General features: G+C 41.5%; 1 protein-coding gene across 1 annotated transcript; it reads right to left on the reverse strand.

The window, feature by feature from the left end:
• Positions 1 to 6001: 6001 nt before the first annotated feature.
• LONRF1 (LON peptidase N-terminal domain and ring finger 1) lies at positions 6002 to 44085 on the reverse strand. The gene is made up of 12 exons (XM_049866109.1): positions 43366 to 44085; positions 29261 to 29379; positions 27541 to 27663; positions 25248 to 25397; positions 23914 to 24154; positions 23719 to 23815; positions 21704 to 21818; positions 17721 to 17842; positions 15594 to 15752; positions 15316 to 15478; positions 10514 to 10666; positions 6002 to 7267 (listed from the first exon to the last, which is right to left on the reverse strand). The coding sequence occupies exons 1-12, from the start codon at positions 44009 to 44011 to the stop codon at positions 7109 to 7111; spliced, it is 2247 nt and encodes a 748-aa protein (XP_049722066.1). The 5' UTR covers positions 44012 to 44085; the 3' UTR covers positions 6002 to 7108.
• Positions 44086 to 72089: the final 28004 nt, after the last annotated feature.

Raw genomic sequence — 72089 nt, forward strand, 5'->3', positions numbered from 1 at the left:
AAAGCTTGTACAATCCAAATATCCTTCAACTTGTGACGGCCTTCAACTTTCTTTTTCACTTTTTTTTTTTCTTTTTTAATGAGATATAATTCCCTTATCACAACATTCACTCTTTGTAGTACAGGCAGTCTCCAGGTTACAAATGTTGAATTTACGGACAACCTGTGCTTGCCCTTTAATGTCACGTAAATTTGCCCTCACTTTGAAACGACTGAATCGACCCCTATTAGAAACAACTTCTGTGTCACAATCACTTTATCTTGCTGCACATGCAGCTTTTAAATTATTGAGAAGGCTTCAAGCCTCTTCTTGCACTGAAGTAAGGCTAAATAAGAACCATAGGCACCTGTTGCCTCTTAACTATGAAGTTGACTTAAAAGACACAGCTCGGAACCGATCTTGTTCATCACCTGGGGACTACCTGTATACAAGTCAGTGGTTTTTAGTATATTCACAAAATTGTGCAACTATCGTCACTATCTTGTTCCAGAATATTTGATCACCCCCCAAAAGAAACACAGTAACCTTTACCGATCACCCGCCTTCCTCTCCCCGATCCCTGGCAACCACTAATCCGCTTGCTGCCTCTATTCTGGACATTTCCCACCTGTAGAGACTATAGTGAGTAATGACTGTTGAATCAGTCCCAGATTTCTTGCTTTCTGTTCTCCCTTGAAGGTAGTTCAAAGTTTATCCAGCGAATGCCAAACTGAATGGCCAAATATGTATATACGTATACAAATTTTCTTAAATCCCAGGTTGATAGCATAGAGCTTTCTCCTATTAAAAAAAAATAGGCACTTCTATATTCCTACCCTTTCTGTGTTCACTTATATAAATGATTCAGTAGAAATCCATCTTAAGAGTTTCGTTGTTACAGATTTACAGCAATAATGGCTCTCATTTGAGTATCTACTATTCTGTGGCACATTTTATATACGTCGTCTCTAATCCCCATTTTGAAGAAGAGGAAATTGAAGCTTATATTAAAGAAAAGATGTGAATTCGTGAAGGAACCAGAATTTAAACTAAGTTCTTTCGACTAGTCCCATAGTCACTGACAGTGATATTCTCTGTAATATAGCTGCTGGGAATAAAAAAAAAAAAAAGAACATACGATATTTAATATAAGGAGCCCTGGTGGCACAAACAATTACGCACTCTGCTGCTAACCAAAGGTTGGTGGTTTGAACCCATCCAGCCGCTCCGTGAGAGAAAGACCTGATTCCAGCCCCGCCCCCCCCCCCCCCCCAAAAAAACCTATCGGGCAATTCTGCTTTGTCTTACGGAGTTGCTATGAGTCCAAATCGATTCAACGGCACCTAACAACAAGAACAAACTTAATATATGAAGCTGTTGGTTTTTTCGTTTCTAAAAATGTCACCCTTATAAAGTCAGTAATTTATTTCTACTCATTAAGATGTTTCTTGTAATCTTTCTAAAGTGACATTCAGGTTCCTACGGTTTAACTTTCTTATGACTATAACAGGTTTTCAAACCGGCTTCTCTTTATATTTCTGAATGTTGAATAGTGAAAGGATAATATCATCAGGATATTTTAAAGGTGTATGCCTACTCATAATTCTTTACCATCTTGCTTTTTTTCAGCCCAGGCCTTCAAGTTTTCCAGTTTTTATGTATGTCAGACATAACAAAGTTTATCAGTATATAACCATGATGTCCCCATTGGCTTAGTGTATGGTGACTATCTCAGATGCCCAAACTCCTGAGTAATACGGTTTTTGATTAATCAGATCAGCTCTAGGTGGGAAAGCTGTGCAGGGATTCTAAAGAAAAACATGTCTCATGAGTCTCTTTAGTTATTTTTGATGGCTGCACCATACTCACTTGAGTTTTCTCTAGTTGTCACCTATAGCAGGTACTGTTTATTTTTAAGTTTTTGCTGTTCTAGGAAACATGGAAAAAAATATCTTCATGCATGAGGATTTTGGTCTTTGAATTATTTTCTTAAGGTAATTCCTCCAATACGAGATTGGGTCAAAGAGAATGAAGATTTTGATGATTTTTGTACCAATACTGTGATATTGGAGCCCTGGTGGCACAGTGGCTAAGCATTCAGCTGCTAACCAAAGGTCAGCAGTTCAAATCCACCAGGTGCTCCTTGGAAACCCTATGGAGCAGTTCTACTCTGTCCTATAGGGTCACTATGAGTTGGAATTGACTTGATGGCAATGGGTTTAGTTTTTGTTTTTCTTATACTGCGATACTACTTTTGAAAAGATTTTTATCAATTTATACTGCTCACAAAAACATAGGGTTGAGCCCGATTGAACTATCCCACAAATCTCAGCAAGATACTTAAAAACATGTTCTAATCCTGTAGCTGTAAAATGTACCCATCATAGGTAAAGCCTGCAGTACCAGGGTATCAAATCAATCATTTTCAAACTCTTCACTCATCTGACCTGCTCGGATGTTTTATAACTGGATGGAGCAGTAAGTTGGAGCCACATTGCCTACGTTCAAAGTCAGCACCAGCACATTTTAGCTATGTGAGCCTTTGACAAATTAACTACTTAGATGTTCTGGTTTCCTCATCTCTACAAGGACAATGCCTCCTTCACACGGTTCTTCTGAGGATTAAAGGTGTTGCCTACCAAATGTTAAAATTAAGTGTATATTCTTTTGAAATGAAGCCTATGTTTGTTTCAATATCCGAAATTATGACAACACAATTCTTAAGGATAGATTTAATTTTGGCGAAAAGTCCAAAGTTATGTAGAGGCAGGTCTGTAAAAACAGTTTATCATTAAGTTCAGTCCCAAACGTCTTACTCTGTACAAGCGTGGTGGTTAAGATTGTGTCTACTTGGCTGGGCCATGATTCTCAGTAGTTTGGCAGTCGTACGATGTTGTGATCACTTCCATGTTAAGATTTGATATAATGTGATCACCCCCATGACGGAATCCTCTGTGAGTAGCCAATCAGTGGAAAGGGAATTTCCTTGGGTGTGTGGCCTGCATCAAATATAAGTGGACATTCTGGTAAGGCTCACAGGCTTTTGTTCTCTCTGGATCCTGCAGCTGGTTCCTGTTTATCTGACCTCCAGTTCTTAGGACTTGAGCTAGCAGCTTACCTGTGGTCTTGGGATTCATCAATCTTCGAAGCATGTGAGCAACAGCCCTGCTTTCTGGCCTGCTGATCTTGGGTTTGCCAGCCCCGGCAACTACGTGAATCAGGAGAAGCTTCCAGCCGGACCCACGCACTTGGTAAGTTCCCAATCTCCAGCCTCTACAACTACATGAGCCATTTCCTTGATATACATCTCTCTCTATATGTATTTATATGCTTTACTGATTTTGCTTCTCTGGAGAACCCAGCCTAAGACAAAATATTTAACAATTTTGTAATTGGACATTGGCATTTAAAAATTGGCTTCTGAAAAAAATTCAGTCATCTGATTGCTGATCAATGTCAGACAACCAAATAATTGGTGTGGTTGTCCTTCAGTTCACCTGTATAAATTTGCTTGTATTAATTTTTTCCCTTTGAATGGATGGATTTGGTCCCTAGGAAAGTAGAATATTTTTATTGGTGTTGAGCTACGGGAAAATTATTGTATTTATTTCTCCTCTGCTGCTCTCCTTCAGGAACTTCTACTGGATGGTTGTTAAACTTTTGAATGTATTCTCCAAATCTCAGTTTTTCCCTCATGCCTTTATTTTCTTGATATTCCTACACCGTATTGCAGAAAGTGCCCCTGATGTAATCCTCCACCTCATTAATTCATTCTTTATCTGCAGTCATTCTTCAATTCAGCTCATCTACTGAGTTTGTTCCCATGATTCATTCATTGATTCAATCAACTTTTATTGAATGCCTTTATGGTGCCAGGGACTGTCTGAGAAATATTTTATAGATTCCCAGATCTTTTTTGGAACCCAACATTTTCAAGTCTGAGTCTGCCAATTCTTTCATACTGTGTATTTTCCTCCTGTTTCTGGGAGAAGTTGTTTGGGATCCCTCTTCATCCATTTGTGGCTGCTGGTTCCATCAAAGGTAGCCTGCCTGTGTTGATGTAGGGGAATGATGGACGTACTGCTATGTGGGGTAGGTCACTAGCTTGCTGTCTGTCCATGTGGGCTCCCCATCCTATTGGGGATCTGTAGGTTTTGGGGATCTTCTCTGGCCCAATGCCCCCATCCAGTGCTTAGGCCTGAACACAATTGCTGTTGTTGCCTACCACCTAGCCCATTAGGAAGAGAGTTGAATGACACACCCGTTTCAAGTGCTGCCCCCACCCAAGCAATCTCCCCAAATTTCCCCGGACCCTCCGAGCTTGGAACTTTCCTGAAACCACTCCCATTTGGCTTCCTGTCCTCCATTTCTGAACAGCTGCACTTTCTCCTAACTTTATATATTTAATCCTGTTTATGTATATCAGAAACTCCTCAAAAGTACTGTCAATTGATGGACCATTAGGTTTCATTTCCTTTTTTTTTTTTTTTTTTTAAGAAGCAAGGAGAAGTCAAAAGTATTGGTTAAGAACTTGGCTGCTAACCAAAATGTCGGCAGTTCGAATCCAACCAACCAACCCTTGGAAACCCTATGTGGCAGTTCTATTCTGTCCTATACGGTCACTGCAAGTCGGAATTGACTCTATGGCATTGAATTTGATATTTGGGGTTGGTAACCATCTTTATCCAACCTCCCTTTTTAACTGGCATTTATTTTTCAGCTTTGCTCAGTGGTCAGTCTATGAAACTGCCAGATACTAGTCTTAATACTCAGGATAGAGTTTATGTATTTTATTCAGTTATCTCCCTTAAGCACCGTAGCAAGTATAAAGTAAGTGCTTTGGGAACTCAGAGTCCTTTCAGCTGACTTAAGACTTCTGAGTTGGACCTTGAAGAGGAAGAACTGGACATGTAGGCAGGTCCGAAGAAGAGGAAGAATTGCACATGCAGGCAGGTGTATAAGAGAATTTACAACTAGCTACTTTGGCTTGAAAAGTAGAATTCATGACAGGACTTAGATACTTACACTGTTAAAGGAAAAAACCATTTACTTTTTTTTTTTTTTTTTAATAAACTGTATGGAAGATATAGTAGGAAAAAATTTCCAGAGATTTTTTTAATCTGCAGACTGGAAACTGTCAGAGACCTATGTATTCATCTATCACAAAATTAGGGGTGAAATGATAAATAGGACCATAAATGTCCATTAGTATGTGTATATATGTAAACTATTCAATGCCCGTGTGTGTGTGTGTGTGTGTGTGTGTGTGTGTGTATCACAGATGTGGATTCAACACCAGAAAACTCCTACCACCATCCGGTGCATATTTTGAGAAATACATAGGTGAACTATTCATTTACACTATGAGTTACTGTTTAATAGGCATTTAATAGTTTTTTTCTTACAAGAAAGTTTAACACTTCAGAAACTATCAATAAGGCATTTTTGAGGGGTGGCCCATTCTCCAGGCAATGTTTTCTGTAGGACTATTCAACAGGTTCTCAGTTGGCACAACTGAGGGCGTTAGGGAGGCCCTCAAGGAGATCATTTCTGAATCTGTTTTAGAACTCAGCATTTTTATATTTGGAAAATCTTAGCTGGGAAATTTGGGGCTAAAATGGTCAGGTCTGTGTTACCAGAGAAAGTCTCCAATGGGGTAGTGTTTATGTAAGAATCCTAAAAGGACAAAGATTTGCAAAAGGTTGAAAATTAGGGCTTTAGAGGAGGTTCTAGGGCCCAAGCCTCCTTCAGACACTGCATTCTTTGATTAAAAAATGGCCAAAAACAGTACTTTGAAAATCCATAGCTTATGTCTCATGTCACAAAACAGGAAGCAAAACTCATCTGTGCTTTACTATATGCACCTTGGTTCCACCAATGATGTTTTTCTGGACACTGACCTAAAGTTAAAAAGTAAAGTTCTTATGAATTTAGCTTTTATTCAAAATTAAATAAGCAAAAGCAAAATTTGTAAGAAACTTTTACAAATGACTTTACATAAAAGAAAGTAAATAGAGACAGTCACAAGTTTGCAACAAATAGTTACAGAAGTATCTAGGCAGCATGAGTATAAACCATGCCATAGCATGGTGATCTAACTGTGATATGAATAAGGCATAACTAACATTTGCACCAAGAACAGGAAAAAAAAAAAAAAAAAAACCACTTTAAAAGCTTAGTTCTACATTGTAAGCTTCCTTTCGTCCCCTAGTTCCTCAATGAGCTTCTACTATGTCACTGTTTTAAAAACAAACACATCATGTCAAACTATAAATTACAGAGACGGGCCATTAATGTGAAAGCCCCTATAATGTACAAACTAATTGGTACTGAACTGAGTTCGCCATTTGCCTTTATGTACAATTAAATGTAAACCATATTTTCACAGTTTTAAGTGTTTTATGAATAGATGTACAGTACCATGTCAGGTTTGCAATTGTTCCTGAAAACTGGCTCTAGGTTCTACATCCGATGCCCGTAGGGCACTGTGATGTGCGTATTTACATAAATAGAAACTGTGTCATAGTCAATGGCCTAGACAGTTCAGCAAGAGCAGTCTTCCCAACAAATAGTGATACTCAAGACCACATTGTACATACTTGTGCAAATCGAAGCATTGGGACAGATAAATCGGAGGCAAATTCAATTTGCAAAGACTTGTATCGTTACTGTTGTAAACTTGGGCAACAACAGACCCCTCGGCAAGTTCTGCTCTCTATGGCTTTGTTTTTTTTTTCTTTTTAAAATTTTAAAGCCAGAGAAAATGCGCACGTACAACCCATGCACACACACAAACACACGCACACACGCACACACACACAGCCCACACCCGCACAGAGTTTTCATTTCAGTTTAGGATATGGTACATAGTGCAACTTCATCACGACGTAGAGGTTGAACACACATTCAGTGCGTGTTTTTCTGTGCAAGTTCTTAGTGGTCTAGGTCCTAGTCGAAGGTGTTCATTTGCAGAACCACATGATTCAGGAGGTTGAAGAACACAAAAACGCAAACTACGGTCTTCCTTACATTTCTCAAACCAGCACTGGATGTGCCAAGGCAGTGAACAACCTGGCCGTCCACACAGCCAGGTTAGGGTAACTGTTTAAAGGGAGCTCCAAGCAGCTGGTTACTTAGATTGGTCTCTAGAAAAATAGGTCAGTATATGCTGAATCTTTGTCAACCGTTCTTTCAAAGACTTCATTGACAAAACGGACAGCTGATATCGGGGGTCTACGGGAAGAACTGCAAGAAGCCACCAACACCATGCGGGTCCATTAGGGGTTGCCTAAAAATAATCAACATTTTAGAGTATTAATAAAACAAACACTTATGTAACAACAGTAACACACCTCCTAAAAACTACTATTTCTTGATTGCACTACTGTGTGTCGATTTCTTTCTCAATTTTCTTAACCATCATGTAAAGTAGGCTATTATTATGCCCACCTAAGAGGAAGGGGGAGGAGCACTGGTGGCACAGTAGTAAAGCATCCAGCTGCTAACCAAAAGATCAGCAGTTCGAATCTACCAGCTGCTCCTTGGAAACCCTGTGTGGCCCTATAGGGTTGCTATGAGTCAGAAAGGACTCAATGGCAATGGGTTTGGTGTTTTTTCTTTTTTTTAAGAGTGGGAAATGAAATTCAAAATGTAATATAAGTTATAAATTAAGATTTCTCAACTCGTATGTGAGAGAGCCATGATTCAAGTCCGGGGCCAATGTTCTTTCCTCTGCACCACACTGCCTTAAAACAGTGTTTCTCAACATCAGGGCTATTGACATTTTGAGCTGGATAATTCTTTGTTGCAAGTGGTTGTCCCTCGCATTGTAAGAGCACTATCCCGGGCATCTACCCACTAGACGTTGGTAGCAGTACCCCCCAGTTGTGACAGCCAAAAATGTCTCCAGGTTACACTGCCAAATGTCTCATGGGGGCAAAATTGCCCCTTGTTGAGAATCACTGTCTTAAAATGTAGACTGAAGCATTAGGAAAAGTTAATATTAAAATGTCTTCAAAGAGTTATGGAAACCCTAGGAAAGAGATCAGAAAATGGTCTCAGCTTCTATTTTTGGTTGAAAAATAAGCCTATCTCCAGCAAAAAGTCCCTCTGATGCTGCAAGGGCTGACTCCTGGCTGTTGAACGAACTAGGAATTCAAATAAAATAATCTGTAAGTAAACTTGACTGTACATTCAATTGCTTTTTTATTGGATCTAGAACACGAAGTTTCAGAATGACAAATGGAGCTAGGACATCAGTATTGATCTCAGTCAGTGCCTTCTAGAGTCAAACTAGGTTTCTATATTTGTGTGTTGCCTCTTCCCATCTTGGCATCAGTACCAGCCTCTCCTGCACAATGGAGAAGTCAGAAGCTACATTTCTAGAATCTTCTTCCCCATATACAGTCCCAGGTTTTTCCAGTTGCCACTGAGTTCTCATGGCAACCTCATGGCACAGTGGTTAAGAGATCAGCTGCTAACCGAAAGGTCAGCAGTTAGAATCCACCAGCCGCTCCGTGGAAACCCTACGGGGGCAGGTCTATTCTGTCCCGTAGGGTCGCTATGAGATGGAATCAACTCGAGAGCAGCGAGTATGGTTTGGTTTGGATTGAGTGGTTTACCCTGTCCTGTAGGGTCGCTATGAGATGGAATCAACTTGAGAGCAGCGAGTATGGTTTGGTTTGGATTGAGTGGTTTACCCTGTCCTGTAGGGTCGCTATGAGATGGAATCAACTTGAGAGCAACTAGTATGGTTTGGTTTGGATTGAGTTGATCCCAACTCATGGCAACCCCATGTGTTACAGGGTGGAACTGCACTACAGAAGGTTTTCAAGGCTGTGGGCTTTTGAAAGCAGATCACCAGGCCTTTCTTCCAAAGCACCCCGGGTGGATTTGAACCACCAATCTTTCAGTTATTAGTTCAGCGCTTGACTGTCTGCACTACCCAGAGACTCTAGTTCCAGGTTAGACATTGGCAATTAAGAGGCGCTCCTAGGAGATTTGGAAGTTTGAAGAGAAGAACCCATTATTATCTGGAGACTGCTGTGGACAGAAGGGTGAGCTGATGTGAGGTTCACAGAAGTTTTCCAGAGAGGTCTTTCCACTGCTGCAGACTGGGATGCTGGTGGAGACGTCCCTGTGATTCCTGATCCTGACAGCTGCTTCCCTGCAGGCTCTTGAGGACCTGTCTGATTTGCTGTTCCCAGCTGAGGTTGGTGGCAGCAGCCTCCCTGCTCTTTGCTGGTAATGTTCTGGACCTTCGCAACTCTAGTTCTTCCAGTGGTTGTACAAAACCCTAAATCCTACCTGAAACCCTTCATTCCTGGAATATACCGAGTGGCTGCTTGTGCTTGCTTGAGAAAATCCTGACTTACAGAATGTTACTAATAGAAAGCAGTGATAGAAAACTGATTAACTAAAAAAAAAAAAAAAAATACATGGGTGGTAAAGCAGATGGGAAAATGTTGTTAAAGTTTTCTATAAACTGGTTCATTAACATTCATAATTTATTTATATAAGTTCGTGCTCATCAAAGGCTATTTCTGTCAGGTTCAATCAGATTCAGGTAGCTGGGATAAAACAAACATGTGGCGACTGATAATATGCTAAACACAGAATAAGTGCTCAAATTGGAGAAGCTACTGTTGAAATTTCAAGTCCAGGTGAAGGATTCGGTTGTGATTCCGACTGGGGCCAACCTCTGGGAACTGGAAGGCAGGGCAGTATGCATCACAGTGGGATTTATTATGTCCCTGTTCCCATCTGCCCGTTTACCTGTTTACAGCAGTCCTTTATGAAATCTGTCACCTTCTGATCACAAACATTGTATTCAACTGAAAATGCTTATGGCCTAAAAGTTAGTGCTGTGCTGAGTCTCTAATCAGATTTTCCAGAGCACAGTCTCTTCTTTTTTGCCTCCTGCAGTGCCTACTCACAGATCTGCTTCCATAGAGCGCACCTGATACACACTTACTGAATTAAGCCTAAGTATAAAACCTATGAACCTGCGCAAGGCCGTAAGAGTAACGGTCTCATTAGAAGTGAAGTACTAAATACAAAGGGACAAAAATGATTGAAAGTGGCTGGGTAAAAAGCTGGAGATAAGGAGAAAGAGTTTTTTTTTTTAAGTACAGAAAATGCCATATACGTCTCTCAATGACTACCAAAAAATAACACAACAGCTGGCTGGCTCAAAGGTACAGCTGTCTCACAGTCACGATTTACTAGATGGTCCCATGTCCCATTTTAAATTCCTCATCCCTCCTTCCATAAAATTCTTAGTTAGGGCCTTCTCCTTCTCTGGGATTCATGCCTATAGGCACCCCAGCTGAGACCCGTTGCATCCTCTACCTATGTAAACTGTAGTGGACACCACTGTTCTAGGGAATACAGTCATGGTTCTAAAGGCAGGGAGCTCAAAGAAGGTGCTGTGAAAAAGGGAACATTAGAAAAAGAAAGTAAGAAAAAAATTTACTAATTTGAGTTTACAAAAAAAGTGACTGAGACTTTGGAAGCAGTATCAAAGCCATCGTACCTGAAGGTCTTCCTCCCTCTCAGGCATTGATCCAAAGTGCTGAAGAATCTGACTCCGAAATCTGTCTCTCAAGTTCTGGAACCAGCTGCAGGCTTGAGAGTACACCAAGTTGTGAAGCTCTCTGAGATTCTTTATCTCATCCTCATTCTCAACCTAGAAACACAACAGTCAGTAAGACTTCTATGTTTAATCTCACTTCCCCTATCGCCAACCCTACAGAAATGAAAAAAGGGTCAGAAAAAGAAGGGGATACCTACTTTGGTGCTGGAATGTCAGAGACGATTATCTTATGCTATATAAAAAAAAAAAATGCTATAGGAAGCATATATTTCTGTTTTACACAGTTCCAGTGGGGCCAGACCAAAGAATGACAGTGAGGCCTGACCTCCACCTTGCCTTGAGTTAGCAGTGCAATTCTGCAGAACCCTACCAACAGCCCAACTGGGAGGGGTGAGATTGAGAGTGGGTCCTGGGACAAACGTCTAAGCAAACTTGGAAATCCTTCTGCCTTTATAGACCAATGGCTTTTGACAGCAGTGACTTAGAAGAATACCGGTACAAGAACAAAAGGAAAGATAGGGGTGGGTGCAGATGACACAGCAGAAGGCAGTGAAAGGATGGAGACCAGGCATCGTTACATCTTTTACCAGGAAACAGAGTTTAAACAAACAAACAAAAATGCAACTAACCTGATATATAAACCAAAAGCTAGTGAAAAAACTATACAATGATGAGCTTCTCCTGCTTTATAGGCCCAAGGCTATGGTTCCTGCCTTAATCCCTCCATACACCCTTCAGACTACCGGGTCACCAAACTGTAGATGCAAACATAAACGCATCCACAGCCTTCCAGCCTAGGATCCCAGAGTACTCTCACAGAATGCAAGCGGGCGGGAATAAAGTCAACTGACCGACCCATCTTATATTGCTTTCTTTAGCAAACGCTTCTATCCCACATACTCCGTGCCAGGAAGTGTTCTGTTTCATAGACCATCCATTAACTCATCTGAACAAGCACCAGGCCTGACCTAGCCTTTCACATCTCAAGAATGACTAAACAGAAAAACTCTGAAAGCATTTTTAAATATGAATGGTAAGACTCTAGCACACAGGAACAAAAGAGCATACTTTTTACTTTAAAAAGGTTTGAGATAAAAAATTTAAGTTTAAAAAAGTATCAGCTTTGCACTCTCAACAAAATTCAAGGAAAAAACCATGCTCTATACAAAACAAGAAATGACAAAAATAAGAATCGGATGGTGGCGCAGTGATTAAGCACTTGGCTGCTAACCTAAAGTTCAGTGGTTTGAAGCCCCCAGCTGATTTGCGGGAAAGAGATGTGGCAGTCTGCTTCCATCAAGATTTACAGCCTTGGAAATGCTGGGGGGGTGGTTCTACGCTGTTCTATAGGTTTGCTATGAGTCAGAATCTACTCGACAGCAATGAGTTTGGGTTTTTTGTTTTAATTTGTTTTGATTTCTGAAGCAGACAGAAATTTAAAAAGCGAGATGTTAAAGTTAAGGGACCTTACTACAATAATACAACAGGACTTAAAATTTCATTATAAGTCACAGAACAGAATTCCTACAGTAAGGAAAAAAAAGGACTTTGATATAAAAAAACAACTTTGAGAAGTTTTTCCACAATGCACAAGAAAATCACTATACAGATTAGGAAACTAAGATGAGCGAAAATCACTAGATATTCCTAAGATCAAAAGGCATAGAGAACTCATCAAATTCATAATGCTTTCCAACATGCTATTTTCTATTGTCATAGGTGTTTATATTTATGCATACATATATATATAAGCATATATATATAGTCAAATAATGTGTAACCACATAATCAAGGGATTTTGTCATTAAACCTGATATATGAAGATGTGAATTACATAAAACTAAAATAGGGTTATTAATTTAACAAAGAATATTGCCTTTAGCAAACAATTCCATTAACCAAGCTTGCCTAAGACACAGGCTGTATCAATCAACTGAAAATTTCAAGTCACACAATGCTTTTGGTCAACTGCACAAAGCCAAGTACCCCCATAGTATCTTTATAGTCAGAAAGGACAGGTGATATCAGACTAATTGAGTTTATCAGCAGAGAAGCAATACGGCATAAAGATAAAGCACAGAACTTGGAGTCAGAGAGTAGGCTTTTTTTTTTTTTTTTTTATTGCACAATGTATATAGGATCTTAGGCAAATAACACCTCTGAATTTTATTTTCCTCATACTATTTCATAGAAAGCTTTACTCTCTCCATCATTAAGGTCAACTCCACTTTGAGGAGACAGCTGTTCCCTGGTCATGTTCTGAGTGCCTTCCAACCTGTGGGGAACCAGGGATGTCACTGCTGATGTCAGATGGATCCTGGCTGAAAGCAGGGAATACCAGAAAGACGTTTACCTGAGTTTTATTGAGTACACAAAGGCATTCGACTACGTGGATCATAACAAATCAAGGATAACTTTGGGAAGAATGGGAATTCCAGAACACTTAACTGTGCTCATGCAGAACCTGTACATAGACCAAGAAGCAGCCATTCAAACAGAACAAGAGGATACTCCATGGTTTAAATTTTTTTTTTTCAAAAGGTGTGCATCAGGGTTGTATCCTTTCACCATACTTATTTATTCAATCTGTATGCTGAGCAAATAATTCGAGAAGTTGGACTACATGAAGAAGAATGTGGCATCAGGACTGGAGGAAGACTCATTAACAATCTGCGTTATGCAGATGACACAACTTTGCTTGCTGAAAGTGAAGAGGACTTGAAGCACTTACTGATGAAGATCAAAGATCACAGCCTTCAGTATGGATTACACCTCAACATAAAGAAAACAAAAATCCTCACAAGTGGATCAATGAGCAACATCATGATAAATGGAGAAAAGACCGAAGTTGTCAAGGATTTCATTTTACTTGGACCCACAATCAACAGCCATGGAAGCAGCAGTCAAGAAATCAAATGACATATTGTATTGGGCAAATTTGCTGCAAAAGACCTCTTTAAAGTCTTAAAAACCAAAGATGTCACCTTGAAGACTAAGGTGCGCCTGACCCAAGCCATGATATTTTCAATCATCTTGTATGCATGTGAAAGCTGGACAATGAATAAGGAAGACCAAAGAAGAATTGATGCATTTGAATTATGGTATTGGTGAAGAATATTGAATGTGCCACGGACTGCCAAAAGAACAAACAAATATGTCTTGGAAGAACTATAGCTAGAATGCTCCTTAGAAGTGAGGACAACGAGACTTCGTCTCACATACTTTGGACACGTTATCAGCAGGGAACAGTCCCTGAAGAAAGACATCATGCTTGGTAAAGTAGAGGGTCAGCAAAAAAGAGAAAGACTCTCAACGAGATGGACTGACATAGTGGCTACAACAATGGGCTCAAACACAGCAATGATTGGGAAGATGGCACAGGACTGGGCAGTGTTTTGTTCTATTGTACATAGGAGGACACCAAACAGCAACAATGTTTCATAGAGTTGTTAAGGATTCAATGAGTTAACATTTGTGAAAATGCTTAGTACCAGGTACTCATTCAAAAAATAATGACTGAAATGAAGGGCCTAAGTTTATCAATGAAGAAGTGATAGCATAAGATCTATGTTTTTATAATACCTTTCCAAAAGTAACTGCCTTTAACATGATATTTATTGCACCACCATAAGTCATTTATCTGATAACTAAACTAACTGCGTATGGTAAATTACTGCTATAGATTTAGACTCATGGCGACCTCATGTGTGCTACAAAGTAGAACTGCACCACTGGGTTTTCTTGGCTGTAATATGCAATTGTTAAGCACTCAGCTGCTAACCAAAAGGTCTGTGGTTCGAACCAACCAGTCACTCCAAGGGAAAAAGATAGGGCAGTCTGCTTCCACAGATTGCAGCCTTAGAAACACCATGGGGCAGTTCTACTCTGTCCTGTAGGGTCGCTTTAAGTTAGGATCAACTCAACAGCAATAGGTTTGGTTTGGTTTTTGGTTAATGTTTACAAAAGCGGATCACTAGGCCATTTCTTCCATGGTGCTGTTGGGTGGGCTCGAACCACCAACCTTTTGGTTACCAACTGCGTGCAAATGGTTTACACCACCCAGGGACTTTAGATGGTAAATTAGATACTGGAAACATCAAAAGGGCCACATTAACCCTATCCAGGAAACATATCATGACAACTCTATCTAGATAAGATACCACATGTAAGTACACTGACAGGGTGCTTCATATGCGATGCCCTAGAGTCTACATATAGTATCCAGCTCTGCTTAGTTTATCTAAGACACAGGAACAATCTTTATATGTAGACAATTCCTAAGAGCATTTTTTGTTATTATCTGTATATCAAATTTCTGATTACATTAGCTTTAACTATTATTAAATTCAATAAAACAAGGTAGCGATTGGCAGCTTTTCGAAACTCAGATAAGCTATAAATTCAATGAAATTCATCTGCTACTATTAGGTGCTGCCTATACTTAGGCACACATGGACGTACACACATACACACACAAACATTGTAGGCACCGCGCTGGTTGCTGAGCCTGGAGAAATGACGAGAATCTAGATTCTGGCCACCCAAAGTCTCTGGAGATGGACAATGATTTAAAATCAAGATAAGAAAAAGTAAATTGGAGGTAATTCTTCTAAGTGGTAGTGATGAGGGTCTCTGAAAGCAAGAACTGGTTCACGTGCCTAGAAATTATTAGCCTGTATTCCTGGGACAATCCCTGGGACAAAGTCTACCAAAGCATCCAGGAGAGGAACATTTTTCAATACCTCAACATCTTCCAGATACTCAATATCTGCAGTGCAGTATCCATCCTTCATTCCTCTTTTTAGAACTCTAAACCGCTTTCCGCCAACTGTATCAACCACAGACCTTCCATCAGGTAAGAAATGCACATTTCTAATTTGTAGCATACAACCATAGTCTGCAAAACTAAATGAAAAACCTTGATTAGTATTAAACTTCAAGTACAGGTATGCAAATTTTTAATGATAGTCAAAGAAACGTTCCAATATAAATAAGATATCTAAGTACGCAAAAACCATACCTCTTTTGTGCGTCACTGACACACATCCCAAACTGTTTCGTTCCAGTCTGTATACTTCTTCGAATCATTAATCTGTATCTTGGCTCAAATACGTGAAGAGGGCAAGGCACAGTGGGATAGGCCATAGTGCAAACAAATATCGGAACATTCTTGGTCAAGCTAAGGAAGGAAAAGCTTCATCATTACACGATAAAACATATAACAAAATGAGTGAAGTTTACAAGAGTCATGAATTAATGTAAAATAAAAAAAAATTAGTTCTAAATAAGGAGATTTTTTATTTTTGGCGAGAACAAGACTCACCACTTTCTTCAAACTAATGCTAACACAATATTAACACTAAAAATCCATCTGTGATCCTCTTAATTCATGAGTGAACCTGAATTTGGACATACCAGGGTTTCACACAGAGCCTCGTATCTTTATGAGTCAAAGATCTCTTGATTATAATATTTCTATATTAAAAACCTGTTTAAAATATTTGTAGCGCACAAGGTTAAGTATCTTTTTCTATGAATCTTTTATTTACTCTTAGATTACAATAAGAAAAAAAAGTTCTCACCGTAGACAAAAAACAAATAATTAGAAATTCGCAGGCATTAAAAAGATTTTCAAATGCACTGTTGAAAAACATAATTCAAAGAGATAATGTTTTTTCAGATAACTGAAATGACATAATATTTTTCATTATCAGATTGGCAAAGGTTGCAAAGAATGATAAAGGTAACGTCCAGCTTTGGCAAAGGTGGGGGCACAGTTTGAAACAGTACAACTCTGCTATAAAAATACCTGGTTCCATGCATTAGAAACTTTAAAGAATGTATATATCTTTTGAAACAACAGATTTGTTTTTAAAAAATAATTCTACAAGTACTATAAGAATGTTCACTGTAGCACTGTGTATAGTGCCAATACTTAGAAGCAAAAAGAGAGAACTAATGAAATAAATTATGGCATATCCACAAAAAGGAGCCCTGGTGGCACAGTGGTTACAGCAATCGACTGCTAACCGAAAGGTTGGTGGTTTGAAACCACCAGCGGATCCACAGGAGAAAAGTGTGGCAGTCTGCTTCCGTAGAGATTTAGCATCCTGGAAACCCTGTGGGTTCACAACGAGTCAGAATCTACTCGAAGGCAGTGGGTTTTTTATATCCATAAAATGGAATACTTTGTTTCCATTAAAAAATGATGTTTTTCCAATATTAACTTGGAAAAAAATGTATAGTAATGAGAAAAAAGTCTACAGAATAGTACAATAATATAATCCCATCTTTGTTTACAATATAATTATATATATTAAAGGCTAGAAGTCACATATGCCAGTATCCCAAGGGGGACTCCCTTTGCGTTGTAGGATTATGGCTTTTTTTCCCCCTGTTCATCTATATTTTCTAGCTTTCCTCCAAGATGACCTTAAATTACTTACGTAAAAGTAACGTTTAATAAAAACATGTTTAAAAATACAAGTGCTAGTTTCTCTATCTTTTTAAGAGTGTACTCTACCACCTTTAAGTCTTTTTAAGAGTGTACTCTACCACCTTTAAGTCCTCTTAGCAGCAGCATGTACCATTAGACCCCGGTGTTACCTCATACTGACTCAGGTTTGCATCTTCCTAATACCAACTTCATCCTGCTACCAACATTTTCATTAACTGAAGGTTTGAAATCCCATTCTCCCCTTCCAACTTCAGCCTCAGGCTTCAAGGTCCGACGCCCCTCCACTCTCTACTTGGCTAAAGCCCCCTGCCCATCCAGGCCCTTTATCCTCACCTGTCTGCCACGTTACATGAGGGTTGCTCACATCACTATTTCCAGCTCCACCTCTCTGTTTCCAATTCTGCTGCCTGATATCACTGCAGGAAATTCCTCCCCCACGGAAATAAAATACTGCTTCAGCCCAGGGAGCTAAATCAATAATTCCCTATGGACCAGTCTGGGTGTTACTAAATGAAGGTTAAAAAACTCTGTCGGTTGACGACATGGGAAATGGACCAATCCGTCCTAAAAACGTGCCTCTGACGAGACTGAAGGGAACTAAAGATCAGGTCCAGGTTGTGAGAAGGTCTCCTCTGTTTTAAAGGGTGGTCGTTCATAATTTGATCATGTTAATTTTTAGAAGGAACTTACTGTGATAGCTCAGCAGTTTCTTCATCATATATCTTTTTTCTCTCAGACAGCTCACCAGGCAGGTACTTCACTATTAATTCTTCCAACAGCTGAGTGACACAGTACTTCCTATCTGCTAGATACTAAAAGACAATATTATTTTACAATCCAGTCATTTTTTTCCTCCTACAGTATAAAGCGACAAAACAATTGAGCTGAAATATTAAAGCCTTTACTATATATGTATACAGTCAATTCTGAATTGTTTTCGCTACTAAGGGGAAACATTACGACGGACGGCGCTCATCAGGTAAACCTCTCTGGGACTTTGCTCAAGAGCATTACAGATACAACTGGTCGCGACATGAGCCAAGCAATCCTTTATTAGCAGCAATTAGCCCTGCCCCTGCCATCTCCCACACCAAAGGCCGATTTCCATCTGATAGCACTTGGGCACCTGAAACTACCATCCTAGTTGCGAAACAAAAGTTAGATAAGAACGTAATATATTTTGCCTTATTTAAGTACAGTAAAGCTGTTCTCTTTTCTTTGTTCCCAACGTCAATGGCAAACTCTTCTGATCATTTTTCTTGCATATTTTCTTTCCGTGACCACTGTTGCTCCGCCGTCACTTAAACCCTTATGTCAAGAGTTTGCTCTGCCCACAGGATCCACTCCCCCTGCGTTAAACCAAATGGCACCTCTGCACCACTCCCTGAACGCTCTTTGTCAAGCGCTGTCCTCATGCCTTTGTGCCATTCTTTGTTCCAACTGCTAAAAGCCACCAGCCTCAGCCCTGTCTATTTGTCTGTCCTTTAAAGTCTGGCTCAAATTTCACCTTTTCCATAAAGCCTTCCTTAATTATTTTTCCAGCTCCCTAAAGGGCCACAGGGAGCCCTGGTGGCACAGTGGTTAAGAACTGGGCTGCTAACCAAAGGGTCAGCAGTTTGAATCCACCAGCTGCTCCTTGGAAAGCCTATGGGACGGTTCTACTCTGTCCTATAGAGTCACTCTGAGTCAGAATTGACTTGAAGGCAACAGGTTTTGGAGCCCTGGTGGTGCAGTGGTTAAGGGCCTGGCTGCTAACCAAAAGGTTGAAAATTCAAATCCACCAGCCACTCCTTGGAAACCCTATGGGGCAGTGCTACTCTGTCTCATAGGTTCACTGTGAGTCGGAATCAACTCGACAGCAACGGGTTTGGTAAAGTGTCAGGGTGTTTGCCGTTTGTGCCACAAAAACGGCACTCACCGTACCATGCGCTGAATTATATGGACATGGATACGTCACAGCCCTGCAACCCAACTGCAAATTGCTTAGGGCCGGGGCCAGGTCAGAGCATGTGCACAGAACTCTGGGCAAGAGAAATGCCGTAAGTATGAATAAAACTGGTGAGGAAAAGCTCTTGAGAAGCTATCACAGGACAAGATCAAGAGAAGCCATCCTTCAATCTGTAGAACGGGCAAAAGTAAGGGCTTGTCATTGTCCAGTGAAGAACAGATCAGGAACTGGGAGAGGTAGGGAATTTGTCTAAAGGAGTGTTTTTCAAACTTTAGCATGAATCAGAGTTTATTAAGATACAGACTACTGAGGTCCAACCCCTAAGTTCTGCTTTAGTGGGTCTGAAGAGGGGTCTGATAATATACATTTCCGACAAGTTCCCAGGTGACAGATACTGCTGGCCAGGGGAACGCGCTGTGAGAACCACTGGGCTATGGAGTGGAGAGGGTGCCCTTGAGCAGATAATCTGCATACAGATAACTTGAGTTTTTGGTTTTTTTTTTATAAAATTTGTCAAATTACAGACATTAAAAAAGCAGTCCACATTTTCTTTTAAAGTAATAAAGGTGTTTTAAAATTAATACCCATGTGTTAAATAGGGAGAAACAGAGCCTTTTACATGGCTGATGGGAATTAAATTTGTGCATTTGTGGGGAAGGGAGCAGGCAACTTGGCAATTGGTTTTAAGAGTCCTGTAAATACAAGGCCTTTGATCCAGGAATGCACTTCCCAGGAATTTATGCTAAGGAAATGGTCAAAGACAGATCTGTCGTTAATTTAAAATGATGTTCATTAAGGCACTGTATATTAAAAAAAGAGATCAAAGCAACTCACATACCCAAAAGGAAGGCAATGTTAAATCACTGGAATGTTATGCAGCTGTGATAATGATGTTTTTAAGATACATTTCAATGAAAAATTGAGAAAAATAAAATAAGTAGAAAATGTATAAAACTAGGTAGAGCATACCAATTTTATTTTTAAAGTTATATATATTTATATTTTTACAAATTATACTACAGTAAAACCTGGGAAACCCGGAACCTGTGTAAGGCAGAAACCTGTCAGAGAAGGAAAACTCAAATATTTTCCACGAAAATGAGCGACAGAAAAGTGGTACGGCTGCACCCCGTCAAAGGTGGAAAGCTTGCAAGATCCAGAAAAACAAGGCAGTCCCATCTAGTTCTGGCTCTCACAGGTTTCACTGTGTCTCGTGTGTTTTCAAAGTTGGGACACAGGATAAACTTATTTTTAAACAGTGTATTAGTTATATTTTCAAATAATATGCTTAATATATTTTTCTTCAAACTCCAAACATTTTTAAGGTGACATAGCTTTAAATTTAAAGCAATGGATCTGTTAATCTGGAAAAAAAAAAGCATAATAAATATATTAAAACCCATTGCTGTCGAGTCAATTCCAATTCATAGTGACCCCACAGGACAGAGTGGAACTGCCCCTGTAGAGTTTCCAAGGAGCGCCCAGTGGATTCGAACTGCTGACCTTTTGGTTAGCAGCCATAGCACTTAACCACCATGCCACCAGGGTTTGCAGTAGATATATTAGAGAACATCTAAAATGTCTGAAATACAGGAAAAATAGCATGATCAGAGTACTTCACCTAAAACACTGATCACTTTAGTCAAAAATATAAGAAAAAACCTTTCTAAGAGTAAGTTTATCTTATATTTCCTAACTTTGTAAACATTCTGTAAATGGTTTTACATTTCACAAATTATAAGACACTAAATGTAACAGTCCACACAGGCTAATATAATATCCACACGGAAGGGTTTTCTATATAGAAAAAACTTCATGCATATTCAATAATAAAATGGGTTTACTAGTTTTTTATTCATATTTGGAAGATATTTTTTCTCTTCAAACAACCCTGTCATCACTTTCCCTAGCCAAGGCTACCTCTGCAGTTTCCGCTCAGAACGGTAAGGATTTAGCTTCACTCTAGCTGATCCCAGTTGCTCAAGCATGATGGATAGGCTGCTGTCCTCCTATCAGTTACAGATCTCTATCTGTATACCCCCCTCAGATCTACACAGTTTCCTCTTATAGGTTATCAGCACCCATCATCACTATGCCTCCCTCTCTTCTGCCCAGCCTACCATGTTCTAGACTGTCCTATCCCATGTGATAGCTGCCAGCCACATATGGCTGCTTAAATTTAATTAAAAATTAAATACAACTTAAAATACAGTTCCTCAAGTCACCCTAGCCACATTCCAAGTGTTTCACAGCCACTCCTGGCTAGAGGCTACCATATTGGACAGCAGAGATACAGAACATTTCTATTAATGCAGAAAGCTCTATTGGATAGTACTGGTCTAGAAACTAAAGGGGATGAAACAGGCCTCAAATCAGGGCTCTTACTGGAGTGGGGTGCAGGTGGGCCATGGCACTTGGGTATCCCCAATACCATCATCATTAAAATTGAAGGTATTCCTGACCAGGGATCTGAGCATACCCCACCTTTTTTAAACGAAGTACAAGAGGCTTGGTCTCCAGAACTTCTCTTTTTTCCCCAACCCCTCCTCTCTCTGTTTTCTACAACCCTAGCACATGAGTAATAAAATATTATCCTTCTTTGTCACTTGGTGTATATAATGCAATTCATTTTAAACATGATAATGGCTGTTTCCATGACTGAGTAGAAATCAAACCATGCTGCCAAATTTAAGAGCAATAAGCAGATGCATACACAAATATTTACCTCTTTTAAGCTCTCCTTGCAAAGTGGGCAATACGGTGTGTGGTCTAAACAACGCTCAAGACAATTCTTACAGAATGAATGTCCACAAGGGGTTGTCACTGGCTCAAAAAACAACCTGAGATCAACCAAAATACACGTTAGTTTTTACATCAAACTACCAGTTGGAAACATGTGAACAAACTAATAATGGAACCGTAACGTTAGATCGGAACCAGCTCGACGGCACCTAACAACAAGGACAAAGAAGGAGGGCCCAGCAGACAGGATAGGATGGAATGGGCAGTGATAAATGCAGTTACACCCTCCTGAACTTCTTAAAAGTTTTCTATCAATAGAGGTGCCCTGCCAAGGGCTTAGAGCCGTGCTAACTAACATGACAGTTACTGGTTACCTGAAATGTAGCTAGTCAAACTGAGAGATGTGCACTCAGTATGTGTAAAATGCACACCAGGATTCAAAGACTTGGTACGAAATACATAACGTAAAATATATCATTACTAAGAGCCTTACTGGAAACCCTGGTGACGTAGTAGTTAAGTGCTACGGCTGCTAACCAAAGGGTTGGCAGTTCGAATCCAACAGGCGCTCCTTGGAAACTCTATGCGGCAGTCCTACTCTGGCCTATAGGGTCGCTATGAGTCAGGATCGACTCGACGGCACTTGGTTTGGTTTTGGGTTTAATAGCCTCACTATATAAAATTCACTGACAAGAATAATTTAATAAATATCATAGCGAATCCTAAATAATAATCCTTAATATTATACAGCAAAACCTGTGAAAGCCGGAACCCATGTAAGGTGGAAAACTCCAAATATTTTCCAATAAATGAAGTGACAGACAGGAGCCCTGGTGGCACAGTGGTTAAGAGCTTGGCTACTAGCCAAAAGGTCAGCTGTTCGCATCCACCAGCCACTCTTTGGAAACCCTATTCGGCAGTTCTACTCTGTCCTGTAGGGTCTCTAGGAGTCGGAACTGATGAGACAGCAACAGGTTTGGATTGACAGAAAAGCGGTCAAAGGTGGAAAAGTTGCGAGACTCATAAAAACAAAGCCGTCCTGTGGAGTTCCAGCTCTCACAGGTTTCACTGTGTATAAAATTCAAACAACGCGTAAAAATGAGTTCTTACTTACATTACAATTATTTCCTGATGCTTCTGAATCCTAGAAATACTGTTAGATGTATAATATATGTTAGGAATCGCCTGGTCTAATCGCCTCACCTCTGAAGTTCAGAGGCAAAGGACAGTCTCAGGGTCATTCCTCGTCACCGCCAGGTGAGCTTGGTAAACACAGGGTCTCCTGGCCCTTCACGCAATGTTCCTCTGACTCTACCAACCACATTTCATGTAGTGGAAAGTGATCTTGTAAAATCTGCAGTCTAAGTAGTCTGCACAATGGAAATCCCTATACAGTATTACTTAAAAATGATTTTATGGTTAAAATACATAAACAAGATGGAACCATATACATACATACATACAGTAGGTAATTTTCTTACCTACAGATCTAAGCTGAATACCTACAGCTTTTATAAACCAAAAAAAAAAAAAAGCCCAAACCTGTTGCCATCAAGTTAATTCTGACTTATAGCAACCCTATACGACAGAGTAGAACTGCCCCAGAGGGTTTCCAAGGAGCGGCTGGTGGATTTGAACTGCCGGCCTTTTGGTCAGCAGGCAAGCTCATAACCACTGTGCCACCTGGTACTATAATAGCTTTTACGGTACTTCACAATTTCCCAGATTCTTTCTATACCTGAGCCATTAGATTCTCACAACTCTGTGATATGGGCTACGCAAATGCTGACCCCATTTTCAAGATAAGGAAAACCGAGGTTCAGAGAGAATGTAATTTACCCAAGGTGTGAAAGGGCAGACCCAGGACTAAAATTCATATCTTTTTGATTTTTTAGTCCAGTATTCTATTATGTTACATTGCCTATTATTGCCTTTATCGTTGTATTTTATTGACATTAATATAAAATATGCACCTTTTATAAAATTTTATATACTTACCTCATGCAGAGAGAGCACTCAAAATCTGAGACGTCTATTAATTCTTCCGGGATGTCACCACAAACGAAGGATAACGTGCAGACTTCACCAGGCGGTTCTATTAAAACAAACAGTATTTTCTTTGTTAGTAAAAAAATGAACTGTCATTCTGAGTAAATGAATGTATTTTATACAGAAACACAGGGAAACGTTTACCTCCTTGTTTTTTAAGCTTATTTCTCCCATCTTCGTTTACGATCACATCCTGTTCTAAAAGAGACAGCTTTCTCTTCAGCAGAGCACCTTTTTCTTGAACTGAGAGTAACGGTTCTGAAGAAACTCTTTTTAGACCATCCTCTCTGACAGGCATTTCTGGTGAATTGATAGCCTGTGCTGACTGTGCACGGTTTAAGCTTCCTTTGACAGGTTCTGAAGCCACCTCGGGAGCTGGTTCACTCTACAAGGCACAATCGACAAAAGTGTGTGTCTTCGTTGTGTGCCGTGGAGTCCATTCTGACTCACGGTGACCCTACCCTTTAAATAACAGAATATTGTTCTCACCAGGAACCAAACTGAAGTCAAATTTTAATGCCTTATTGTGTTCATTTTAATAGCCCTACGCTTTAATTCTAAAACTCTGGCAAGTTAATGGTTTTGCCAGCACCTACACAGCACCAGCTATCAAGCTGACTTATAACGAGCCTTAAGCAATTATGTTAATACAGTTGTCCCTACCCTGAGAAAGCTAAAATAAACACAATGTTCTATAAATTCTAAGAGACTGAAAGTGTTCTGCCATTCAGGTGACCTAAAATTGTGACTAATGAGCAAATATTTTACACAAAAGTTTGTACTGTAAAATAAAAGGCTACCGTTGAAATTATATTAAGACAATGCTAAATAGGTTAAAGGAATCCCTGGGTGGGGCAAATGGTTAATGCACTCGGCTGCTGACCAAAAGGCTGGAAGTTCGAGTCCACTCACAGACACCTTGGAATAAAGGCCTGGCGATCTACTTCCAAAAATCGGCCACTGAAAACCCTATGGAGCACAGCTCTACCCTGACACACGTGAGGTCGCCAGGAGCCTGAACCAACTCCATGGTAACTGAATAAACAGGTTAAAAACCCAAGTTCCAGGACAGGTAGTCCCCGACTTATGACAGGGTTCCATTCCAATGACTCTGGTGTCAGTTCTGATGTAAATCAAATACCTTATTTTTTTTGTTTTTTAAGTTTTCATTATTTTACTACCTTGCATTACCAGTATCTTTACAAATCATAACACTGAACATCTGTGAGTGAACACCTGAGAATGGAAGCATCAGCAAATTACACGTTGCAACACCGTATGTAGTAAAAATTACTAACAACGAGATGCACACAAAAAAAAAGGCAAAAAACCAAAAAGACAGTCATAAGTGCTGTTCACGATAACTCAAACACGTCTTCGGTCGGGGACTACCTGTACATGAAATCAGGAAAGTGAACACCTTGATTTGTAAAGAAATAGGTATGCTACACCCATGACCATCTCTTCTCACCCCTTACCTGCTCTGGGCTAAGCTCACCAGCAGAACGCGATTCCTCCATCACTGACGGGAAACCAAAAGCTTTGTTTTTAGTAGATGGGAATGAACTCCAGGAAGACTCCTTCAGGCCTTCTTTTACATTTTCAGGGGATAGTAAGTCACACAAAATCTGTAAGAGAAATATTATAAAAATAATATATTTGGTTCAGGATAACAATCTAAATTTACCTAATATTTAAGAATTTTTAGAAAGGTTGTAGTAGACATTATTTTTCATGGACGAAGGAAGAACAGGTTAGGTAATACAATAAATAGAACTAAATGCCAGACCGAAGAAAAAAATCTTGAAAAACTAGACTCGCCATGCTGGTTGCCAGAGAAGCAAGAGAGAGAGACCACCAGGCTCCAGAAAGACAGATCACCTCAAGAAAACGACTTAAACTTTGAATGGAAGGCAAAGGAATAGCTGATTGGCAGCCTGAGAAGGTGCCCAAGATAAAGGGTGACCTTTCAATATGATGACTGTGAAAAAAAAAAAAAGCTCTTCAGAGAAGCAGACAATATTTACCTCTGTCAAATAAGTCATGGTTTACACCAACTGTATATTGGTTGTACTTAGACTTGTTTATGTGAACTAAAGAACCTGGGCCTCTAAAAATCTTTAGAATTCCCTGTATTTACACTGAATTTAGCTCTTCACTGAACAACCAGCATGATGGGGCAGTCAATCGAACCCAGTACTTGACCAGGAGGCTAAAGGGCACCTGCCTTCATAACAGCGGCTAAACATGGAGACAGCTGCAGCACGAAAATTTCTGGGTGCTTATAGCAGGAATAGGAGCCCTGGTGGTGCAGTGGTTAAGAGCTCAGCTACTAACCAAAAGGTCAGCAGTTCGAATCCACCAGCCACTCCTTGGAAACCCTATCGGGCAGTTCTACTCCGTCCTATAAGGTCACTATGAGGAGGACTTGGCTCTAAGCAACGAGTTTGGTTTGGGTTTTTTTAATCAGGAATACACCTAAAACTTTGAGAAAAAAAAAGAGAGTATATTAAGATGGGGGAGAACCTGGTTAGAAGGAAATGTGAGGACTTCTAATTTGTTTGGTTGTCCAATATGCTGTACTTATATGTACAGCAGGGCATTTTTTAAAACGTAAATTTGGAGATTTATTTTTTTCATTTGATCTATCGCTCAAATACACAAAACGTGGAATAATTCATAATTCAATGCAAGGAAATAAATTCAATGTAAGTAAAGGTGTGCATTCATTCCTATTACGTGTTCAATCAGTACCCATCAATGAACAAAGATTTAAAATCTGTATATGTTTTTACATTTTCTCTGGTTAAAAAAAAAAAAAAAAGTATTAAATACACACCTACCCTATCACCCAGCAACTCTGTCCTATAGGGTCAAAACCCAAAAACCAAACCCAGTGCCGTCGAGTCGATTCCAACTCATAGCGACCCTATAGGGTCACTCTTTGGGAAAATCTACTGTAATACAAACTGAATGCCCTAGTCACGATGTTCTTCTCTTCACCCTTGAAACATGCCACGTTATTTATCACCTTCATAGAACTGCCGTGTGGGGTTTCCAAGGAGTGGCTGGTAGATTTGAACTGCTGACCTTTTGGTTAGCAGCCGTAGCTCTTAACCACTTTGCCACCAGGGCTCCCCAAAGACACTAGTCATCCAGATATTCTATGAATAGGTCTGAGAAAAGCTGGGTGCTATTTTCAGGATGGCATATAAAAACATGGAGAAACCTATTTAACCTGGTCTAACCCAATGTTTCCTAAAGTCCTAAGACCAGAGAGCCTTCCCCTCTCCCCTTGTTTTATTAACACCTATTACCCACAACACAGAACAAACTCTGGAAAGTAATGTATGCAGTGGTGAGAAAAAATAAGGTTAAATAAGTTAACTGGGGCAATACCATTGGCCACCACGGAAAGCAAGCAAAGTTTTCACTCGAAGTAAAAGGTAAAAGGCTGGCCAATGACGATTCCTGAGCAGGAATATCATGACAGCAATGTTTCCTTAAGGACATCTAGTCTGGCTCAGACTGAAAAAACTAGTAGAGAGCTTCCAAATTTTACTAAGTAAAACTGTTGCATTTAAATATCTGTGAATGAAGTGTTTTGAGTTCAGAAGAATTCAAGACGCTAAATATATGAAACTAAACCTCACATGTCAGATTGCTACTAGGTTGGATTTATGCACTTCTCATGCTTTTCTGATTGGCATTTGTAAAAAGACCTGTGTCTCAGCCCTGCCTTGAACTGTCAAGAGTTTGTCCACAGGTTACCTTTTCTACTTCCAGCTTTGCGGCTGCAAAGTCTTCATCCAGGGCTAAGCACTGAAGGAACAGTTGTAAGGCATCCCCCAAAAAGCCAGCATCGAGGAGTACTTTCCCTTTCCTGAAGTAGACCTTTAACAAAAGCATGGAAACAAAACCTTTACCAGTAGAACTGTTTTGAAAAAATCAATATCAAGTAAAGAAAAAAGATGATCTGCTCAGAAATGCTCATTTTGAAACCTGGAATGACTCTGAGGGGCCCAAAGCTATGAAAGGTATATACTCGCACTGACCTCAAGGCCCAGGCAATGACTAAGCCAAAGTTCCACAGCAAGTCAGAGCTTGGAAAAGACCAGAAATACCACATTGCCTCATTTTTAAGATATCATTGGTTGAAAGATTATTGATTCAATAACAGCTGTTTGGGGGGAAAGGAAATATGTAAAACGTATGCTGACTTTAAGACACATCAAGATTAAAGAAACATTAAAATGTAAAAAACCATTCATCTTAGAATCAAGGCAATATGGTAAATGCCTCCCAGATTATTAGGGTACATGAGTGTTATTTTTTAAGCAAAGTACTTACAGCTAGGACAGTTTTCATCTTTAAATCTCTGTAGCCTATCTTTTATTTTTCTCCTTCCTGACATGAGTTCAGTTATAACAAAAACTGCCACCCTACTTATCATCTTTGGTAAACCTGAGGTTCCATTTGTGAGTCAGTCCACTAGCCTGAAACAAAGTATCAACTGGGAAGCCTTCCCTGGGCCTTGCTCCTGTGATTAGAATGCAATAGGTTTTATTAGTGTTAAATAGTAACAGAGGACTCTAAGAATGTTCTAGTCAAACACAATTCTTTTTTTTTTTTTAGCTACCTTACAAATGGCTGGAAAAAACCACATTCCAAATACATCACTTCGGTCCAAAGGATTCCTTCCTTTTTTCAACGTCTTCCAAGTTTTAAAGTTATCCACACAGACTATCTGCCCTCTTACTCTCAGTATATATGTGCTTGGTACTAACCAGTCATGCCATCATGGGATTGATTTTCTTTATTAATGTGTAACTTTTAGAGCACCGTTATGTTGTCCTCTAAGGCAGTTTTGAAAGGAAAAAAGAAATGTCAAAGAAAAGAGTAACTTTTCCCTCGAAGGGCACATATGGAGATGGAGAAAGGGACTACTTTCCCTTTGCAATTTGATAAAAAGAAAAATTAATAAGCTGGTTGTTAATTAAGAGGCTTAAATGTCTCAAGTCTTCTTTAAAACCATGTGAGCAAGGCAACCTCCTTTCCCCCATCTGCTGTAGCAAAGCACTGCCTTATCACCCAATTCCCATGACGAAGCCTCAATTTTCCAGCCTCAAGGGTTTCTTCTCTTTCCGCTAAAGAGCCTCCTTGATCAAAGAAATCCAATTTGGATCCAGCTTTACAATATGGCAAGTTGTTATTTGTTTGCTATCAACATAAAAATTTTGTCTAATAAGTCTCTACTTTTTTTTTCCTGTTCTTTGAATTCAGTTTGTTCTTATGAAACAAAAGACTTCTTATAATTAAAAAAAATTGTCAAGAGACATTCATCCACTCAAAACACTGAGCCTAGATTTCTAGAACTCCATATATTTACAGAGTTAACCAATCCATTTTGCTAAAACATACCCATCACAGAACGCATGTTTCCTATAGTTGAAATTTTAAGGTTTATTCAAGTTCAAAATAGTCATCTTACCTCAGGCCAGTTTGGCAGTTGAGAGAGAACTGCGTTTAAATCTTCCATTGCTGCTTTAAACTCTTGGAGACCAGCATATGATTCCGCTCTGTAAACTTTCAGAGTCAGGTCTCTGGGCTCTGAAATAGATATTTTATAATCATTTTATTATTAAAAAAAAATTACTATATCATTCACAAAATAGATCAGACTAGATTGAGAAATAACTTCATGATCCGAGTCAAAACCCACCACACTAATGGTCATAAACCAAGTACGGTGTAGGTGCGACCCATTTTACCTGTTGACTCTGTGACCCTGATACTCCCCAGCATGTTTTCTACTTTTCAAAATGGGCGATTGAAAGTTTGACATAGCTAATGCCATGATGAACCTGTAAGTTCTCCTTCCTCTGCCTCCTCCTCCTTCACATACCTTTGTTAATGACTTTGTTTCGATCTAATGTTAATGATTTTGTTCTTTGTTTTGATCTGATGCAAATAACGTTGTTTTGTTCTGTCCAACCACCTGTGACTTACACTTCCCCCACAGGGAAATCTGAGCCCAGGTGTGTGATCTGTGTATCTTTAGCCTGATAAAGAGATGTCTAGCATGTATCTTTTTAGTCTGATAAGCAGTCTTTTGTCACTCTCCAGTAAAGAAAATAACTCCTCCGGCCATGTCATCTGCAGGCTACAAAGACACTTCTAACCCTTGTAAAAATTCTATATGAGCTCTATTGTAAAACTGCTCTTTGGGACTCCACAGAGACAGTCTGTGTTGCTGTCGGGTTTCTGATGGTGTACACATCTCCTGAATAAACTTTCTCACACTTTCTGACTTGGAGAAGTTGGAGAACGTTTCATTGGCTCGACTGCTCCTGGGCACAAACCCTAATCTGGCAACAACTGTTATCCGTAAGTTATTAGTATATCAAATCATTGTGAGGAGATTGTGTAAACACTCTTTAGTGGAGCAAATTATTTTTTAAGAATACTGGAAATATTTTTATAATATGAATAATCATCCTTAAGAAAACTTGTTTTCTTAAAATAGGGCATTCTATAAAAATTTAAAAGGCATATGTCTTAGATGTCGATTGAGTTTGCCTTTTTATAGTAATCTTATTTACACCCTAGTTTCTAAATCCTCATTTATAAAACAACCATATGTGTAACTACTGCACATGGGATTCCCAGAGTGACTGGGAACTGAACAAGGCTTGAGGGTATTCAGTAATTCTGATTCTGAAGGAAACAGGCTGGTAACAGTCAGCCTTTAAGAGGTCAAAATTTTAATTTCTGTCACTAGCAAGAATGGTGTTTTAAAAAAAAAGACCCATTGCTATAGAGTCGATTCTGACTCTTAGCGACCCTGTAGGACAGAGTAGAGCTGCCCCATAGGGTTTCCAAGGGGCGCCTGTGGATTTGAACTGCCGACCTTTTCGTTAGCAGCCATGGTTCTTAACCACTATCCCACCAAGGATTCCAAGAAAGGTATTGGGCCACCTCAAATTAAAAGAGATTTCATTTCACTATTTCTGAGGAAAAAGGCTTTGTTCCTACGTCTCTACTTGAAAAACCAAATATTATCATGCTGCATTCAGGATTTCAGACACTTAGCTTGTTCACCTGTGATACTATAATTAATTACTGTAGTAGATTTAAATAGATTCTGAAGCTGAAGTCTAAGCAAGATATACTTAACTTTATCTATAGGCAATATATAGTACAGTGGTTAAGAGTTACGGCTGCTAACTGAAAGTCGGCAGTTCGAATCCACCAGTCACACCTGGGAAACCGAATCGACTCAACAGCAACGGGTTTTTTATAAGCAATGTTAACTTGACTTTTTTAAAAGTTACTCATCTTCGAAACCTTCAAAACATGTAAGATAAGGCAGACTGAATTTCTAGGTATACTGCTAAAAAAGTTATTCACCGGGAGAAGGGCATAAAGATCCATAATGCCTCTTTAAAAATGTGTTTTTAAAGAGGCATTATGTTTAAAAATGTGTTTTTAAAGAGACAGAAAGGGCCACATGAACCAGAGACCTACATCATCCTGAGACCAGAAGAACTAGTTGGTGCCCGGCCACAATCGATGACTGCCCTGACAGGGAGCACAGCAGAGGACCCCTGAGGGAGCAGGAGATCAGTGGGATACAGACCCCAAATTCTCATAAAAAGACCAAACTTAATGGTCTGACTGAGACTAGAGGAATCCCGGCGGCCATGGTCCCCAGACCTTCTGTTGGCACAGGACAGGAACCATCCCCAAAGACAACTCATCAGACATGAAAGGGACTGGTCAGCGGGTGGGAGAGAGACGCTGATGAAGAGTGAGCTAATTATATCAGGTGGACACTTGAGATTGTGTTGGCAACTCTTGTCTGGAGGGGGGATGGGAAGATAGAGAGAGAGGGAAGCCGGCAAAATTGTCAAGAAAGGAGAGACTGAAAGGGCTGACTCAAGAAGGGGAGAGCAAGTGGGAGTAGGGAGTGAGATGTATGTAAACTTATATGTGACAGACTGATTGGATTTGTAAACGTTCACTTGAAGCTTAATAAAAGTTAATAAAAAAAAAAAAAAAACGCCTCGGAAGTCCCCTATTCTAGTTTTTAAATGATTGTTTTCCTCTATAGATAACTCACTTTAACAATTAGACAGGCTTTTTCCAGTTGCTGGTACATGAGAATTGGAATTATATTGTTCCTTCAAATCTGCACCAATACAAAATTCTAAAGAATGAGATTAGTATTTCATGAAAATATTTCTACTTACTTCCTAAATGAAAAAGACAAGTCTAGAGCACTTTTCCTTACAATGCCTTTGTTTCCTAAAGCAATATAATTGGAAGCCAATATTTCTGAACAAAAATGCTCAATATAATCAAGTAAGCAATAATTAAGGGTCCTAGCAAAATCTGGAGTCCCTAAGTGGTGCAAAAGATTAAATGCTCTACTACCCGCCAAAAGGTTGGTGGTTCGAACCCACCCAGAAAAAAAGAGGCACCCTGGAAATCTGCTTCCAAAATGTCACTGTAGGTTTTCAAAAGTATTTTACATTATCCCTGTCTTCAAGGAGCTTACAATCTAGTTATAAAAAGGCTTTACTGTGAAGCAGCACCATGCAATACTGACTCGGCAGGTACTAGCAGAGTTCAGAAGACAGTGGGGTGTCCTGAAAGAGAATCAGCATCTAAAACCCCCAGCTGTAAAGGACTGCAGCCCAGGATAGGCAGGAGTGCTTTTCAATAGCGTCCTTGAGATAAGAGATTTGGATCCCACGCCTCCAGCAATATAGAGGCAGGCTACAGCAGCAGCCTACCCCATTCTCAGATCCCTCACTTGTTTTATAAAACCTTCATCCCCACCGCTTCACACTTGACTCAACACAACTGCAGAATATCACATTCTTTTCTTCAAGCCTTCACTGCTCAAGCTTTTCGCAGGTTCTTAACGCCACTGAGGGAAGTGACTGAAAGGGCTCCGTCTTCGAAAACTCCAGTCAACCTATACAATTTCTCCACCCTGACCAAAGCAGAAAAGATTGGTGTTCTTCTCTCAATTACAATATAGGAGTTAATACTCAGGGTATTGGAACCCTGCCCACCTAAAGGGGGTCCTAAGAAGTTAGTGTGTATTGGGGCAAGAGGAGGTATACTCTAAGAACAGATGACAAGAAGGCCATATTTTAACTCTTTCTCCTTGCAGGTATTTATGGAGAATTTCAAATGTTAATGGAATAATTTTTTAATAGGATAGTTTTTCATGGAATAATTTTAAACTACTAATAGAAAAAAATTTTTTGATGAGTTTAAACTTCCAATGCTTAAAAAAAAGATTAAGGCTACCCCACTTATTTACTTAAAATCTTCCTTACTTCTAAAAAAAAAGAACCAAAATGGACTGGTTTTTAATATGACATGTATAATAAATTACAGCCCTTTGAATAATCAAAGCACACAAAGTCTGCCCTCTGAGTAAACTTTAGACAACTGTGAAAAAGAGCAATCAGCCCTGACTGTGTCATTTACTGGTCTGGAAGGTTGAAAAATTATTTACTGTGCATGCTGTCCCAGCCTCTCCACCTGGGCTTGCAGATACACCTGTGGACAAGTCACCTCACTGTGCCCACCGTCAGAGCAGGATCCTCACTCCGCTCCTGGAGACACCTGTACCAGCTGCTATCGAGTTGACTTCTACTCATGGTGACCCTATGGACCACAGTAGATCTGTGATCCATGGGGTTTTCAGCAAGCTGGCTTTTCAGAAGGAGATAGCCAGGCCCTTCTTCTGAGGTGCCCATGGGTGGATTAAAACCTCTTTCAGTTAGCAGACCAGCATTTCACCACTTGTCCCACTCAGGCCTGGAGATATTTTTTTAAAAAACCCCAAACCCATTGCCATCGAGTCGACAGCAACTCATAGCGACCCTACAGGGCAGGGCAGAGCTACCCCATAGGGTTTCCAAGGAGTGGCTGGTGGATTCAAACTGCCTACCTTTTGGTTAGCAGCTGAGCTCTTAACCACTGTGCTACTAGGGCTCTAGAGGTATCCATAGTCAGGCTCACAAATGCTAGCACATTATTAGCTTCTAATTTGTTGAAAAAGTGAAAGAATGTAAAGAAAGGATTGTATGGGGTTAAAAAATTAAATTACGTATAATGATTTGTGGTACTTCATCATGTGCCGAGTCACTTAGTATCTGTGGTCTCGTTTCGCTGTTCACCCCACTCAGGGACACGTCTGCTTTTTTTTGTCAGAATTTAACTCCCAGATCTTTATCTTCAGTCCTGATTTTTCACCCGAACTTCAGATTCATCCCATTTCCAACTGCCTGCTGTACTTCTCAAACTCAGCATGTTCCCCACAAAAAAACAAAGCGCCTTTTCACTGTATTCTCTCTTAGTGACACCACCGACTTCGCAAATCAGAATCCTCCTTCGTCAGTTTTACCTCCTGTACTTCTCAACTCTGCCTCTTTTCGAGTCCTACTGCTAACAGCCCTAATTCAGCCTTCCAGAACTTTTCTTCAGGCTATCCATCAGTCCTCATTTCCCCAACCCCAGATAACACCCTACCTATGTCCTTACCATTCACAAGATAAAGTATGTAGTATTAATACAACGTATACGTTTCTCCGTGCCTGGCTCCCACCCAGCCTTCCTTCCAATCATTATCAACCTCCCACTTTAAGTTCTAGTAATGCCCAGTGCTCATCCTGCCCCGTTTATACCAGTCTTTTCCATGCCTCCATATCTTGCTCGTAGAGTTCCCTCTTTGTCATACTGGTCTTTATTCTTCTTACTTTCCCTTTGTCTGGACTTCTTCTTGTCCAGTTAAGACTCAGCTCACCAATCTCCTCTTCAAGATGCTCTCCTTTGAGTCTCCCTCCTACTCAGCGTATCACAGGGGTCATCAGCATGAATCTTGAAGTCAGACTGCCTGGCTCCACATTCTGGATCTTCTACTTACTAGCCGTGACCTGGAGTAAAATACTAAGTACCTCTGTATCTCAGTTTCCTCAACCGTATTTTTTTTTTTCTTAACACATCACTTACTATGTACTGTTCTAAATGCTTTACAAATTCACTTCTCTTCAGAATAATCTTATGTGAGTGCAACTAGTATTTCCCATGTCTGTACGTAAGGAAACTGAGTACAGACAATTTAAGTAATGTGCCCAAGATCATACAGCTAGTAAGTGGTGGAGCCAATATTCTAGCTTTGGCAGTCTGGCCCCACAGTTCTTAACGTTTACCACTATGCTACGTTTAACAGTAGCTACCTCACAGGGTTGCTCAAGAGAATGAGATAACGTACGCATGGCCTAGAACAGAGCTTGGCACATAGTTGTCCTTGTTAGGTGTTGTCAAATCGGTTCTGACTCATAGCCACCCTGTGTACAACAGAATGAAACACTGCCCGGTCCTGCACCAACCTCACAATTGTTGCTGTGCTTAAGCCCGTTGTTGCAGCCACTGTGTCAATCCATCTCATTGAGGGTCTTCGTCTTTTTCGCTGACTCTCTAGTTTACCAAGCATGATGTCCTTCTCCAGGGATTGGTCCCTCCTGATAACATATCCAAAGTATGTGAGATGCAGTCTCACCATCCTCGTCTCCAAGGAGCATTTTCGTTGCACTTCTTTCAAGGCAGATTTGTTCCTTCTTTTGGCAGGAACATTTCCATGGTATATTCCATATTCTTTGCCAAAATCACAATTCAAAGGCATCAATTCTTCTTCGGTCATCCTTGTTCATCGGCTGGCTTTCACATGCATATGAGGCGATTGAAAATTCCACCATGGCTTGGATCAGGCGCACCTTAGTCTTCAAGGTGACATCTTTGCTTTTTAACACTTAAAGAGGTCTTTTGCAGTAGATTTGCCCAATGCAATGCATCACTTGATTCCTTGACTGCTGCTTCCATGGGTGATGATTGTGGATCCAAGTAAATGAGATCCTTGACAACTTCAATCTTTTCTCTGTTTATCATGAAGTTGTGTATTGGTCCCGTTGTAAGCACTATGTAAGGGCTGGCTATTATGATTATGTTCCTCTACTGTATCTGCACTGCATTTATTCATCTAATTTTTTAAAATCTCTTTTTGAGACTCACTCCCCCCGTTAGGCCCTGTCTTTGTATCCTCAAATCCAGGCTTTGATAACTGGTTGCTGAAATACAAATTCTGCCATATTTGTCCCCTTATTATGCTCCACAACTCATGCTGCCACCTCCTTTTCTCTTGGACCCGTTACCGTTACTAGTGAGTCATTAGGCAAATAAAAAATAAAATTCTGTTACACATCCGAGGAAACCAGTCTTAAAGTGCCCCAGGTATTTCACAAGCTGAGGAGACTGAGCTCTCCAGAGTCATGGTTCCCCATCTTCACTCCACTTCTTAGGGGTCTGTGGCTAGCAATGGTAGTCTTAAAGTGGTTTCTTCATTCCACCTTCAAGAAACTTTCTGATTACAGAAGTTATAAAATGTTTACTGTATAAAATTTGAAAAATATAGAAAATTAAGAATTAAAAATGATTTTGCCACCAGAAAGAAATAACTAGTGTTGATGTATAACCTATACTTTTATTCTATGTGTGAAGATTACATTATTACTGTATTAAAAAAAAAAACAGATCAAACCCAGCACCGTCAAGTCAATTCCGTCTCATAGTGACCCTAGAGAGTGGAGTAGAACTGCCCTGTAGGGTTCCCAAGGAGCGTCTGGCGGATTCAAACTGCCGACCCTTTGGTTAGCAGCTGTAGCACTTAACCACTACGCCACCAGAGTTTCCTATTCATGTATAATTTTATAAAACATGGCACCATATATGCTTGTTTACAACCTGCTTATTTTTTTCTTCATGGAATTAAATATTAGTCTTCATTATTTTTAACGTCCACACAGTATTCTACTATATACAGTCTATTTAACAATTCCGTACTCTACAGTGAAGTTCATTCCAATTTTGGGTAGAATAAAAAGCACTACAAGAGACATCTACCCATACACTTCTGCGTATCTGCTTATCTCCTTAGAATAGTTCCCTATAAAGCTGAAGGGCTGTATAGAAAGTTTTTAATCCATTCTGCTAAGCCACCTTTGATAAAAATTTTTACTAATTTTACACTCTCACAAGCTGTGTATTTACCAGAAAAATACAATGAAAAGGAGCATCATTATTTTAACAGGCATTTCTTCACTAGTCACTGAATCTGACCTTTATAACTGTATTTTTATTGGCTATTTGGATTGCCTCTGTGTCCATGTATACATAAAATTCCCTGTTCATAGCCTTGCTCATTTTTCTATTTGAGCATCTTTTTCTTACATTTACATTTCAAGCTATTTCAGAAATTTCAAGGGCTAACCAAAATATCAAGTTCCTCTGCTTCTATTACTTTATTAAGTTTGATATGGTAGGGGCTTGGTTGTTAAACCAGAAGCTGCCAATTGACAAGTTACTAAAGACTGAACAATAAAGTCTACACACAGTTATTTGGCATAGTAAGTGTGATCATAAGCACTGGATTCGGCAGATCTAGGTTCCGATCCCTGTGGGAGTTTACCTAACTCTCTGAATGTGTTTCCTCCCCTACAAGATGCTGAGGATATCTACCGACCGCTGTGAGGAAGGATTAAGATAATGCCTGTTCAATAAGCGCGCACACAAAAAGTGCTCCAGAAATATTGCAGTTGTCGATAATATTAAACAGTATTTCAAAACAAGCTGATAAAGAAATGAGATTAACTCTTGAAGCAAGGTATTAAAAGATTGTTTTCCACTTCTTCTTTTAACCAAACAAACCTCAGCTCAGATGGGAAATACCTACTTTACGGGTCAGCAATACAGAGCCCTGGTGGCACAAAGGCTAAGTGCTCAGCTGCTAATCAAAAGGCTGGCGGTTCCAACCCACCCAGGGACTCTACTGGAGCAAGACTTGGTGATCCACTCCAGTAAAGATTACAGCCTGGAAAACCCGATGGAGCAGTTCTACTCTGTCACGTGGGGTTGCCAAGAGTCACACACACACACACAAAAATGAGACTCCATGCCACCTAACAACAACAGTAGCACGGAGTTAAGTAAAACAGCGGGTCAAGCAAGGAGGGGGAAGGAAAAAAACAAAGAAAACTGGTTCTATCCTACCAAAAACAAAGAAAAAAAAAATGAGCAGAAGCTTCTGTCTTGCATTTTAGAGCGCTTGTAGGCAATTCACACTCTATAGTAAAACATAATTAATTCCAACTTTAAAAAACACCTTTGCACAGTCAAGAAGCAGGACACCACACAAATTCGTTTAAAATGATACTTGAATATTTCCAAAAAAAAATATTCCCTTAAATATAAAATAGATTCTGAACAAACAGGAAGTCAATGTACAAATAACTAGAAATCTCAGAAAGCTGGGTTTTGCTAAGTTTTGTATTATTGGCTTAATAAATAAAAAATAGGCAAAAACATGCAAATTATTCATAAAAAGCAGGGTATTTAATAGCCTTTATAGAACCCATTTTCTTCATGTTCTATAAAAAGGTATAGCAACAATTGTGAGGATGGCACAGGACCGGGCAGTGTTTTATTCTGTTGTACACAAGGTCGCTATGTGTCGGACCCAACAAGACAGCACCTAACAACAACAACAACGTAAGAATGTGCCATCATAACTGATATTATGGTGACCATGAGTCACAGCAAAAATTCTTAAAGTGTCTTCTGAATTAAAAGATAAATCTGAGATGTACTACATGTAGCCTCAATTAATTGGAAGCTAATTAAGCAGTAAGCCCCATTTTCTAGTGATATCCAAGAAAAATCCGTTTGGTGAAATTATAGAAAAAACAAAAATACAAAGTAGATAAGGACAGGGACTTAATTTTGTTCACTTCTGTTTTCCAGCACCTAAAACAATGCCTGGCTATTGGTTACTGAATAGATGGTAAAAATAGCTAAGGTTTATGCTTTACGTGTAAATTTTAAAAATCAATTTAATGCTTAGAGACAATAGCCACACATCTGGTTTCCTGGTTCAGTTCAAGCCTGGCTACTGACTTGCCTGAATAAAGTCACTTAGGGCTCTTGTAGCTTTTCTCTCCCATCTGTGAATTAGGGGTACGAACACTTGCTATCCTACCTGACTTGATCTTATATGAAGCTCAGTTAGGATAATGGAAGCTAAAGGATTCTGTGAACTATAAAACATCATATAAATGCCAGTGTCTACTGTTTCAAGCAAGTCCTTTGTGGAATAAGTTAGGATATGAATTTTATTGACTAAATTCAAATCTCTTCACTGAATCTAGTTAAGTGGCTAAGGATATTAAAAGCCCTATATTTCTTTAAATGTATTCAGTATTTACCTAGGATCTGACCAATATCTTTAGAACTAAAGCTTTGCAATATCTATATTTTATTGATGTGTACTAAAATGTTACTACAGGTAGCCCCAACTTATACCAGGGCTCCTTTCCAATGACTTCCTAGTAAGTCCCTTCTGATGTAAGAAACACTTTTTTTTTTTTTCCAGTTTTTGTTATTATTGCCTTTTATTTTCAGTATCTTTATAAATCTGATCTTTGTCTTTGGGGGTTGGAAACATTACCTATAAACATCTAAGAGTGAACATCTGAGAATAACATCGGCAAATTACACGCTGCCACACTGTATGTAGTACATATTGCCAACAATAAATTCACTAAAAAAAAAAAAGTCATTAAGTGCAGTTTGCCTTCACACAAATACGTTGCAAATGGAGGACTACCTGTACTAAATAACATGTGCAGGCAAGGTCAGGATTTAACCATCGTTCTGGTAATAAATACCATGAATGTGGGAGAGAGAAAAGGACAAGATGTGAAATCACTAAGGTCTACATTTTAACTCAGCTAGCTGCAGCACAGCTTGTACATTTTAAAAATATTTTAATTCCTATTTAGTGCTTTTACTGTGTCAGGCACCATTCAAAGCGTTTCATGTGCTTTGATACAATTCTCAAAGCAATTCTATGAGGTAGATACAATTGTCTCTTTTTAAATGAGAAAACCACAATAAGGAGAGGTCAGACAGCTGGCCCAAGGTCTGAGAGCTAGTGGCAGGCTGCAGTAAGACTGAAAACTAGGTAGGTGGCTTCCAGCATCCACAGCTCTCATCACCAAGCTGTACTGCACAGCAATCTTGGGGTGCCTCAATTTTGCTGTAAGGATAAGACTGCCCAGGATTCTGTGTGAGGATCAAATGATATAAACAATGTAACAATACTTGGTAAGAGTCAAGGACTATATAATTAACATTAAAGACAAAAATTTCCCTCCCCAAGAATTTTACATGGAAACTCTGGTGGCCTAGTGGTTAAGTGCTGCAGCTGCTAACCAAAAGGCCAGCAGTTCAAATCTACCAGGCACTCCTTGGAAACTCTACAGGGCAGTTCTGCTCTGTCCTATAGGGTCGCTATGAGTCGGAATCGGCTCAAGGGCACTGGGTTTTAAGAATTTTACATAAAATGTTCTCCCTAAGGTCCTGTATTTTTTAAAAACTGGCTCGAGCTGTAAATTATGCTGCTTTGTTGCCTTTTGGGGGGGGAAAGGGGTGTATACAGGGAGGTGCCAAGTCAGTGTAAAAATCCATTTAAAATAAATTGCAAACAACATAGCATTGTGGGATCATTTCAATAGACTCTTGTTAAGTCTAAAGATTCAATGTAGAAAAGACTTTTACATAACATCCTTGAACACTAAGAAGGCAGAAAGTTACGAAACATCTGAGAGTTAATACCAAAAGATCAATGGATTAAATGTTTTCTAAATATACCTCAATGCAACAGAAACTTATGTAATCTCAATGGGAAACTTGTGATTTTGGCAAAGGTTTTCAAACCTTCTGGTTGACGGATTAATCATGTGTGGGCTAACTGCAGAGGCGATTTTTTTCTTTCTAGCTAGTATTTACTTGTTACATTACAACAATTCTATGAATAAGTTATAGTGAAGGCCTTCATTATTAATAATGAAAGTATTATTAAATAGCTACAACAGTACAATAAATAAATTTCAAATGTCTATCAAAAGATCAAAAGGTCAGCAGTTCAAATCCACCTGGCGCTCCTTGGAAACCCTATGGGGCAGTTCTACTCTGTCCTATAGGGTCACTATGTGTCAGAATCGACTCGACAACCACGTGTTTGGTTTTGGTTATCTAATCAACTCTCAAGAAATCTAACAATTGTACAAATATATGATTTTACTAGTTAATGTTTTTATTTATGCCCATAAACTGTGAAGCACACTGTCTGCACTTTATCAACTCATTTGTTGGCTCTAAGACTTTGTCCTACTTCGCCCTAAGAATTCAAGGGATGCAAGAATGTACACTTATTAACTTAAGAGAAGGTTATAATCATTAGTTCAGTAGTAGTTAATACTGAATAGTGCTGTTGGTAAGTTGCATCCTCTTAATTTATGCTCAAAAAATTATACTGGTGACCAAAAAAAAAAACTTTTTTGGAAATTTATATTAAACATTTTTATTGGATGAGCTACAAAGGCAGCTATGGATCCTGGACCAACATTTAGGAGAAGAGGACCAACACTGAGCAGAACAGTTAGGAGACCTGCTAGCTGCGTGGGTGTGGACCAGCCATTTCACTGCCAGGCTCCTGCTTCTTCCTTTTTAAAATGAGGCCCATGGCGAGATACTACATGGGCTGCACAGCTGAGACCAGCTTCCCCACTCTCCCTCTAGCCCCACCGAGAGGCAGAGCCCTGCGCACACGAATTCTGTACTCCAGATAGATGTCATTTGTTCTGAGTCTATCACTCCCCACTCTCCCTCTAGCCCCTCCAAGAGGCAGAGCCCTGCATACACGAATTCTGTACTCCAGATAGATGTCATCTGTTCTGAGTCTATCGTTCTATTTTCTAAGTGCCTACTCTTCAAAACGATACTGAACGAAAATGGAAATATGTTGACTTTGCGCTTTGAACCCTGAAAGTGTTAAATTATTCAAGTTATTGTCACTAGTTCAAAATGACTAAGCACTTAGGGAAAAGACGAACCAGAATAGACTTTCAGGTACATCGTTCATAAATTTACCTAATTCCTAACATTGTATTTTAAATGTCTTCTTATTTTCTTGGAAATACGCACCTAAGTATTATTCCTTTCCAATATACAAATCCAAACAAAACCAAACCCATTGCCGTTGAGTCAGCTCTGACTCACAGTGACCCTGACTTATCAGGACCCTATAGGACAATAGGGTTTCCAAGGCTATAATCTTTATGGAAGCAGACTGCCACATCTTCTCCCCAACAGTGGCTGGTGGGTTCCAATCGCTCACCTCCCACCTTTCGGGTCAGCAGTCCAGCACTTAAGCACCTGCACCACCAGGGCTCCTTACTCCAATATATAGACACTAAACTCTTGAAATACGCTTATATAACACAAGGCTTATCAACAGCGCCACTACTGACATGTGGGGCGTGATAATTCTTTGTGGTGGGTGGTTGTCCTGTGATGCTTAGCAGCATACTGACTTTAATCAACTAGATGTTAGTACCACCAGTGCCAGCCCAAGTTATGACAACCAAAAGTCTATCCTGGTGGCCAACTGTCCTGAAGAACCCCCCCTCCAGCTGCCTCCAACTGAGAAACATCGACTTAGAAGAACACCTCATTTTACGGAGGGGCGTTGGCCATTGCTTCCTTCCAGCAGACTAAGGGTACCTTAAGCAAAGTGTTAGCCTAAGTTAGAAGACAGAAGCAGCTTCCAGGGGATGAAGAAACAGACAACAGAGCTACAAAGCTCTCCCCACAGTTTGATCAAGAGTGGAAAGGCACACAAAAGCATGGCAAAGTACTCCATCAAAGGCTGCCTCTGTCTTTACAACGACGAGCTAGGTGCATTCGAAAACAAACATATGCGTATATGAAATAGATGAATTGAAACAGGAAGGTGGAAACCTTCAAGAAGAGCGACCAATTTTGAAGGCGTTTTCAGGCAAGGGGTGGCCGCCCCGGCCAGCGCCTGCATCGCCCGAAGCCGGGGCCCGGCAGGGGAGCCTTGGGGTGCCGGAGCCAGAGGAGCTCCCGCCACGCCCACCGGACGTCACCCGTTACACAACTCCCCCCCCCCCCAAGCTTATGCAATTCCGCCCTCCCGCGGCTCCCATTGCCCGGGTGACTTTTGTGGGAGAAGAAGGTAAACGTTGCACGCCTGGCCGCGGGTGGGGGCCTCTCCCGCCCCGGCTGTCGTTCCCCGCGGCGGGCTCCCCAGGGCCCGCGCGGCGGCGGCCAATTCCCGGAAAGCGCGGCAGGAAGCGGGCGGCCGCTCGGGCTGGCCCACCTCCCTGCCCACCGCGCGCTCGGCCGCCTCGGCCCCGGGCCCCCGCTCCGCTCCGGACGCCCGGCGGTGGCCGCTGGCCGAGGGAGCCGGCGAGGGAACTCCGCGCCCGTGCGCCCCTCCCCGCGCCGCGTCACAGTCGGCTCCGAGGGCGATCCCCATTGTGACCGAAGCACTCCGGGGCGCCGCCCCTCCCACACCCGCGCGGACCCCGGGACCCGAGGGGCCGGAGACGGGAGAGGAGGGAGGGCGGGCCGGGCCGCGCCGCTCCCCGCGGTCACCTGCTCGCAGCGCCTCGCAGGCGGCGGCCAGGGCCTCCCGGTAGCGCCCCTGCTGCAGCAGCTCCCCGAGCCGGCCGGCCGCCCGGGCCCTCTCCCGCAGGCCCGGGAACCACTTCTCGGCCAGGTGGTTGAGGACGACGCTGGTCCTGAAGCCCGAGGCGGCGGCCGGGGGCGGCGGCCCCTGGGCACCGGCGGCCGGCAGGCGGGCCCGGCAGAGGCGGCAGTGGGCGCGGAGCTCTCTCCGCAGGCAGCGGCGGCAGTAGCTGTGGCCACAGGGCACGGTCACCGGCTCGCTCAGGAAGCCCCGGCAGCCCAGGCAGCTCAGGAGCCCGGCGGCGCCGGCCTGGGCGCCCGCAGCCGGGGCCGCGCTCCAGCGCAGCCCGTGCCGGAGCCGGTAGTTGAGCACCAGGCAGTCCACCAAGGTGCCGAGGCGCTCGGGCCTGCCGGGGGCCCCGCGGCGCAGCGCCGCAGAGTACGCCTCCAGCGCTCCCTTCAGGTGGCCGCCCAGCGCCAGCAGCTCGCCGCGGCGCAGCAGCAGCTCCCCGCGCTCCAGCCGCTCGCCGCTGCCGCCGCCCACTGCCCAGCGCCGGGGGGCCACCTCGCGGCTCCCCCCCGGGCCGCTCCTCGCCACCGCCGGAGACGACATGGCCCGCGGACGGCTGCTGCTCCGCCGCCGCCGCCGCCGCCCCGCTCCCGGAGCCTCCGGGGCGCGCGGCTCCGCACGCGGCCCGCGAGCAGGGGGGCGTGGCGCGCGGACACGGCGGGCAGCGCGCGCCCGGGAAGCCCCGGAGGCGGGCCGGGCCGGGCCGGGCCGGGCCGGGCGGGGCGGGGCGGGGCGGGGCCGGGCTCGGCTCCCCCTCGGCCGGCGACAACCGACCGCGCGGCCCCCGCCCCTCGCGAGCCCCTGCTGGCGAGGACCGAGGTCAGATGATCCCCCAGCGCCGATCCAATTGGCTTCTGAGGAAAGAAGGGCCCGGCTAGTTGTTGGCGAACAAAGGACCTCCCTCCCCTTCCCTAACCGCCGGACTTCCCCACCTGCTAGGCCCTCTGCCCTCGTCTCTCCTCCAGCCCCTGCTCGGCCGGCCCTCCGGCCGGGCAGCCAGCCTCGCGGGTCTGAGGCTTGAAGGACCGACCTTCCCCTGACACGCCCGCCCACCTGGGTGGGGACCCGAGGATCCGCCCCCAATTCCTGGCTGGTGGGAGCCTGCACGCGTGGTGGGGCCGTCGTCAGGTGCAGCTCTGCTTTACGCCCCAAGTTACAGATGGTATGTACAGGCAGAGGGCTTAGGGATGCGTCAAGTCAGCCGCATGACTTGGTGACTCAAAACTTTAGAAACAAACGAACAAAACCAGCCACGTTCCTAAGGCGACTGCCCTCCAGAGAGCAAGGCAGTTAGCCCTGATGCCAAGTTACTGCTTTTCCTGTTTAAAACCCAGCCCCTAGCTCGAGGGGGGAAGCCCACAGGTTTCTGGTATGCCAGCTGTATTCGCCACACCTCAGTCACTGCCCCCAGTGCCGGCTAAGGTCTATAAAAAAAAAAAAAGGTCTATAGGGGGTGGTTTTAAAAAGAAATGAGGAAAAAATGCTTTTCATATGGCAGGGTTACTATATCACTATGACCCAAGCAGGGTCTGCATTTTGACAACAGAAGAAAATGACCTGATTTATATATAATGGGTTATATTGACTTTAATTAAACTTGACAGTGGCAAGTTTAAAGCTCTCAGTTGAAAACGTTTATAGATTTGATTATATACTAGATTGTCAATGCCGGAAGTGACTGGAGAACTTTTAGTCCTTTTTCAAATGGAAAATGGTGGCCCAGAGAGGGGAAGTTATTTGCCCCAAATCACACGGCTAATATTCTACAGAGGTTTTAAGGTCATCTAATTCTCATTCCACTATTATGTTCCTACGTTAGATTCTAGAAATAATTTACACGAGATTTCCAAAGTAAAGGGAGTTGCTTACTGGAATGTTAACCTGAGCATGCTTTGTCTGAAATTGGCTAATATTTAATTAATACCCCTCTACACACAACAGCAGTTAGGACTCAAAACCACGTTTTCAATCCCGTTTGTTTTTACTACACACTGAGCAAATCATGTAATTTCAGAGAAGGTGTAGCTCTGTTTCCCCAGAAGGTATGAGGAAGAAGAGTTGACTGAGAAAAAGTTGAGGCTCCTGCTTCAACCCAGTGCAGAGGAAAGCAAGTTCAGTTATCATTCACGTGGCACCCAAAGCAAATTATGGCTAAGCCCCCCCCCCAAAAAAAACCCATTGCCATCGAGTTGATTCCAACTCATAGCAACCCTATAAAAAATAAAACTCATAGCTGTCCAGTCAATTCTGACTCACAGTGACCGTATAGGGCAGAGAGCAGAACTACATTCATAAAGTTTCCAAGGAGTACCTGGTGTATTCGAACTACCGACCTTTTGGTTAGCAGCTGTAGTTCTTAACCACTAAGCCACCAGGGTTTATAACCCACTAAAACCAAACCCACTGCCATTGAGTCGATTCAGAGTAGAACTGCCCCATAGAGTTTCCAAGGAACGCCTGGTGGATTCGAACTGCTAAACTTTTGTTTAGCAGCCGTAGCACTTAACCACTATGCCACCGGGGTATCCACCAGGGTTTATAAAAAAAAAAATGGCAACTCCTAATTATTTGGGGGAAGGGGTTAGTGTGATTAATTCATGATCATAACCTCAAATCTAATCCCAACTCTTTACATTGCTACCTTCTCTCAATTAGCAAAACAATGACGTTAGTCAGATGCCCACACACTCATTTGAGACTTGAAACCGTAAGTCCCAGAAAAAATATCCCTATGCTTGTGAACATTAACTTTTAGGGTGCATTCTTGTCATCAAGAGCAACTTGCAACAATGTACAGTGGTAAATATTTAATAAATAGATGTTTTTATGGTCACACAAGGAGTATAAGACATTGATACATATGCATAAATTACCAAATACAGATTACTCCGGTTGTATTAGGGAATTTCCCCCCAAAGTCAAATGTGTGATTCAGAAAAGACTGTGAAGTAGCATTTGTCCTTTGGAGTTTCTTTCCCTCATAAGTATGACAAATCTCCAAATCTAATTCTGTTGTGAAATAAAATGGCACAATTATGAGAATGTGAGAAAAAGGGGGGGGGGCTGTAGGAGGAATCTAGCCATGTTCTCCTTGGCATTTGTGAATGGTTACAATTGATGTTTTCTGGTTTATACATTTACATAACTCCTTCGCATTTATGTAACTTATTTATGTAAGAGGCTGTGCTGCTGCTGTGGTCTGTGTGCCTCGCACACCTTCCCTCTGAAGCCGCAAGTCAGTGTGGGGCAAGGCAGTCTCGGCGATGTCTCGGCGATAGAACGGGTCATTCTCCAGTTATTCTGTGTCACCCAAAAGAGATATGCAGTTGAATGTGGTTTCTGTTTAAATTCAAAAGAGAGAGAAGTTGGTGTCTTTCTTCATTCATTTTCTAAAATTTAGACTTTGGTTTCTGACTCACTGGGGAGAGGAGGAAATTCTGTGAAGCAGCGCTTGGCCAGGAGGAGAGTGACGGGGCGAAGCTCTGCCTCTTTTTCCTTCCAGCATTATTCTCTCCTGATATTCTTTGCTCACAAAGCAGTGAAATCAGGAGATTTGTATTTCATCTCAGTTTTTTTAGTGTTGTCTTCTAAAATGAGATCAGTTATGTAAGAGAGTACCAAGAAACACGTAACTGTTTCCTAATTTGGAAAATGCTTATCACCATCCTTCCTGCTTATCCCTGTCCCCCACCCCCCACCACCACGCCACAAGAAGACCGTTCTGATGTAGTTAAAGTAAACTCTATTTAGCAGTAATGTAACAGGGCTTTCCTTGTACATAAGTTAGCCGAACATGTGCATTGGAACCTCTTTTTTTTTACATGGGTGAATTTATCATTTGTTTCTTCACATCTTATCTTTAAAAAGGGGAGACTGAGTTTAAGCTATGAAGAAAAAGAGCCAAGCAAAATTACCTCCACTTCCTCTGGTTCATTTCAGTGGATAACATTCTACACGATATATTGAAAACAGTGAACTCTAAAGTTTCATCAGTACATACCAATAGTGTTTTTATATATACAGATGGGAGGGGCATTGAGACCACCTCTTCACAGCCCTCATTTTATACAGGAGACAGCTAAGATCCGAGAAGCTGCTGGTTTACTAGAAGGCATACCGAAGAGGGCATCCGGACGTGGTGCTGACCGTATTGATGCCTCTGTACCTGGGAGGAGCTCACCTGGCTTCGCTGGGCTTCATTTGCCATCTGAGGGAACTGGAAGGATCTCTAAGGTCCCTTGCACCTCTGGAGCTGAGCCCCAGGAATTTGTCGGAATCCAGTGAGAAGAGGCAGAGCCTCCCAGACTCAGGAACACAGCAATGTGACACCTGATGAAAATGTAACAGCAGAAGATGAAGGCTGAGAATAGACGAGGGAACCAAGGAGCACACTTGTTTTTAGCGAGCTCTCAGCCCTGCTCAGCAGAGGGGAAATCAAACTCTGGAACGTAAATTTTTTCAGTGGTTGGATAGGGATCACTCACACGTGCACGTACACACACACACACACCCCCCTCCTTGTCCCTACTGTAGATCTGTGAGAGGCTGAAGGTAAGCCTCTGGGGGGAGGAGTGGCTGGTTATATAATCTGGGCATTTGTGAGAAAGTTTATATAAGATGCTAAAAATACACAGTATATGATTGCTATAATGGTGTTCTCAGCAAAGAGCCCGAATGAGGATAACCTGAATAGGTTAAATAGAGGTGATGGTAAGTAGAAGCCTAAACTTAATTTCTTACAATGACTTCTGTCTCACCAAGTACAGCTCACTGTTAAACTACACTGTTATCCCACAAGGGATACTGTGAAAATGCTCAAGGGACAATACCCTTACCAAGGATACTATTCTGAATTCTTCTTTAACACTCTGAAGAATCTAGGTATACTAAATGCATATGCTATATTCTGGAGAAAAAAGACTGGTGATATACTTCTGAAAAATCAGTGGATGAAAAAATCCTATGGGTCACAATGATCTGATTCGGTTGTCCATGGGGCTGCCCTCAATCAGGGCTCGACGTGACAGCAGCTAATAACAACAAGAACATCCTGTCTTCTGTTTTGTTGGGAGTCAAATCGAGAAGATGAATGCATTTGCAAATATTAAGATGTTAAACGGAAATAGACAAAGGAATACATCCCATTATTTTAGCAAGTTCTAAGAACTGATGAATAAAATCTCCCAGTGCTTCCTGTTTTCTTGCCTTGTATTTTCCACCCTTTGGCACTAATGTCATCTGACATTTATATGTATTTTTCTTCCTTAAGAATGTAAAGTCCTGCCCATCATGTTCACCAATGGGTTTCTAACACCTAGGGCATGGGGAAGATAGTAGAGAATCACTGTTGAACTAATAGCTACACAAATTAAAGACATCACCTAGTACTCTTCATTCTTCTTAGTGACGAAAACTCACTAACATACTGTTGTTGTTGTTGTTGTTAGTTGCCATTGCATTGACTGCAACCCTTGGTGACCTTATGTGCAACAGAACAAAATGCTGCTTGGTCTTGTGTCATCCTTACAATCACTGGCATGTTCGAGTCCATTAGTCCTGCTACTGTGCCAATCCATCCCACTGAGGGTCTTCCTTGCCCTCATTGGACCTCCACTTCACCAAACACAACGTCCCTCTCCAGTGATGTGTCCAAAGCAAGCAAATCTAACAATGTTCTATTGTGATCCATAAGGTTGTCATTGGCTAATTTTCAGAAGCAGATCACCAGGCCTTTCTTCCTAGTCTTAGTCTGGAAGCTGTGCTGAAACCTGTCCACCATGGGTGACCCTGCTGGTATTTGAAATACCAGTGGCGTAGCTTCCAGCATTGTAGCAACACAGAAGCCTCTACAGAATGACAAACTGACAGACGGTGGTGGATTAACACACTGGTACAATTTTATTTCCTCCATTTCTCCTCTCTGTCTCTCACACTGAACATCTGGTCTGCCAGAAAATCCTTTTGGTTCTACCTTCAGAATATACCCAGAGTCAGTCTCTTCTCTCCTCTCCGCTGCCACCTCCCTGTTCCAGGCTACCAGCATCTACCAATTGAATTACTGCCACAGACTCCTGCCTGGCCTCTGTTTCTCTCATTTCTCCCTCTGTTCCATTGTCAAGTCAGGAACTGTGATCATCTTAAAGCATAAACTCCCTTGCTCTCCAAAACACAGCTCAGGAGACAATCTGCAGTCCCAGCTGTGACGCAGAAGTCGGCGCTTAAGTCTGCCTCCACCCTCCACCTCTGATCTCACCTCCCCCTGGTATCCTTGTTCCTCACTCCTCTCCAGGCTCACTAGCCTCTTCACCAAGGTTCATAGCTCAAGGCCTTTGCGCTTCCTGCCCTACACACTTTACAACCCTACACGCCCTTCACCACAGCCTCTGTTTCTTGATGCCTTCACTTCAGTGACCCCTGGGCTTCAACCTCAATCCACAACTGCTGTCTCCCTCTGGGGCCTGCACCAGGCCCCGGTGTGACCTGCCGTGCAACAGAGCCCTTTTTGTCCTCAGGGCAGAGACATGGTCTGTTTCCCCCGACCCCAAACACAGCAAGACCACACAGCCAACTGAGGGCAGCCCGTCTCCCCCAGGACAGGAAAGAACCCAGGGCAGGGCCCACCACTCCCATGGTGAGCCTGTAAGTGTTTTGGTTTTTTCAAATACAAAATATGAGATTTCACTTCAGGGGCCCAAATTGCCTTCATTTTCCACTGGAAAATTATCAGAATTATCAAAATTTGTTCAGAGATTACAGTCTCCCTGAGCTGGAAGGAACTTTAGAAATATCTATTACAACCCCTTCACTGTAAGTAGCAACCGTGGTCTGTTTGTCACACTGTGGTGGCTCATGTGTTGCTGGGATGCTGGACACTATGCCGCTGTAGATATTCATTCCTTTACAACTATCAGAATAAGAAATTACCATGTGTCGGGAGCCCTGGTGCCACAATGTTTAAGTGCTTGACTGCTAACCAAAAGGCTGACAATTTGAATTCACGCAGCGTCTTGACCAGATAAATACCTGGTAATCTACTCCCATAAAGATTAAACCCAAACCCATTGTCATCGAGTCAATTCTGACTCATTGTGACCCTATAGGACTGCTGACCTTTTGGTTAGCAGCTGAGCCTAGAAAATCTTATGGGGCAGTTCTATCCTGTCACATAGGGTCACTTGAGTTGAAAATTGGCCTGACAGCACCTAACAACAACAACATATGTCAGGTACTGTTTTAGGTGCCGTGCTAGTTGTATCGTTTGGTTTCTTTAAGGTCTGATGTTTATAATGGTGCACACAGAACTGGAGAAAACATTGACATCGTCAGTGATTTGATTCTGCTCGGATCAACAGTCAACGTCTGTGGAAGCAGCATCGAGAAATGAAATGATGTATTCCGTTGGACAAATCTGCTGCAAAAGATCTCTTTAAAGTTTTAAAAAGCACAGATGTCACTTTGATGACTAAGGTGTGTTTGACCCAAGTCATGGTCTTTTCACGCATGGTTCCGTCATGTGCATTCAAAAGCTAGACAATGAAATAGGAAAAGAGAAGGAGAATTGATGTGTTTAAACTGCAAAGTATAGTAAGTATAGTGTGGATTGCCAAGAGAATGAACAAATCAGTCTTTGAGGAAATGCAACCAGAATGAATGTTCCTTACAAGCGAGAATGCTGAGACGTCAACTGGCTTGTTTTGGACACGTCATCAGGAAAGAGCAACCATTAGAAAAGGACATCATGTTTGGTAAAGTAGAGGGCCAGTGAAAACAAGAGAGACCCTTGATGAGATGGACTGACGCAGTGGCCACAATGGCTGACTCAAACATACGAGGATGGCACAGGACTGGGCAACGTTCCCTTCTGTGATAACCAAGGTTACCATAAGTTGGAACCCAGTCAACAACAACAACATATACAGACCTAAGGCATTCTTTTTAACTGCTGCCCGATAGGCCATTGTATGGGTAAATTCTGTATAATCACTGCCCCTAAAGGAGAGGGAAGGGGCTGGAGAGGAGAAGACTATGGCCCTCTTTAGCTTTATCCTTCTGAGAATTGCCTTTGTGAAGTTCGGGAAGTTCACTCATTTTCCAAGGGTTTCTAATGTTGCCAAAAATATAAATATAAATAAATATGCCACAAAATATGTAAGAAAAGACAACCGGTTTTCAACAATGGGGTGGGAATGGTGAGTTGATTGTGAAATAGTGACTGCACAGTACCTAAGGAAATGACAGATATTTCTGTATCTAAACTGGGGACAGAGAAACCCATCTTCTTCCCTCTTGACTTGTGAGCATATCCGCAGTAACATACTGCAAGGCTAGAAAGTCACCATATTTCAGGAAAAGAGATAAAACACCTTATTGCCTTAGGATCCTAAGTAATTGCTCCTTTCTTACGATATTATCTTGTCCCACCCTTGTGCAGCATGCTAAAATAACCAAAAAAATAAACCCATTGCCGTGGAGTCGATTCCAACGCATAGCAACCCTACAGGACAGGGTAGAACTGCCCCACAGGGTTTCCAAGAAGCACCAGGTGGATTCGAACTGCCAACATTTTGGTTAGCATCCCGTAGCTCTGGTGTGGCATGCAGCAGTTTTAAAAAAGAAAGTTTTTCAGCAAATCATAGTCAACTTTGCAAAATTCATTTGCTCTGATTTTACATCGAGAGAACGAGAGGTTGCACACACATGTTCTTTGCAGCACTGTCTACAATAGCAAAAAGATGAAAGCAACCAAGGTGCCCATCAGCGGATGAATGGATAAATAAATTATGGTATATTCACACAATGGAATACTACACATTGATAAAGAACAGTGAGGAATCTGTGAAACATTTCATAACATGGAGGAATCTGGAAGGCATTGTGCTGACTGAAATTAGTCAGTTGCAAAAGGAAAAATATTGTATGAGACCACTATTATAAGAACTCCAGAAATAGTTTAAATAGAGAAGAAAATACTCTTTGAATGTTACGAGAAGAAGGGGGGAGGGAGGGAGGGTAGGAGAGGAGTATGCACTAATTAGATAGTAGATAAGAACTACTTCAGGCGAAGGGAAAGACAACACACAATACAGGGGAGGTCAGCACAACTGCACTAAATGAAAAGCAAAGAAGTTTCCTGAATAAACTGGATGCTTCAAAGGCCAGCATAACAGGGGCAGGGGTTTGGGGACCGTGGTTTCAAGGGACATCTAAGTCAATTGCCATAACAAAATCTACTAAGAAAACATTCTGCACCCCACTTTGGAGAGCGGCATCTGGGGTCTTAAAACGCTAGCAAGCAGCATCTAAGATGCATCAATTGGTCTCAACCCACCTGGATCAAAGGAGAATGAAGAACACCAAGAACACAAGGTAGTTACGAGCCCAAGAAACAGAAAGGGCCACATAAACCAGAGACTACATCAGCCTGAGACCAGAAGAACTAGAAGGTGCCCGGGTACAACCAATGACTGCCCTGACAGGGAATACAACAGAGAACCCCTGAGGGAGCAGGAGAGCAGTGGGATGCAGACCTCAAACTCTTGTTAAAAGACCAGACTTAATGGTCTTTCTGAGACTAGAAGGACCCCGGTGGTCATGGCCCCCAGACCTTCTGTTGGCCCAGGACAGGAACCATTCCCAAAGCCAACTCTTGTGATAGGGATTGGACTGGACAATGGGATGGAGAAGGATGCTGGTAAGGAGTGAGCTTCTTGGATCAGGTGGGCACTTGAGACTATGTTGGCATCTCCTGTCTGGAGGGGAGATGAGAGGGTAGAGGGGGTTAGAAGCTGACGGAATAGACACGAAAAGAAAGAGTGAAGGAGGGAGAGGGCTGTCTCATTAGGGGGAGAGCAGTTGGGAGTATGTAGTAAGGTGTATATAAATTTTTGTGTGAGAGACTGACTAGATTTGTAAACTTTCATTTAAAGCACAATAAAAATTAAAAAAAAAACAATGAGAGGTTCACAGTGTTGACAAGTTTTACCCATTGAAATAGAATCCTTATTAAAACAAAGTAAAATCTTATACATTAAATAAAATACATTCGTGGGTCATTTTAGAAAGAACATTAGAAATGAAGTATTCTCTCACTAACATCATGACAGCCAGCAAAAGTGATCTATTAGGATATTTTTTTGTTATTACAGCCTGGCCTTGTCATAGACTGACAGTAAAAACATGAATGCTGAGCTAGTTACTGAGTCCCTGGGTGGCACAAACAGTTAAGTGCTGGATTGCTAACTGAAATGTTGGCCATTTGAACCCACTCAGAGGGTCCTCAGAAAAAGGTCTGGCAATCTACTTCCGACAACTCAGCAATTTGAAACCCTACGGGAACACAGTTTCACTCTGCACACAAGGGGTTTCCATCAGTCAGAATCGATCTGACGGTAAGAGGTGGTAAAGCTAGTTACACAGTGTCTGTCCGCGAGGTCACAGGTTATCAGGGCCACTAGCAAGATCAGAAACCAGCCAATACTGGGTGAGGGAGCCATCATTTCTCAGGAAGCAAGCTGGGGAAACACAAGATAGAAGGCCTCCGACATATTTATGTATGGATTAGGAGTGGATAACAAAAACCAAACCAAACCCGTTGTCATCGAGTCGATTCCGACTCCTAGCGACCCCATAGGACAGAGTAGAACTGCCGCATAGGGTTTTCACGGAGCGGCTGGTGGATTTGAACTGCTGATCTTTAGGTTAGCAGCTGAGCTCTTAACCATTGTGCCACCAGGCTCCTAGGAGTGGATAACACCTGTGATTTGCTTAACAAAAAATAAAGGCTAAACTCCTGGGAGGCAGGACAGCAGGGATCATGGTATTAGCAGCAGGGCTCCAGAGGAAAGGTATGAGTGAGAAAGAAAAAGGGAAGAGAGCAGAGGTAATGGCCATCAAGTCACTGCCCTGATCCAACTGCGCGTTGACAGTAAGGGCCCCTTCGGGATTTCCACCCAGGCATGATTTCTACACTGTAGTGTCATGCGGTGAGCCGGGAAGGGCTACGCAGGCCCAGTAAAGGTTCTGATGAGTGAAGGATGACCTGGGAGGCGAGGCCAGCACGTGTCAGGGAAGAGGGCTTTGATCCACAGCAGGCAGCCTGGGGTTCTGTGGTTGGCCTCTGCTCCTGCTTGGGACAATGCTTTAGTGCTTCCTGACTGCTACCTTGCCGTGGCCTGTAAAGACTTGTTGGCACAACATCAGATGTAACCGGGTATTCTATTATCAAAGTACAACCCCCCCAAAACAACGGAACAAACCTGTTGCTGTCAAGTTGATTTCGACTCGAGACGACCCCGTGTGTGCAGAGTAGAACTGCTCCATAGTGTTTTCAGGGATGTGATCTTTTGGAAGCGAATCGCCAGGCCTGTCTTCGGAGGCACCTCTGGATGGATTTGAACCACCATCCTTTAGGTTACTAGTTGAGCGCTTAACTGCTTTTGCCACCCAGGGACATCTATTATCAAAGTTATTGTGACTTTGTGCCATCGAGTCAATTTCGACCCATACCGACCCTATAGGACAGAGTAGAACCACCCCAATAGGGTTTCCTAGGCTGTAATCTTTTTTTTTTTTTTTTTTAATCTTTATAGGAGGAAACTTTGGTGGCATAGTGATGAAGAGCTATGGCTGCTTACCAAAAGGTCAGCGGTTCAAATCCACCAGGTGCTCCTTGGAAACTCTATGGGGCATTTCTACTGTGTCCTATAGGGTCTCTATGAGTCGGAATCGACCCGATGGCAATGGGTTTGGTTTGGTTTAATCTTTATGAGAGTGGATCGTGAGGTCTTTTCACTCTTGGAACAGCTGATGGGTTCCAACTGCCGACCTTTCAGTCAGCAGCCAAGCTGTTTAACCATTGAGCAACCAGGGCTCTTTATTATCTAAGTAAACCAAAAAAACCAAACCTGTTGCCGTGGAGTTGATTCCCACTCATAGCAACCCTAAAGGCCAGAGTAGAACTCCCCTATCAGGTTTCCAAGGCTGTAAATCTTTACAGAAGTAGACTGCCACATCTTTTTCCCAGGGAACGGCTGGTGGGTTTGAACTGCTGACCTTTTGGTTAGCAACCGAGAACTTAACCACTGAGCAACCAATTATTATTGGTGGCTTATTATCAAAAGCATTATTCCTTATTATCCTTATTATCAAAGTAAAACAAACAAAAACAAAAAACAACTAAACCCGTTGCCGTCGAGTCAATCCCAACTCTTAGTGACCCACTACGACAGAGTAGAATTTCTCCTTGGAGTTTGCAAGGAGCGGCTGGTGGATTGAATCACCACCCTTCTGGTTAGCAGCTGAACACTTAACCACTGTGCCACCAGGGCTCCATGATCAAAGTAGATACCCTTTATTAGCTACTGTGTGCCACATGGAGTCCCTGGGTGCTACAAACGGTAGCGTGCTCGACTGCTAACCAGAAGGTTGGAGGTTCGAGTTACCCAGAAATGCCTTGGAAGGAAAGACTGCCCATCTACTTCTGAAAAATTAGCCATTGGAAACCCTGTGGAGCACAGTTCTACTCTGACCCACACGGGGTCACCATGAGTTGGGATCAACTCAATAGCAACCATCTTTACTGGTTTATGCATCACACATTCTCTCCTTTAAACCACTTCAACAACTTTTTGAGATAAGTACTACTGTCCACATCTTACAAACAAGGAAACTGAGGCTTAGGTGTACTAAGTAGCTAGTTCAAAGTTGCGCAGTTAGTAAGAAGCAAAGCCTGGATGCAAACCCAAGCCAGTGTTCTTAATAGCAATCAGGCAATTTGTGTATTCCTGAGAGAAGGGACTAGGAAGAGAGGCGACCCAGGACAATGACCTCCAAGTACAATACTAACAGGGAGGTAAATCATGACTTTAATCAGAGCATAGACAATTTGAGACCATTTTCTTTCAGAGGGAAAAAATTCAGGCAGGTATCCCATAAGCATATACCATTAGGGGCTAGTGAGAATCCAGATGGATCCCTGTAATAGGACATGACGATCCAGTTAAAGAAAGTGGAATAATACAAGCCTACACAGTGTATTTTGATGCCACTTTCCAAAGAGCACAAACGAATTGGAATATTACTTGTACTGTACATAGAGCACAATCCAACGTGCAAGCGCTGAAGGGCATTTATCAGCAGCCAGCACTGTCTGCGGTGGTTGTTCCCTTTCCTTACATAAGCGTGTTTATGTTACATAACATCAGTACCCAAAGCAGTAGCCAGATGATGGCGTGCTAACTGATGGGAACAGGAGGCTGCTGCAGAGCTCAGCACATCAGGGCAGTGCCTCCTTCAGATGGTATCTAGTGATAAGAGACTGCTCACCTGGAGCACATGCCTCCTGTAGACCTCAAACCCAACCAAACCTGTTGCTGTCCAGTCGATTCCGACTCATAGCAACCCTATAGGACAGAGTAGAACTGCCCCATAGGGTTTCCAAGGAGCGCCTGGTGGATTTGAACTGCCGACCTTTTGGTGAGCAGCTGTAGCTCTTAACCACTGCGCCACTGGGGTTTCTGTAGATCTCAGTCCACTTACTTTTATTGCTTCTTTAGGATTTATTGCTGGCTGTCTCTGACGTCCACTGATTAGTTAGGTTTTGATTTAAGGAATTATAAGATCCTTTGAAGTTCAAAAAATTGAGTCATTTTCATATAAGTCTCTGGTATGAATTCATGGTTTTGAGATATTTTGGATGTAAAGATTTATAACGGTATATACAGAGCTTCCTGCTAGATCTAAAGGGCTCACTTTGAATCATGTAGATTTGCGTTCCATTCATGCTAAAAGAAATAGTAATTACGTTAGGTCAGAAAAGTTTATAAATTGACATTAGATCACCGCCTTTAAAGGATACTCTTTCATTGAACCTGCTCGTGGTTAAGACCAGATAACTTTTAGTCACCCCTCACCACGCCGGTACTTATTTAATTAGTATTTATGTATACTTTATAAATGTATAATTATCTGTGCATACCTCCTGCATGAGCTCTGACTTGCTTTGACTCCTTCTATTACAGTGAAAGGCTTTTTTTTTAAAGGATAGATATATGTCTTCTTCCTCTACAAGCCTCAAAACTCCTAGCAGGTTATTGTGAACACACACATACACACTGATTTTGACTGACAATAAAAATTCCAAGCCAATTAATGATATTATTGTAGCTTTGGAAGTCGCTCTCAGGAATTAAACCTGAATGACTCCTCCTACATACAAGTCATAACTTGGGTGGTTTCTTGTGTCAGCGAAAAACATTTCCAATTACTTATTTTTGTAATCAAAGGGCCATGTGGTCTCTTTAGAGCTCAGGTTAAAAACAGGAAATTCGACATTTAAATGAGCATTCATTTGTAAAAGATTCTACTGCATCTAGAGGCTAAAAAAAAAAAAAAAAGAGGCTAAAGAGAGTTTAAATGTAAGTGCTATTTTGGGTTATGTTAATTTACCTACTTCCTCATTTCTTTTTTCATTTCAGCCCTGGACTCGCCCCCTTTTCACTCACATCTCATCAGTGACACTTCATTTTCCCAGCCCATGTGTACAAGTATTTTGAGAGCCCTTTTGTGTCCATCAGTTACCTTGTAGGTTTGTATTTTAAGAACATCAGATATACAAAAGTCTGAACTTCCTTAATGCTTAAATTGGGAGAGATAGCATTTTACATTAAAAATGATTCTTCACTTTACAAAAAAGAAAAGGACGCTTCATGTTTGAATACAAAAGAGACCTTTCTTTCCATTCTTTCTATAAATTTTACTGAGCGTCTCCTGTGGCTCGGGCATTCTGCCAGGTGCTGGGGCCCCAACTCTGAGTGAGACAGATACCATCACACTGGTATAGAGTTTGGCGTTCACCGAGACAAACAAACTGATCACATGATCTGGCAATGGGGCACGTGCTAGGAAAGATGTCTCTATGACTGAATATCCATCCGACCAAGCCCAGAGAGTAGAACTGCCCAGAGGGTTTTCTAGGCTGTAGTCTCTGGGAGCAGATTGCCAGGTCTTTCTCCCATGGAGCCGCTAGGTGGGTTTGAACTGGTAACCTTTTGATTCGTACCCTGAGCACTTAACCATTGTTTCACCAGGGTTCCTTAATTCTAGCATCCTATGTGATAAATTAGTTCTCTCAGTTCTACTCAATGTAGATATAGATCGTACATTGTCAATGGGAAAGAAAGTTGATTTTTGTGAACCCCGAAAAACCCCGTGCTGTCGAGTCGATTCCGACTCATAGTGACCCTATAGGACAGAGCAGAACTGCCCCATAGAATTTCCAAGGAGCGCCCGGTGGATTTGAACTGCCGACCCTTTGGTTAGCAGCCGCTGATTTTTGTGAGGGAGGGTGAAAAATACTACTCTTTATGTATAGAGCACAGATACACATAAAGTACATGAAAAGGTACACAGTATCTGTGGTATTAAAGTCTCCTGGTGTGATTAGAAAAAACGTCTAAAAAGGCTTCTTAGGAGGACAATAATGAAAAAAAGTTTGAGAAAAACTCAACATCTAATTAGAACTCTTGATCAGCGTGATCTTACTGGTGTTATTGGGCTGAATTAGAATTTCAGGCAAACACAAACAAATGTCATATCTCAGCTTGTGGGTAAATGTAATTGTTCATTCAACAGTGAGTACTTAGTGCGCGAGTCCCTGGGTGGTGCAAACAATTAAGCATTTGACTACTAGCTGAAAGGTTGGCAGTTCGAACATACCCAGAGGTGCCTTGGAAGAAAGACCTGGTTATCTGCTTCAGAAAGGTCACGGCTTTGAAAACCCTACGGAGCAGTTCTCTGCACATTTGGGGTTGCCTCAAGTGGGAACCAGCTTGACAGCATCTAACAACAACAACAGGTATATGAAAGGGAAGAATCAGAATCCTATTCTCATTCAGCTTCCATTCTGGTGGAGGTGAGAGACAGTGAACAAACAAAAATCCATGTACAACATGTCAGATCTCATGCAGCTTCCATTCTGGTGGAGGTGAGAGACAGTGAGCAAACAAAAATCCATGTACAACATGTCAGATCTCATGCAGCTTCCATTCTGGTGGAGGTGAGAGACAGTGAACAAACAAAAATCCATGTACAACATGTCAGATCTCTTGCAGCTTCCACTCTTGTGGAGGTGAGAGACAGTGAACAAACAAAAATCCATGTACAACATGTCAGATGGCAGTATGGTGTTTGAGGAAAAAATAAAGAGGGATAGAGACTGTCACAGGAAGGGTGTGCTATTTTATATAAGATGACCAGTTAGGGAAGGTCCCCTTTGGTAAGGGGATATTGGAGCGGAATCCCGAAGGCAGTGAGGCGGAAGCCACGGTGGTAGCTGGGAAAGCACGTTCCAGGTAGAGAGAGCATAAGTGCGAAGAACCTACAGGACGAGCAGGCTGAGTATGTTGGAAGTACAGTAGTGAGGCTAAAGAAGTCGTGGGAATAACAGAGCAAAGGGAGGGGGTGGGAGACAGGGTCAGAGCAGCAGGACTGGGGGGAGGCTTGGGAGGTTAAAAAAAAAAAGTCACGTCATTTAGTAAGATGGGAGGCCTTTGGACAGTTTGAGCAGAGGTACCATGACAAAATTTCTGCCTTCAGAGGTTATACTGGTAGTCTTACAGAGAACACACTTTAGTGAGGTGAGGGTAGAAAAAAGACCAGTGGGAAGGCTACTGCAATGGTCTAAGCAAAAAATGGTAGGAATTGGACTAGGATGTTCAGATTTTGGATGTATTTTTAAATTTATTCTTCTGAAAAATTCAAAACAGTTCAAGGCCCAAATGCTAGCAAGTTGCCATCTAAGATGCATCAATTGATCTCAACCTACCTGGAGCAAAGGTGAGTGAAGAACACCATAAACACAAGGTAAATATGAGCCCCAGGAACAGAAAGGGGCACATAAACCAAAGACCGCATCAGCCTGAGGTGGGAAGTAATGACTGGCCTGACAGGGAACACAACAGAGAATCCCTGGTGGAGTGGAGGAACAGTGGAATGCAGACCTCAAATTCTCTTAAAAAGACCAGACTTAATGGTCTGACTGAGACTGGAGGGGCCCCAGAGGTTATGGCCCCTGGACCCTCTGTTAGCCCAAGACTGGAACCATTCCCAAAGCCCACTCCTCAGACAGGGATTGGACTGGACTATAAGATAGAAAATGATACTGGTGAGGAGTAAGCTTCTTGGCTCAGGGAGACACATGAGACTATGTGGGCAGCTCCTGTCTGGAGGGGAGAAGAGAAGGCAGAGGGGGACAGGAGCTGGTTGAATGGACATGGGGAATACAGGGTGGAGAGGAGGAGTCTGCTGTCTCATTAGGGGGAGAGCAGCTAGGAGAACATAGCAAGGTTGGTATAAGTTCTTGTATGAGAGACTGACTTGATGTGTAAACTTTTCCTTAAAGCACACACACACACACACACACAAAACGGTTCAAGGCCCCCATAATAACATACATCACGTAGGAAGATAAGGTACTGTCTTAGTTGTCTAGTGGTGCTATAACAGAAATACCACAAGTGGGCGGTTTTAACAAACAGAAATTTATTCTCTCACAGTCTAGGAGGCCAAAAGTCCAAATTCAGGATGCCAGCTCCAGAGGAAGGCTTTCTCTCTCAGTCAATTCTGGGGGAAGGTCCTCGTCATCAATCTTCTCCTGGTCTAGGAGGTTTTCTGCACGGGGAACCTGGGTCCAAAGGATTTGCTATTCTCCTGGCTCTAGGTTCTCGGTGGTATGAGATCCCCCATCTCTCTGTTTGCTTCTGTCTTTTATATCTCAAAACTAGTTGATTTAAGACCCAGCCTAATCTTGTAGATCAAGGCCTGCCTCATTAACATAACTGCCCCTAATCCATCTCATTAACATCATAGAGACAAGATTCACAACACATAGGAAAATCACCTCAGAGGACAAAATGGTGGACAATCACACAATACTGGGAACCATGGCCTAGCCAAGTTGACACACGTTTTGGGGGGACACAATTCAATCCATGACAGTTACTATCCCAAAGTTATATGTCTTGTTTAGGAGAAATCTTTGTCTGTTTTTGTGTACATGTCCCTCCCACCCCTAACCCCTGCCAAAAAAAGAAAATTCTTCCTGGCACAGGAATTCCTCAGGTTGGCAGAAAAACAAATCAGCCAATCTCACATTTTCTCTCATAGGAAAATTTTGTTTGTAGCTGGACTGAATTCCCATCTAGGCAGGGAGTGGCTATTATTGAAAGGCAAGCTTTGTATATTTTCTTACACGGATGTCCTTTATTTTTGAAGCTGCCAACATTTTCATAATTGCAATTCGTCTAGGTTGACGTCACCTGCTATATTATACACTTTAAAACTGCCTTTGTATTGCAGAGCCCCAAAAGTACATAACCAGCATTAATGAGTCTTCCTCTGCAATTTTTAGCTCTCTCCTGGCATTGATCAACTGTTGTGCTTAGTGTGGTGAAATTTTCTTCCAGATAAAACCCGGCTTTGGCCCTGAAGTCTGTTTTTCCAGTGGCTATTCATCAATTTTGCAAGCTGCCTCAAATTCTTTTTGGAGATAGGCTGTCATTGAAACGTAAAAATAATCGTTGCTCAGTTCAGGAAGTAGAGAAGTTCAAGTTGTATACGTGCAAGGCAGCAGGGCTGGGACGTATCTATGCAGATGGGAAAAGACTGGTTCTCCTCTTCGGTTACATGAGTCATATCCCTTATATTTCACCGTCTTCTGCAGCGGATGGGAGGGCTGGAAACACACGTAAGCCAGGGAGTTAACTACCCAAACAAATACATTTCCTGGCAGGTGAACTGTCATTTAACCTTAGCAGTGACTTGAGATCATTCATCAGGGTTTACGTAGAATGTTCTCTTAACGGGTTTGTATCGCTTCTAAAGAATAGGATTTACAAGGAAAAAAAAAAAAATTAACCAGGCTTTTTAAACAGACACTTAAACTGGTTTTCGCATTCTTGGAGTGCAAATAAATTACATCACTATAAGTAAATATGAATGTAGGAGCCCTGGTGGCGCCGGGTGGCGCACTGGCTGCTAACTGAAAGGTCGGTGGTTTGAACCCACTAGCCGCTCCTCAGGAGGAAGATGCTGCTTCTGTAAAGGTTACCGCTTTGGAAACCCTATGGGGCAGTTCTAGTGTTGCTGCAAGTCAGAATCAACTCGACTTTTTGGGACTAGAATGAGAGGACTAATAGCAAATTAGCCCTAAAGGCAGAGCAACTGGCAAGCCATCAAAACAGAGCTGGCTTCTCCCACTAGGTCGAGGGTGTAAGGGATTGGAAGATTGGAGATCTAATTATTCATGAAGGTTTAACTGACTTGGATACATGCTGCTGAGTAAAGAAGCCCCCTGAAAAGAAGCCAGCAAGGCAATTACCTCTCGCAGGTCAAGACCTGACGAGGATGTCATCATATTTATGACCTTTGGGTTAGCACCTGAGGAAAAGAAAGGTTCAGAGGAAGAGAGGACAGTCCAAAGGTCTGGTAAATTCCTGTTACCACCACTGAAAACAGAAGGAAAAACGTTTTTAGCCACAAAAACAATAAAACCCTAAATCTGAAGTGCTACGTGAGCATCTATTCCACGCCAACTATACAAATAGCAGTCATGTGAAGGGTTTTAAGTAGAATAGTCCTAGAATCTATAACACATAAATATATTATCTGTGAATGAAGTGTTTCAAGTCGAAAACAAGCATTATAATGTTTAATCTATAGTTTAACAATATGTATCAGTTATATTTGAAGAATCTCACAAGAATATGTTAGTAAGTATTTAAACGACCTCATTGTTCAGATTGGGTCTTGTCTTTAAAAAGCACTATTTTCAGAAACTAAATAAAAAGTATGCCTTAAAAAAAATTAGCATGTGGGAGGTAGAATACAAAATACACGGAAAAAGCAAGCCCCAACATTCAAATTTTACAGTCCTCTGAGAGCTAAAGACTTTTTTGAAGACTTCGCACACGAGAACTTCCAGTGTCTTGCAGTCAGTTGTGCACAGACCAAGATCTAGAGCCCATTTACAATATCTGAAAACTTACACGTAAGTTCTAACTAAGTTTGCAGTTCTAAAGATCAACAAGTACAGTAAAAGTAGTTTTTAAGTCAGCATGACCTTATGCCTTGGGGTCTTTTTTTTTTTTTTTTAACTTTCACTCTTTAAGAATATCTCTGTAACTATTTTTAGTTGTTTATATCCTTATATGGGAAAAGAATGTATTTTGCCAGAGAAAAACAAAAAGTGAAATGAGTTATGGCTAATTTCTCTTCTCTCAATTATCTTCCTTGACAAAACCTTGATGCAAGTGTATTCAGGGAAATACTGTTCCACTTCTAGACACAGTTACTGGGATTGCAAACACAAATAAGAGAGAGAATTCGATTTTAGCCTGCGTGTTGTTAAAATTCCAGGCAGCCTCTTTCCACTAATACATGAGCACTGATTCCTTTCTCAGTGAGGCGGTGGCTGAAGCAGTTGGGGACGACGCTAGTATGGTATCAATGTTGATTTCCAGATTTGGTAGCTACCTTACGGTCATATAGAGGAGTGCCTTGATTTTAGGAAATGCCCACTGAAGTATTTAGTGATAATGGGGCACCATGACTACAATTCACAAATGGCCAGAAAAACAACATCAATTAAAAAAAAAAAAAAAAACCAGCAAAAGAGAGAAAATGATAAATCAAATGTAAAGTGTTGAAAACCGGACAATCTGAGTACCTGAAATAAGGAAGTTTTTCCAGTGTTCTTGCAACTTTTCTGTAAGTTTGAAATTATATCAAAAATTAAAATGAAATCAGTTGGATTCCTCTACACCAACAAAAAGGACATTGAAGAGGAAATCACCAAATCGATAACATTTAGAGTAGCCTCCAAGAAGATAAAATACTTAGGAATAAATCTTACCAAAGACATAAAAGACCTATACAAAGAAAACGATAAGACACTACTGCAAGAAACCAAGAGACCTACATAAGTGGAAAAACATACCTTGATCATTGATATCTTCTAGATTTAACATTATAAAAATGTCTATTCTACCAAAAGCGATCTGTAGATACAATACAATTTCAATCCAAATTCCAATGACATTTTTTAATGAGATGAAGAAACAAATCACTAACTTCATATTGAAGGGAAAGAAGCCCCAGATAAGTAAAGCATTACTGAAAAAGAAGAACAAAGTGGGAGGCCTCACTCTACCTGATTTTAGAACCTATTATAATACCACAGTAGTCAAAACAACCTGGTACGGGTACAACAACAGATACATGGACCAATGGAACAGAACTGAGAATCCAGACATAAATCCATCCACCTATGAGCAGCTGATATTTGACAAAGGCCCCAAAACAGTTAAATGGGGGAAAAGACAGGTTTTTTTAAACAAATGGTGCTGGCATAACTGGATATCCATCTGCAAAAAAATGAAACAAGACCCATACCTCACTCCATGCAAAAAAACTAACTCAAAATGGATCAAAGACCTAAATATAAAATATAGAACGAAAAAGATCATGGAAGAAAAAATAAGGACAATGCTAGGAGCCCTAATACATGGCATAAACAGTACACAAAACATTACTAACAGTGCAGAAGAGAAACTAGATGACTGGAGCTCCTAAAAATCAAACACCTATGCTCATCCAAAGACTTCACCAAAAGAGCAAAAAGACTACCTACAGACTGGGAAAAGCTTTTAGCTATGACATTCCAATCAGCATCTAATCTCTAAAATCTACACGATACTGCAAAAACTCAACTACAAAAAGACGAATAACTCAATTAACGAATCCCAAACCCAGTTCCGTCGAGTCGATTCCAATTAAAGAATTGCCAATTAAAGAATAAAAAAAAAAACCAAGTTGCAAAGGATATGACCAGGTACCTCACTAAAGAGGACATCCAGGCAGCTAACAGATACATGAGGAAATGCTCATGATCATTAGCCATTAGAGAAATGCAAATCGAAACTACAATGAGATTCCATCTCACTCCAACAAGGCTGGCATTAATCCAAAAAAACACAAAATAATAAATGTTGGAGAGGTTGTGGAGAGACTGAAACACTTATACACTGCTGGTGGGAATATAAAATTCTATAACCACTTTGGAAATTGATTTAGCGCTTCCTTAAAAAGCTAGAACTAGAACTACCATACAATCCAGCAATCCCACTCCTTGGAATATATCCTAGAGAAATAAGAGCCTTTACGTGGACATATATATGCACACCTGTGTTCAACAATAGCAAAAAGTTGGAAGCAACCAAGGTGCCCATCAATGGATGAATGGATAGATAAATTATGGTATATTCACACAATGGAATACTATGCATTGATAAAGAACGATGATGAATCTGTGAAACATTTCATAACATGGAGGAACCTGGAAGGCATTATGCTGAGTGAAATTTGTCAGTTGCAAAAGGACAAATATTGTATGAGACCACTATTATAAGAACTCGAGAAATTGTTTAAACTGAGAAGAAAGTATTCTTTGATGGTTACGAGAGTGGGCATGGAGGAAGGGAGAGGGGTTTTCACTAACTAGATAGTAGGTAAGAACTACGTTAGGTGAAGAGAAAGACAACACACAATACAGGAGAGGTCAGCACAACTGGACTAAACCAAAAGCAAAGAAGTTTCCTGAATAAACTGAATGCTTCGAAGGCCAGCGTAGCAGGGGCAGGGGTTTAGGGAACATGGTTTCAGGGAACATCTAAGTCAATTGGCATAATAAAATCTATTAAGAAAACATTCTGCATCCCACTTTGGAAAGTGGCATCTGGGGTCTTAAACACTAGCAAGTGGCCATCTAAGATGCATCAACTGGTCTCAACCCACCTGGAGCAAAGGAGAACGAAAAACACCAAACGTACAAGGTAATTATGAGCCTAAGTGACAGAAAGGGCCATATAAATCAGAGAGTACATCGGCCTGAGACCAGAAGAGCTAGATGGTGCCCGGCTACAACCGATGACTGCCCTGACAGGGAACACAACAGAGAACCCCTGAGGGAGCAGGAGAGCAGTGGAATACAGACCCCAAATTCTTGTAAAAAGACCAGGCTTAATGGTCCAACTGAGACTAGAAGGACCCCAGAGGTCATGGTCCCCAGACCTTCTGTTAGCCCAACACAGGAAACATTCCCAAAGCCAACTCTTCAGACAGGGATTGGACTGGACTACAGGATAGAAAATGATACTGGTGAAGAGTGAGCTTCTTGGATCAGGTAGACACATGAGACTATGTGGCAGCTCCTGTCTGAAGAAGAGAAGAGAGGGCAGGGGGGGCGGGGAGGATGTCAAGAGCTGGCCAAATGGACACAAAAATAGAGAGTGGAGGGAAGGAGTGTGCTGTCTTATTAGAGGGAGAGCAACTAGGAATATACAGCAAGGTGTAGATAAGTTTTTGTATGAGAGTGACTTGGTTTAACTTTCACGTAAAGCACAATACAAATTAAAAAAAAAGAAAATGAAAACAAACAAACAAAAAAGGATTTAAGAGTCAGTTCAAAGACCTCCAACTGGTCAAAACTGGGAAAATTTGAACCTCAAAAAGAAAAATGACTGTAATTGTTTGAAATCCAATGAATTAAAAAAAAAAACTATGAGCTCATAATGATACCTGAAAAAGAAGAGAGGAAGGAAGAAAAATAAAAGAGAAAGAAAAAAGAAGTATTTACCACTGTAAAAACCTGTTGGTGTCAAGTTGATTCCAACTCATAGGAACCCTACAGGACAGAGTAGAACTGCCCCACAGGGTTTCCAAGGAGCAACTGGTGGATTTTCTGACCTTTTGGTTAGTAGCTGAGTTCTTAACCACTGCACTACCAGGACTCCACTAGATACTACTATTAGATACTACTATATGCCAACTTCTTACTCTGAAATTTTCTAGTGAAAAAAATTAGCATTTATCCCACATTTCGGGGAGAAATTATAGTCACTACCGGTTGCCTATTGGGTTGCTATGAATTGGAACCGACTTGATGGCACATGACAACAACAACCAGTTGCTGAGTGAAAGCTCTTCGTTTCAGAAGAATGTCAGTCAATGAAGGTTGCAGAAGTGATGGGATAAAAATCACCATTTAACAACCACCAGTGAAATAATCAGTTAGGCAAGGGTCATCAATGCATATTGGAAAAATGTGTGTGTGTGTGTAAATATATGGAGAGAAAATAGATGATAGATCGAGAGATGATAGATAGGTAAAGATGTAAATGTTAACATTATTAAATCTATGACATGGGCATTCAGGTATTTGCTGTGTTATTCCTTTACCTTTTTCGTATGTTTGAAAACCCAGTCTTAATGAGAGGAAAATCCATCCCATCAAGAGTTAAAAGACCTTGAGATATTTATTACTTTGCTACTCCATCAACCACAAAACGTACTGTCCACTGCTTCTAAAACCATGTAATAAAAAATTCCTATACTAAATAAAATTATATTTGCATAAACTTGACAGATGATTCCTAATTTTTCTATTCTTATTGCAAAATATGCTTAAAATTATTTTAATCAAACCTAAATATACTGATCCTAGCCTATCTAAATAAATATAAGATGGCTGGTATTTGTATGTAAAAATAGATTTGACCCACAACTGGACTGTTTTTGTGGCCATGCAGTCTAATGCTCCCTGCAGACTGGAGGTCTACTTCAGTGATAAGTATGTGCCAAACTGAAATGTATCACATGCTAAGACCAGTCCATCCATTACTGGCATGCCACAGGCTCACAGGTATAACAAGCCAGCTCTATAATCTTGTGTAGAAAAACTCCCAAATGGTATTAAAAAAAAATAAATAAATGAAACCTGTTGCTGTTGAGTCAATTCTGACTCATAGCAACCCAACAGGACAGAGTAGAACTGCCTTATAGAGTTTCCAAGGAGTAGCTGGTGGATTTGAACTGCCGACCTTTTGGTTAGTAGTTGAACTCCTAACCGCTGTGCCACCAGGCCTCTCCAAGTGGTCCAGGATGAGAAAAATAGCTGAAAAACACCATCGCATTAAATTGTAACTTTCAGGGAGTGTTTGTTGAGGAGGCAAGATAAATAAGTCTGTGAAAACCTTTCAAGGATACGTGCTTTGTATATATTGTCATTGTTAGGTGCCGTCGAGTCGGTTCCGACCCATAGAGACCCTATGCACAACAGAACGAAACACTGCCTGGTCCTGAGCCATCCTTATAATCGTTGTTATGCTTGAGCTCATTGTTGCAGTCACTGTGTCAATTCACCTCGCTGAGGGTCTTCCTCTTTTCCACTGACCCTGTACTCTGCCAAGCATGATGTCCTTTTCCAGGGACTGATCCCTCCTGACAACATGTTCAAAGTATGTAAGACACAGTCCTGCCATCCTTGCTTCTAAGGACCATTCTGGTTATATTTCTTCCATGACCGATTTGTTCGTCCTTTTGGCAGTCCATGGTATATTCAATATTCTTCACCAACACCACAATTCAAAGGTGTCAATTCTTCTTCGGTCTTCCTTATTCATTGTCCAGCTTTCACATGCATATGATGAGTTTGAAAATACCATGGCTTGGGTCAGGTGCACCTTAGTCTTCAAGGTGACATCTTTGCTCTTCAACACTTTAAAGATGTCCTTTGCAGCAGATTTGCCCAATGCAATGCATCTTTTGATTTCTTGACTGCTGCTTCCATGGCTGTTGATTGTGGATCCAAGTAAAATGAAATCCTTGACAACTTCAATCTTTTCTCTGTTTATCATGATGTTGCCCATTGGTCCAGTTGTGAGGATTTTTGTTTTCTTCATGTTGAGGTGTAATCCATACTGAAGGCTGTGGTCTTAGATCTTCATTAGTAAGTGCTTCAAGTCCTCTTCACTTTCAGCGAGCAAGGTTGTGTCATCTGCATAACACAGGTTGTTAATGAGCCTTCCTCTAATCCTGATGCCCCGTTCTTCTTCATATAGTCCAGCTTCTCATATTATTTAGCTCAGCATACAGATAAAATAGGTATGGTGAAAGAATACAGCCCTGACGCACACCTTTCCTGACTTTAAACCAATTAGTATCCCCTTGTTTTTGTCCTGTCTGAACAACTGCCTCGATCTATGTAAAGGTTCCTCATGAGCACAATTAAATGTTCTGGAATTCCCATTCTTCGCAGTGTTATCCATAGTTTGTTACGATCCACACAGTCGAATGCCTTTGCATAGCCAATAAAACACAGGTAAACATCCTTCTGGTATTCTCTGCTTCAGCCAGGATCCATCTGACATCAGCAATGATACACCTGGTTCCACATCCTCTTCTGAAACTGGCCTGAATTTCTGGCAGTTCCCTGCCGATATACTGCTGCAGCTGTTTTTGAATGATCTTCGGCAAAATTTTGCTTGCATGTGATATTAATGATATTGTTCTATCATTCCACATTCGGTTGGATCACCTTTCTTGGGAATAGGCATAAATATGGATCTCTCCCAGTCAGCTGGCCAGGAAGCTGTCTTCCATATTTCTTGGCATAGACGAGTGAGCACCGCCAGTGTTGCATCTGTTTGTTGAAATACCTCCATTGATATTCCATCAATTCCTGGAGCCTTGATTTTCACCAATGCCTTCAGAGCAGCTTGGACTTCTTCCTTCAGTATCACCGGTTCCTGATCATATGCCAGCTCTTGAAATGGTTGAACATCGACAATTCTTTTTGGTATGATGACTCTGTGTATTCCTTCCATCTTCTTTTGATGCTTTCTGCCTCGTTTAATATTTTAAACGAGAATCCTTTACTATTGCAACTCGAGGCTTGAATTTTTTCTTCAGTTCTTTCAGCCTGAGAAACACTGAGCATGTTCTTCCCTTTTGGTTTTTCATCTCCAGCTCTTTTCAAAGGGCGTCTTGAGAAGACAAAGTAAAGTATTATAATGGCATGTGCAAAGAGCTGGAGATGCTTTGTATACATCAACCCTAAAACACCAGGTTTGGAGGAGTACTAACTAGGTTTAGCACCCTGTGACTCCATAGCTGTGACTCAAGGCAATGCTGTCCAAGGTGGTGTACGCTCCTCTGGGTGTGCACAAGAAAATTCATAGAAAACTATTTATAGTTATTTTTCATCCAAATATGCAATGGAAAGTAAGCTTTACTAATACACACACTATACAGGTTGACATTGGTCCCATCCCTCAGGCTGCATGTCAGCTATTCACGTGAGGCCTGCTGTACTGGAAGAACCTGAGGAAAAGAGGGGGTGCCACTGTGCATTTCATTGACACACTCCTTTTTGGTTTCTGTCTATTTGGAGATAACGCTGTTGAATGTGTATGGAAACCCTGGTGGTGTAGTGGTTAAGTGCTACGGCTGCTAACCAAGAGGTCGACAGTTCAAATCCACCAGGTGCTTCTTGGAAACTCTATGGGGCAGTTCTACCCTGTCCTATAGGGTTGCTATGAGTCGGAATCAATTGGACAGCAGCGGGTTAGTTACGTTGGTTTGTTAATTAAATTACCTAGTCCTGCTAACTAAACAAACCTTCACTAATTGGACAAATAACAAATAAAATTGGTTACCATTGAGTCAACTCTGACATATATCAAACTGCGCTCCACAGGGTTGTCAATGGCTGACTTTTCAGAAGTAGATTGTCAGGGCTTTCTTTTAAGGTGCCCTAGGTGGACTTGAGCCAAACACATTAACCTTTTGCACCACCCAGGGACTCCTAGCAGCATAAATGGACTTCCACAAAGTATGAAGATAAAACAGTGTAACTATCAGCAAACAAGGAAAGAAAGGCAAAATTGACATTTCACCTCCCGGCTGAAGATTGTCATCACCTACATTATGAGGTTAAAAACAACAATGATCTCAAGCTGTGAAAAATTCCAAGAAGAATGCCAAAAAAAAAAAAAAAATTATCAAGACTGTTTGAAGTATGGATTTATATCCAATATCATTAGCAAAAAACTTCATCCTTGGGACATATTGTGCCCTGGAACACTAGTTGGGGATGGAATGAAGCCATCATGATCAACAAGACATGTAAAAATTAATCATCTGAAATATGAAGGCAAATTTTTCAATTTTTTTCAGTGAGAATTACTCATATTTACTCTTGTCCTTTAAAAGCTTTCACAAAATTTAATGATGAGTGTTTCTGAATATGAGTTCAGTCATACTTGTATAAGATTTATATATAATAATATTTATATTTTAGTGATTCATGGACAGGGATATTTTAATGATAGTCTTGCAAGAAAAATTAAAGATGGCCAACTTTGGGAAACATTGTAATCATGAAATATATAGTCAATGCTGGTCTGTTTCTAATCTAAAAGATGATGTTCTTTGTTAAAATATTTCTGTTATGGACCATGTGATGAAAGTCCTAGATTACTGGCCAATTAAATGGGGTGATCCTTACCAATGGATGTGTCTGGCCATTTTGAAGGAGGGCTAATACTAAAACAAGTGTAAAAATACTTCATATCCCAAGACTACAGCAATGAGCCCATGACTAGATGTTGCCTTCAAGCCATTCAAATCAAAAGAAACCAAAGGTGGCAGAACTAGTTCTCAGTGGAGCCTAGTAGTAATTATTTTGCTAATCTGTAAGCAGAGCAAATGGTTAAAAGAGTTTTTAATT

The sequence above is a fragment of the Elephas maximus genome, chromosome 22 (genome assembly GCF_024166365.1).
Source record: "Elephas maximus indicus isolate mEleMax1 chromosome 22, mEleMax1 primary haplotype, whole genome shotgun sequence".
Taxonomy (NCBI): Eukaryota; Metazoa; Chordata; class Mammalia; order Proboscidea; family Elephantidae; genus Elephas; species Elephas maximus.

Coding starts and splice junctions, on each gene's coding strand:
- LONRF1 (XM_049866109.1), bottom strand. CDS start 44,011: ATGTCGTCTCCGGCGGTGGCGAGGAGCGGCCCGGGGGGGAGCCGCGAG. Junction 25,398..27,540: donor CAAAGCTGGAAGTAGAAAAG/GTAACCTGTGGA, acceptor TTTCTCTTACAG/ATTTTGTGTGACTTACTATC. Junction 24,155..25,247: donor GTGAGCTTAGCCCAGAGCAG/GTAAGGGGTGAG, acceptor TGTGCCTTGTAG/AGTGAACCAGCTCCCGAGGT.